General features: G+C 34.5%; 4 protein-coding genes and 1 long non-coding RNA gene across 7 annotated transcripts; 2 read left to right on the forward strand and 3 right to left on the reverse strand.

Annotated features, from left to right (window-relative positions):
• The first annotated feature begins 3563 nt into the window (after positions 1-3563).
• On the forward strand, positions 3564-5545 carry LOC148762418 (uncharacterized). Its single transcript, XR_016026491.1, has 3 exons — positions 3564-3724; positions 4374-4457; positions 5326-5545. It is a non-coding gene; the product is annotated as an uncharacterized LOC148762418 (long non-coding RNA).
• Positions 5546-26998: 21453 nt separating this feature from the next.
• Positions 26999-28547, forward strand: LOC18598414 (E3 ubiquitin-protein ligase PUB23-like). The gene has a single exon (XM_007027928.3). It carries the CDS (start codon positions 27154-27156, stop codon positions 28387-28389), a length of 1236 nt encoding a protein of 411 aa, XP_007027990.2. The 5' UTR covers positions 26999-27153; the 3' UTR covers positions 28390-28547.
• A 3771-nt stretch (positions 28548-32318) lies between these two features.
• On the reverse strand, positions 32319-33794 carry LOC18598415 (Dof-type zinc finger DNA-binding family protein). Its single transcript, XM_088806721.1, has one exon. The coding sequence runs from the start codon at positions 33329-33331 to the stop codon at positions 32462-32464; it is 870 nt and encodes a 289-aa protein (XP_088662847.1). The 5' UTR covers positions 33332-33794; the 3' UTR covers positions 32319-32461.
• A 404-nt stretch (positions 33795-34198) lies between these two features.
• On the reverse strand, positions 34199-38009 carry LOC18598416 (putative LRR receptor-like serine/threonine-protein kinase At1g74360). The gene is made up of 2 exons (XM_018120856.2): positions 37910-38009; positions 34199-36815 (listed from the first exon to the last, which is right to left on the reverse strand). The coding sequence occupies exons 1-2, from the start codon at positions 37977-37979 to the stop codon at positions 34519-34521; spliced, it is 2367 nt and encodes a 788-aa protein (XP_017976345.2). The 5' UTR covers positions 37980-38009; the 3' UTR covers positions 34199-34518.
• Positions 38010-40888: 2879 nt separating this feature from the next.
• EMB2016 (mRNA methyltransferase EMB2016) lies at positions 40889-58266 on the reverse strand. 3 transcript variants are annotated; one of them, XM_088806262.1, is made up of 28 exons: positions 57922-58266; positions 57593-57676; positions 56534-56657; positions 55372-56031; positions 54876-55244; positions 54668-54772; positions 54376-54558; positions 53538-53679; positions 53268-53449; positions 53068-53153; positions 52933-52981; positions 52702-52768; positions 52124-52602; positions 51949-52048; positions 50053-50186; positions 49537-49604; positions 49230-49446; positions 47621-47836; positions 47311-47466; positions 47171-47224; positions 46864-47078; positions 46674-46743; positions 46216-46544; positions 45074-45257; positions 43684-44997; positions 42729-43541; positions 41936-42007; positions 40889-41306 (listed from the first exon to the last, which is right to left on the reverse strand). In XM_088806262.1, exons 2-28 carry the CDS (start codon positions 57622-57624, stop codon positions 41286-41288), a joined length of 6441 nt encoding a protein of 2146 aa, XP_088662388.1. In that variant the 5' UTR covers positions 57625-57676; positions 57922-58266; the 3' UTR covers positions 40889-41285. The 3 variants fall into 3 exon arrangements, with proteins under 3 accessions (XP_088662388.1, XP_017977123.1, XP_088662389.1); XM_018121634.2 differs by having other exon boundaries at positions 57588-57676; XM_088806263.1 differs by lacking the exons at positions 56534-56657; positions 57593-57676; positions 57922-58266 and having other exon boundaries at positions 54876-55194; positions 55372-55498.
• Positions 58267-72089: the final 13823 nt, after the last annotated feature.

The raw sequence follows: 72089 nt of genomic DNA on the forward strand, positions 1-72089 counted from the left end.
TCTGTAGCTTGACTCTCAAATGTCAATCTGATGTTTTCTTTGTTCCCTTTAAGTCCTCCGAAAGGTTGTTTTTATAGGTTTTGAAGTTAGGCCAAGTTTGGTGAAGAAAGAAGTCAATTTCAGCTAGGATTTTCTCATCAGACTATGTAAGTCGAAGCTTTGCCAAATTAATTAACAGAAATCATAATTGCTCTAGGACTGTTGTAGTATGTTAATTTTAACAAGATTTTTTGCCATCTTACATGCCAAAATGGGTAAAGTGGTAAACATGAAAGTTGTATATTTTTCTCTTATCTTTCCAATGGTCAAAGCATTGCTTCATTTGGAGCTCTGTAGAGAAAGTTATGGCCAAAATTCCAAAACATATGCAGTGCAAGTTTGCACTTCAAAATTGCTCTCCTTCTTTTACTAAAATTCTTCTTTCAAACACTTACAAAAGCACAAAAAAATCAATAACAACCTATCTTAACCACATTAACACCAGATTAAGCATAAAATTAACTAAGATTAGATTGACTCACTTAAAGTAATTAATTTAAAATAATTAAATAAAATCTACTAATTTTTATGCATTACTATAAAAACCAAGCCAAATTATTATCAAAATTAAGCTCAAATAACTCTATATTATAGAATTATCATCTTTCCTGGTCAACATATGATTAATATGTTTCCTTTATCCCCCCCAGGTTTCATTCGAGCAACCAGCATCCATGGCACAAAAGGCTATGGTTCTTGTTGTTGGGTTTCCACCGCCTTACCATCTTGTTTATTTGTAGGTGGATTAGTCACACATCTACAAATTCCTCTTTAAAATGCCCATGGATTCCACATGTAAAGCAAACTTGAGGGAGACCTTCATACTCAATAGGTTGCATTCTACCATTAATGAAGAACTTTAGAATCAAAGGTTTAAAAGGATCAAGTCCATTACTATCCATGTGAATTTTTCTCATTTTTCCAACCTAGTGGTATAATCAATCTTCAGTAATCTACCCAAGAATGAAGCTATTGTTAGGAATTTTAAGAATATGGTGCCCTAGAAAACTAGTATATTCTCATGCTTAATTTCATTAAATTATTTGTAATGAAAGTAAATTTTGATAATAAGACGAAGAGTTTGTTTTAAGTAAGCATTCATTAGATAGTTATTAAGGTACCATGATTCTATTTAGATATTAAAATACATTTGTATAAAGAGTCATACATAGTAGACATGTATTTTAATTAAATCTAAAAATTATTCGCAGCCATATAATAAAGCTAGTCACTTTATTGTGTTAAGGCTGCAGTGTCCAGATTACTTCTACTAAAATGAAAATGATTCATTTCAAGGGAATGATGAGTCTCAAATCATCGAAATGGCTGACTTTGAGTAATGACACTACAATTCCTTATGGTCGTAGCTTAGTTCTAGAAAATGTTTATAACATTCCAAAGACTTATAGAAATTTAATTTCTATCTTTTGTCTAATGAAGTCTGGATATTCAGTTTATTTCAATGAGACACTCACTATGTATTTGAATAAGGATTTTATTTGTTCTAGAATTGTAAGATATAATCTTTATTTCCTTGAGCTTACGACTTATTTTGAAAATGTTATAGAAGCAACACGATTTGAAACTAAAGGAGTCAAAGAATCTAGTATAAATCAAAATTATCTTTAGCATCTGTATTTAGGTCATATCAATCAAAATAGACTCAATAGGCTTATAAAGGATGGTACTCTACTAGACATGGTTGAGGGTCTTATGCCAATATATGAGTATTGTATTGAAGCTAAAATGACTAAAGGGCCTTTCAAGGCATAAGGTAATAGAATGCCAAACATTTTAGACTTAGTGCACACAGATGTGTGTGGACCAATAAACGTAAAAGCTAAAGAAGGTTATGAATATTTCATAACTTTTATTGATGATTACTCAAGACATGGCTCTGTGTTTTTGATGCACAGAAAAAGTGAATCCTTTGAAAAGTTCAAAGAATTCAAAGCCGAAGTTGAAAAGCAACTAGGCAAGCCATTGAAACAATTTCAATCAGATTAGGCAGGTGAGTATTTATTAGAAGAATTTCAGCAATATCTCACTGACAATGGGATAATGTCACAACCTAATCTCGGACCATGACCGGAGCATGGACCTAATAGATATAGCCCATCGAGCCCAAGCAAGCCTCTTTATGAAAACTTCTTCACTAGTCCATCTGTCCTTCATATACCTCTAAGGTTTTTAATTCATAATTATCAAAAAAAATTTATTTGCAAGAATAAATCATGGCAACTGAACATATACCGTTCACAAAATAATATTACCATTTGCCAACCTGTGGCAATATTACTATTTAAGCCAAACATGCAATGTTTACAACAAATTTCATGAATTGCATTTAAATAGCCATATACACATACAAAAGACCTTAACTATCAGCGAAGTGACTTTGGCGTGGATACTATCATGAGGTGAAATACCCCATACTTTGATATGGTGATAAATAAAGTTGATCGAATGCAAATTGAAGTCAATTAAAATGTTTAGAAGTGATAAAAGACGAAATGAGTAGTTTAGGATAAAATGTTTCGCAAGTGAGAAAATAATAATAAAATAATAATAATTTTATCGGAGGAGAATTTGTGAGATAAAAGGCGATTTGGAAGTCAAGTGAGGCATAATAAGGTATTTTTGGTACCAAGGAGACGAGATAAAAAATTTTAGAATAAAATATTATTTTATTAATAAAATAATATTAAAATATTAATATTTAGCCGGATATCGAAGTCAATCAAGAAGGAGGATCATATGGTTGATCCAAGTGGGGGAGAAGATGACAAGCCCGACTCTACAGAAATATTTGTGATGACATACATGTGGTGGATAGCATGTTTACATGCTAAGAGAGTCTTGAAAAATTTACAAAAGTCGGTATTGTACCTAGAGGTACAATAAAGTTGATTTAAGCCTCGAACTAGATCAAATAGAGAATTTACAATAAAATTAAGAATTTTAAAGTCCCAGAATGGGTTAATATGGTGATTCGGAGTTCGAGGATCAATTTGGAGTCAAATTGGAATTTTCGCTATCCAGGGGCAAAATGGTCATTTGCCACCTGGGGACAAAATGGAAATTTTTAGAAAAGATTTTTTGCCTCATTTGACTTATTGGAGTAAGATTTGAGGTTTAGAAGTGAAAAATTTTAATTTCGGTATAATTTGGAGTAAAAGGGTAAAATGGTAATTTTACCATTCGAAATCGAAAATTTAATTTTTTTCAAAGGATTTTGATCAAATTTAATTATTTGGAGTGTGAAATGAGTATGAGGAGTGAAAATTATGCATTATGGAAAATTTTCAATTTTGGGGTAAAAATGTAATTTTTGAAAAGTTCAGGGGCAAAAGTGTAATTTTGAAAAATTTGCTCCACCAAAACTTTGGAAAAATCTGGAAATATCACTTAAGACTTGGATAAGTCAAAGGGAATGCATGGTGAAAGAAAATAGGACAAGTGGATGGCTAGAAAAAAGAAATGAATTAATAAAATATTTAAAATATGAATAAAATAATATTATTTCATTAAACAATAAAAATGCATAAAAAAAAATCAGCCCACCCATTCTTCTTCTTCAACATTCGGCCAAGCAAGAAACAAGAGAGAGAAAGGAGAAAACAAAACCCTAGAGAGAGAAAATCAAAGAAAAAGTGTGAATTTTCAAGGAAATTAAGTGAAAAAGGTGAGATTTTTTCTATTAAGCTTGAGTTTTCTTATTCCCAAGCATTTCTCTTTATTTTCCATGATTAAATTACATGTTTTCATGATGAATTCAATTCTGAAAAAATGGGTTAGGAGAGAGAAAGTTGTTGGATTTATTTGATTTTAATTTATGTTAGTGTTTTTAGTTAGTTTAGCATATTTAGAAACAAAACAACAAGAAAAGAATTTATTTTCTCCCCCAACCATTAATGGCTGAATTTACTATGTAGTGAGTGAGGATGAGTTTGATTTTATTCTAGGAGAATTGGTTAAGGAATAATGAATTATGAGCCTAGAAAAATAATGGGAATTTTCGGAGCAAAAATATGAATTTTTACCCACTAGGGGTATTTTCGTAATTTGCTGTTGTGACTGATAATTTGCATCACACTGAGGGACATTAAGTTAATTTGGGTGCAATTGAGGTATAGAAACTGAAAAGAATTAAATTGGAGTTTAAACGAACCCGTTAGGAATTTAATCGGGTGATAAGACGAATTAGGCTAATACCGGATTTAGATAGTTATCAGTGCATTTTTGCATTCCATATCATGCATTGGTAGTCCAAATTAGTTTAATTTTGATTTAGTACCAACTTAGTGAAATTCTCGATTTTGTACTGTGTCAAGGTGGTGAGTCCTCCAATAAAGGCAAGGAAATTGCATCCGAGGACCAGTAGACAGAGTGCTTCGAAAGTCTGCATTCTAGACATTGTGAGTAAACTTATTATCGTCTTAATTATCTAGAGTAGTTTTATACAACTATGTGATTTTATGAAAAATGGGTTTAAATGGTAAATTGTTATGTTGTAAGGGAAATTGTGATTTTATAAAATGATTTTATAAATTTTCTGAAAAATCGAATATTGGTTTTGAAAATAGAGTAATTGGAGACTGCTAGTTTGTGTTGCAAATTTATGGTTATGAATTGAATGGCTTATGACAATAAATGAGCATGAATGGCTAAACTGATTTTGGTGTTATAATTATTTATACTGTGTATTCAGCCTTGAGAAGCTAGGTTGCGATAAATTGCCATGACATGCTATAATGAATTTTATTGATTGGTGGATTATATATTAATTATTTACTGCAGAGGGGGTTCCGTGGACCAGCCTATTAGAGGGGCACGGTAAACTCCATTATATTATTACCTCGAACGGAGAGGCGCGTAGGATATCTCCTGGGGTATAGCTTAGGGTTCACTTCACGCCAAACCACCACGTGAAGGGGAACTCAGCCAACGCCAAGGAGCGGCTGTATTTTTCTCAAACAAAAATATATTTTAAGTGTACACAAAATTTTAACAGCCTTGGCGGACTCGGTTAGATGCCCTGCGCAAGGTATCACCGAGTATGAGTTTTGGCACGAGCCAAAGTTTTAAGAAATTCATAAGCCAAGTTGATTACTCGATTTTTATGGATTGATTTTATTTAGTTGAAATGAGTTGAATGGTAATGAAATTACAGTATGATGATTTATTTTAATTGTCTCCATTTACTCGACTTTAGATAGTTTAGATGGTATCTGTTTACTCACTGGGATTTTATAATCTCACCACCCTCATTTCCTCACATTTCAGGCTCAGGGAATTCCATAGTTAGCTGATTTTGACAAGGACTTTCATTTGGACTCGAATCGGTAAAAGCTGTAGGTTTCCAGCTTCCGATGCATTTTGGATAGATGTGGGCCTACGTGTCACTGTAAAAGAAATTTTATGCTTTGGTTATTTGTTTTATAGTATATATGTATATAATTATCTTTTACGCTATAAGAATTATGTATCGATAGTTTTATGAAAATTATTTTACAAGAAAATAGTTTATTTTATTGAATATTTTTATTATATTCAAATGGTCAAATTTTCACTTCAAATGAACGTTTTAGATACTTAATTTTTTTTAAATCATTAAATATATATTTTCAGCTTACCTACTACATTTTTAGCAAGTTTCGAGGTTTTCGACAAAAATGACAAAAATGCCCCTATGAGCAAAAAAAAAATGTTATGTTATGATTTGGAAATGATTTGTAATCCTTCGTATTTTGATTATTTGATAACTATTGCTCACCGGGGAAGTGCGAAAGCTGATACGAGAGCCTTGCGAGGTTTCGATCGACATTCGGGGTGAAGAATGTTTGTCGAGGCTTCGCGGCGGTTGTCACGGGCTCGATGGGGAGTTCCGGGTCGTGACATGAGGTGTTCTGGTAAATCTATAGTAAGATGAACAGGAGGAAACGCCTCTACCTAAGATCCAACTATCTTCAATCTTGAAAACTAAAATATGAAGTTGAAAAGGATGAGTATAAACCCAGTGAGTGAACATATGAAGGGAACAAGTAAACGATAAGGAAAGTTTTAGAAAGCATGATGCACTTATACTGAAAACAATGCAATTTAGTTTAATTTCTTGTTAAAATCGATCAATTCAACCCTTGTTTATTTAGTGCCTTAGTATTGAAAGATCCATAATCAACAATGAAGTTAAAGAGTGAAAACTACAGTAGAGTCTAAGCAGGGCAAGCATGGTAGAGTGAATCTCGCTGCAGCAGAAAGGCATTCTCGCTGCAACGATATTCAGGGAAAAATTTTGAACCAACCACCTGAGAGTTTCTCACTGCAACGAGAATGCATTTTCGCTGCAGCAAAAATCTAGGCTAGTCAAGCCCCCAACACCTGAGAGTTTCTCGCTGCAATGAGAATGAATTTCGCTGCAGCGACAAACAAGGCAATGAAAGTAAAAGAATTCTTGTCACAACGAAAATCCATTTTTTTGCTACAGTGAAAATCAATTGGAAAACATTTGTCAAATTTTAACATACAATATTCAATGCAACACATAATATTTTCCTTAACCTCTCTATGGTATGTGCATACATGTATACAACTCCCATCTCATCAGCTCATGTGCACTCCCACACAGCACATAGCTAGAATCATCTTGTACACTCCCACATTGCAGAAGGCAATATCATCATGTGCACTCCCACATCACACATAGCATATATCATCAGTGTGTGCACTCACACAACACACTACTATCACCGTCATGTGCACTTCCGCACCGCACATGGCATATATCATCAGTGTGTGCACTCACACAACACACCACTATCACAGTCATGTGCACTCCTACACTGCACATGCACGGTTACAATTGTCACCCAATAGTGCCATTCAATGCATAACATACACATCAACATAATGTAAAAACATATGAGTTCATCACATTCATATTTCACAACATAAAAACGTTTCATCAAGGGCTGTTCCCATGCAAATTTTAAAGAAAACCAATAAAATATTTCAAGTGGTTCAATCAAGCATATAATCATTTATTCCAAAACATTCTAATGCAAGTTCACTCACCTTAACAATGCCACCTACCGAAACTAGCACCCATAAGATCTTAATCCAAGTAGTCCTAAAATACCATTAAAACCTATATTTACCAATAAACAATAACAACCTCAATTGAGTCATAATCTAAATCTAATAATTCTAATAAATGTATACTATACAATCTACACTCTAACCTAATACTTAACTTAGAATTTTAGTCTAATTCTCAAACCCATCATATCAACTATTCTAAATTTAAAGATTCTTTACCTAGGTGAGCTTGGAGACATGAAGATCAACAAAAACCTAATATTTTTAAGAAAAAGAACTTGAAGAAATTAAGAAATAAAATCTGAAAATATAACCCATAAATTTATAAATTTCAAGAGTTGAAAATATTTACCTATTAGCTTCAAAAATGAAGATTTGAAGGCAAAAATTCAAGTGTTGTTGAAAGTGGAGTAGAAATAGAAAATAAAGGAAAGAAAGAGAGATTTTTTTCTCTCTCATAGGGTTTAAATGCATTGAAAAATGGGGTTAGAAGCTGCAGGTTTGGTGCCCAAGAAGTTTGGAGAAGGAGGAAGTAAGAAAACAAAATAAAAGAAAATAAAACAAAGAAAAGAAAATGAAAAATCTTGATTTTTTGGTGAAGGAACAAAAATGGCATTGGGAGGAGAAGAAGATGGAAGATGATGCCTTGAACATGATGGTCGGCCATGGGATAAGAATGCAAGGTCAAAGTTTCCTTTTGAAGCTTTGACCAAACTAATGGCAAAATTACCATTTTACCCTTCAAGGTTTTCACCCTTTTTAATTAAGTCCTCCCACAATCTTTTAATTCCAATTTCTTCCTATTTTTCTTCCTTAACACTTGTGCCAACAAAATATCAAGTTTATAGTTCAATGCGATATCACCATAATATTTAAATATTTACTTACTAGCACTAGCTTTATTTAATAAAGACACGCGGGCCCCATTAATGTCATTTTTCTCTAAAATTTTCTTGTTCTTCTTCTCCCCCACTTAGATTGACCATATACTCCTTCTTCATGAAAAATTTCGACACTGAATAAAATATTAATATTTTAATATTATTTTATTCTAAAATTTTTCCTGTGTCTCCTTGGCATCCAAAATGTCTTATTATGCCCCGATTCACTTTCGAATCACCTTTTTATCTCGCTAATTCATCCTCAATAAAAATATTATTATTCAATTGTTATTTCTTCATGTGTGGAATATTTTTTTCTCCAAACTATTTTTTTTATCTTTCATAAGTTTTAAACATTCTAATTAACCTCAATTGACCTCTGATAAGCTTTATTAGCCATCTTATCAAAGTACGGGGTATTACACATAATTTTCAATTTGTTAATGCCAAGAACACCTCAACATAATGGTGTAGTTGAAAAAAAAAAATAGGACTCTTTTAGAAATGGTAGATCAATGATGCCCTATGTAACCTTCCAATCTCATTCTGGGAATATTGTTTGCAAACTACTAAGTACTTACACAATTTTGCTCCATCTAAAGCTGTGCCTAAGACACTAAGGGAGCTATGGACAAGGCGTAAATCATCTGCAGTCATTTGCGAACTTAGGGGTGTCCAAAGACTGAGGTGTGCTTGTTTGTAGGATATCTAAAGGGAACAAGAGGTTATTACTTCTGTCACGACCCGGAACTCCCCATTAAGCCCGTGACAACCGCCGCGAGGCCTCGACAGACATTCTTCACCCCGAATGCCAATCGAAATCCCGCAAGGCTCTCGTATCAGCTTTTGCACTTCCCCGGTGAGCAATAGTTATCAAATATCAAAATTCAAGGGATTACAAATCATTTCCAAATAAAAACATAACATTTTGTTTTCTGGCTCACAAGGACATTTTCGTCATTTTATTTTTTTTTAAATCTCAAAACTTGCTAAAAATGTAGTAGGTAAGCAAAAAATATATATTTAATGATTTAAAAACAAATTAAGTATCTAAAACGTTCATTTGAAATGAAAATTTGACCATTTGAATATAATAAAAATATTCAATAAAATAACTATTTTCTTATAAAATAATTTTCGTAAAACTATTGGTACATAATTCTTATAGCGTAAAAGTTAATTATAGTCATATATACTATAAAGCAAATAACCAAAGCATAAAATTTCTTTACAGTGACACGTGGGCCCACATCTAACCAAAATGCATCAGAAGCTGGAAACCTACAGTTTTTACCGATTCGAGTCCAAATGAAAGTCCTTGTCAAAGTCAGCTAACTATAAAATTCTCCGAGCCTGAAATGTGAGGAAATGAGGGTGGTGAGATTATAAAATCCCAGTGAGTAAACAGATACCATCTAAACTATCTAAAGTCGAGTAAATGGAGACAATTAAAATAAATCATCATACTGTAATTTCATTGCCTTTCAACTCATTTCAACCAAATAAAATCAATCCATAAAAAATCGAGTAATCAACTTGGCTTATGAATTTCTTAAAACTTTGGCTCGTGCCAAAACTCATACTCGGTGATACCTTGCGCAGGGCATCCAACCGAGTCCGCCAAGGCTGTTAAAATTTTGTATACACTTAAAATATATTTTTAGTTTGAGAAAATTACAGTCGTTCCTTGGCGTTGGCTGAGTTCCCCTTCACGTGGTGGTTTGGCGTGAAGTGAACCCTAAGCTTTACCCTAGGAGATACCCTACGCGCCTCTCCGTTCGAGGTAAGAATATAATGGAGTTTACCGTGCCCCTCTAATAGGCTAGTCCATGGAACCCCCTCTGCAGTGAATAATTAATATATAATCCACCAATCAATAAAATTCATTCTAGCATGACATGACAATTTATCGCAACCTAGCCTCTCAAGGCTGAATACACGGTATAAATAATTATAACACCAAAATCAGTTTAGCCATTCATGTTCATTTATTATCATAAGCCATTCAATTCAAAACCATAAATTTGTAACACAAACTAGCAGTCTCCAATTACTCTATTTTCAAAACCAATATTCGATTTTCTAGAAAATTTATAAAATCATTTTATAAAATTACAATTTCTCTTAAAACATAGCAATTTACCATTTAAACCCATTTTCCATAAAATCACACAGTTGTATAAAACTACTCTAGATAATTAAGACGATAATAAGTTCACTCACTGTTCTAGGAGTCGATATACTCCTAATCCCAGTCTCCAAGCACAATCTCTGTACTTTTACCAGTGTACTTTGCTCACCACCTATCCACAATGTACAATACATAATTCACCACATCAATGCTTGACCATTATAAAATCAATTCAGGCTCGGTATATCTGCATGATATGATATACAACTTATCCGACTACCGCTTAAATGCGGTGTTGACCTAATTCGACCTACTATCTCCAATTTAACTCCAAATCCATTCTTCTCACTTTCTACACTCCAATTATACCTAAATTACCTTAATGATTGTGAATGAGATTCAATTTATCAGTCTCGATAGTAAATTACGAAAATACCCCTAGTGGGTAAAAATCGTATTTTTGCTCCGAAAATTTTCATTATTTTTCTAGGCTCATAATTCATCATTTCTTAACCAATTCTTCTAAAATGAAAATCAAATTTATCCTCACTCAACACATGATAAATTCGGCCATTAATGGTTGTGGGAGAAAATAAGTTCTTTTCTTGTTGTTTTGTTTCTAAATATGCTAAACTAACTTAAAACACTAACATAATTTAAAATCAAATTAATCTGGCAAGTTTCTCTCTCCTAACCCATTTTTTCAGAATTGAATTCATCATGAAAACATGTAATTTAATCATGGAAAATAAAGAGAAATGCTTGGGAATAAGAAAACTCAAGCTTAATAGAAAAATCTCACCTTTTTCACTTAATTTCCTTGAAAATTCACACTTTTTCTTTGATTTCTCTCTCTAGGGTTTTGTTTTTGTTTTCTCTCTCTTCTTGCTGGTTTGGCCGGCCATGGGGTGGAAGATGAGCTGATTTTTGTGCCTTTTAAAAAGGAAAATAATAAATTAATAAAGGCATGACACGTGGCATCATGTCATTGGTCCGTTTTTAAAACTTTAAAAATTTTAATCCTTTTTATCTCCACCACACAATTAGTCAATGGTCAAAATGAGGATAAAGGAAGACCATGTGCTGGAAAAATGTCCTGGTGGTGGAAAATTACAATTTTGCCCCTAGGGTGGCAAAATTACCATTTTACCCTTTTACTCCAAATTATACCAAAATTAAAATTTTCCACTTCTAAACCTCAAATCTTACTCCAATAAGTCAAATTATACTCCAATAAGTCAAATGGGGCCAAAAAAAATCTTTTCTAAAATCTCCATTTTGTCCCTAGGTGGCAAATGATCATTTTGCCCCTGGATAGCGAAAATTCCGATTTGACTCCAAATTGATCCTCGAACTCTAAATCACCATATTAAACCATTCTGGGACTTTAAAATTCTTAATTTCATCGTAAATTCTCTATTTGATCTAGTTCGAGGCTTAAATCAACTTTATAGTACCTCTAGGTACAATACCAACTTTTGTAAATTTTTCGAGACTCTCCTAGCATGCAAACATGCTATCCATCACATGTATGTCATGATAAATATTTTTATAGAGTCGGGCTTGTCATCTTCTCCCCCACTTGGATCAACCATATGATCCTTCTTCTTGATTGACTTCCACATCTGGCTAAATATTAATATTTTAATATTATTTCAATAATAAAATATTATTTTATTCTAAAAATTTAATCTTGTCTCCTTGGTACCCGAAATATCTTATTATGCCTCACTTGACTTCTGAATCACCTTTTATCTCACAAATTCTCCTCAGATAAAATTATTATTATTTTATTGTTATTTTCTCATTTGCGAAATATGTTATCCTAAACTACTCCTTTCATCTCTTATCACTTTTAAACGTTTTAATTGACCTCAATTTGCATTCGATCAACTTTATTTATCACCATATTAAAGTATGGGGTATTTCAACTTCTATAGTCCTTAAGATAATAAAGTTTTTGTTAGTATGAATGCCATTTTCTTAGAGGAAGAGTTTGTGAGAAATCACAAACCTAGAAGAAAAATTGTCTAATCCTTCAAATTTAAGAGTTAGTTCTAAAGATGCCATAACACAGTTTGATTTAAAGGTTGAAACAGAAACGCAACCTGAACATCAAATAGTGGTGCCTCGACGTAGTGGGAGGGTTGTGAGACAACCAAAAAGATACATCGGTCTCGCAGAAACATGATTGCACTCTCAAACAAACATGAATATGATCTTATTACATATAAGGAAGCTATTAACGATGTTGATGCTGAAGAATGGCATAAGGCAATGAAATCTGAGTTGGACTCCATGGATTCCAATAAAGTTTGGACTCTAGTAAATCCACCTAAAGGGATAAAACCTATAGGGCGCAAATGCATTTACAAGAGAAAAAGAGGAAGTGATGGGAAGGTAGAGACTTTCAAGGCTAGACTAGTGGCCAAGGGTTTTACCTAAAAAGAAGGGATTGACTATGAACAAACCTTTTCGTCGGTTGCTATGCTTAAATCCATCAGGATCCTCCTATCCATAGCTGCAAATCTTGATTATGAGATATGGCAAAAGGATGTCAAGACCACATTTTTAAATGGAGATCTTGAAAAGCACATTTATATGGCTCAACCAAAAGGTTTCATTAAAAAGGGCCACGAGCATAAGGTTTGTGAATTGCATAGGTCCATTTATAGACTTAAACAAGCATCTACGTCATGGAACATAAGATTTAATACTGCTATCAAATCATACGATTGCCAACAAAATGTTGACGAACCCTGTGTCAATAAAAAGATATAGGATAAGAAGGTTGTTTTCCTAATCCTTTATGTTGATGACATTTTACTCATTAGGAATGATATAGGAATGTTATCAACAGTTAAAGGTTAGCTAAACCAACAATTCAATATGACGGATTTAGGAGAAGCTAACTATGTTCTAGGGATCAAAGTTATAAGGGATTGTAAGAACAAGCAAATAGCATTATCTCAAGCATCCTACATAGACAAGATTTTGGCCAAGTTTGCTATGCAAGATTCCAAGAAGGGTTTTATGCCCTCTAGACATGGAATCAAAATTTCTAAGAATATGTCACCTAAAACTCCACAGGAAGTTGTAAACATGATATGGATTCCATAAGCATCTGCCATTGGAAGTCTCATGCATGTTATGCTATGCACTAGGCTAAATATTTGCTATGCAATTAGATTGGTTAGCAGATTTCAGTCAAACCCAAGTGTGGAGCACTAGACTGCAGTCAAGTGCACTTTTAAATGTCTTCGTAAAATAAAGAATTACATGCTTGTATATTCTGGAAGTGACCTTGTAGCAACAGGGTACACTGATTCATATTTTCAGTTTGATGTTGATTCTAGAAAATCAACATCAGGATCTGTTTTTACCATTAGAGGAGGAGCCATAGTTTGGAAGAGTGTAAAGCAATCTTGTGTTACAAACTCTATTATGGAGGCAGAGTATGTTGTAACTTGTGAAATAGCAAAGGAAGTTGTATGGCTCTATAAGTTCCTTATGGATCTTAAAGTAATTCCAGATGCGGACAAGCCTATTACACTCTATTGTGATAATAGTGGAGCAGTGGCTAACTCAAAAGAACCGTAGAATCATAAAGCAGCAAAGCATATTGAAATGAGGTATCATCTTATTCGAGAGATCATATAACGTGGAGAAGTACTTGTGAAGAAAATTCCAATAGAGCAGAACCTCGCCGATCCATTCACAAAGACTCTAACACAAAAGAGTTTTGATGGTCACTTAGAATGTCTTGGAATGAGGGACATGATATACTTGCTTTAGGGCAAGTGGGAGATTGTTAGGAATTTTGAGAATATGGTGCCTTGGAAAGCAAGTATATTCTCATGCTTAATTTCATTAAATTTATTTGTAATGAAAGTACATTTTGATAATAAGAAGAAGAGTTTGTTTTAAGTAAGCGTTTATTATCTAGTTATTAAGGTACCATAATTCTATTGAAATATTAAAATACATTTGTATAAAGAGTCATACATACAAGACATGTAATTTATTTGAATCTAAAAATTATTCATAGCCATATTATAAAGCTGGTCACTTTATTGTGTTAAGGCTGTAGTGTCTAGATTACTTTCAACGAAACGAATGTGACTCATTTCAAGGGAATGATGAGACTTAAATCATCGAAATGGTTGACTTTGAGTAATGACACTATAACATGAACTAGTATCATGTGAGAATCAAATTTAAGTTTTATCGTTATCTAAATCTTGATCTCATACTTATGCATTTATTTATAGTAGAATCAAAATCCTGATGGATAATGGACTTGTGTTTAATCTCCTTATAATCTTTGATTTACCATGAGAATGATCATCATAAAGCGTTGATCTAGACTCCGTATTTGAAATTATAATCAAGATGAACATTTGGGAACATATATCCAGATAATGGAGTTCATAGTATTAACATCACTTTTAGTGATTTAGTATTAACATCACTTTTAGTGATTTCAGGAAGATTGGTGATTAATCTGGGCCCAGTGGATTGATGAAATAGCTACTCATCACATCTGGATACTCAAAAGATTAGATCTAAAGTACTAAATCACTAATTGGATGAAAATTGATACTAGAGGACAAAATTGATATAAAGGGTAAAACAATAATTTCACCTATTATCATTGGATGGTTGTAAGGGTTCACAATATAAGGTTTACAATTGGACAACTAATAATTAATATCAAGTATTGAATTGTTTCTTGTAATTATAATTAATCTAAGAGTGCAACCATGAATCTATGGTGGAGTGATTTTACGGTTAATAAGTTTGAATTAGTTTTTAATGAGATTAAGAATAATTCTACGTTTATTGGAGTTTAGAATATTTATGACCAAATAGATTCCTCACTTAGCTTCGTAGAATTCAACTTGTTTAAGTTGGAATGCATGTTATAATTTGATTAATTAAATTGTGTACAAAAATGGTACCTTTAACATGTTTGTCTTAATTTAGACAAAAAAACATATTTGGTGTTAATTTAGACAAAAAAACATATTTGGTGTTAATTTAGACAAGAAAATATGTTTATCTTAATTTAAGACAAAAAAAATATTTTTTATCTTAGTCTAGATAAGAAAACATATTTGTCTCAATTTAGACAAGATAAAATATTTTTGTCTCAATTAAAGACAAGAGTTATTTTAAATTAAGATAATATTAAGAGAATTCTTGCAAAATGAATCTAGACATCCATGTTAATAAAAAGAGACTCCATGTTTGACTATCACTCTTTTATTTATTATTAATTCTTTTTAAATAAATATGGATAATAATAAAATAAGAGTTATTATTCAATAAGGAGTTTTATTTTATTAAAAACTCTAAATGATAATTAAAGAATTAACTTATTTATTCTTTAATTTTAATTTTGATAATTATGGAGTATGCTTGATGCTTCCATAACTTTAAATGGATGGTCAAGATTGATTCAAAGGTGTTTTATTTTAATTAAACCTTTAAGGCAAGAGTTTTAATAACAAGAGAAGAGATTGGAAGAAAATAAAAAGAACGTACTTTTTCTTGAAAAAGTTTCAGCCATCACTTCTCTTCTCCTCCTCCAAGTTTTTTCGAAGAAAAAAAAGACAAGATCGATTGTCATCTTGTAGTCTTGCATTTCACACCTTATCCACTCAAGGTTCAAATTAAAAGTATTCTTGAAGAATAAGTGGTAAACTTGTGTAGTCGAGAAATCATTCATTAGTGTGGTGGTGTCCGAAATAAGAATCTCAAAATAAAATGTATGATTTTTCTTACTTATTATATTCTTATTTTTTTATTTGATGTGATTATGTTACTTGCAATAATAATGATATGTGTTTTTGCTTATATAATTGAATTATTTACTTTTTTTATAAAAAAATTTTTGAAATCTATACTTTACACAATCATATCAATCCATTAAAATCTTACTCTAATAGTTATCTACCTTATTATCGATTTGTGGTAATAATGTAGTGGCATCTCTAGGAATCTCACCCATGCCGCGACAACGGATAAGTCAGATAAGTCATTGGATCCCCTCATGTAAGTCGGTGTCCATGGATTAACCATTAGATAATGGCCTGGTACCATCCAAGGGCCATCGAGAAGGACTCGAAGATAATCGCTTTCTTCCATAAACTTCACAATATAGCTTTCATCGTCGAGATCCACCACACCATATCTGCCTTTAGGTTTCTAGAGAACAGCAATTCTATCACGTAGAAGCCTATATGATATTGGGCGACCAAGAATCTGCACGATAACCGATTTGTGCCACCACCTAGCTAGCTCTTCTTGTTTCCTGTTTAGATCAGAATTAAGGAGATGCCGCCTACTATTTCAAACCTAAAGTCATCAGGATTTTCCTCAGTTTCGCTACTGTCCGCCTCAAGATTGACATTCTCTATCTCCTCATCTTGGCCCCATTAATGTCATTTTTCTCTAAAATTTTCTTGTTCTTCTTCTCCCCCACTTAGATTGACCATATACTCCTTCTTCATGAAAAATTTCGACACTAAATAAAATATTAATATTTTAATATTATTTTATTCTAAAATTTTTCCTGTGTCTCCTTGGCATCCAAAATGTCTTATTATGCCTCGATTCACTTCCGAATCACCTTTTTATCTTGCTAATTCATCCTCAATAAAAATATTATTATTCAATTGTTATTTCTTAATGTGTGGAATATTTTTTTCTCCAAACTATTCCTTTTACCTTTCATAAGTTTTAAACATTCTAATTAAGCTCAATTGACCTCTGATAAGCTTTATTACCCATCTTATCAAAGTACGGGGTATTACAAATAATTTTCAATTTGTTAGTACCAAGAACACCACAACATAATGGTGTAGTTGAAAAAAGAAATATGACTCTTTTAGAAATGGTAGATCAATGATGTCCTATGTAACCTTCCAATCTCATTCTAGGAATATTGTTTGCAAACTGCTAAGTACTTACACAATTTTGCTCCATCTAAAGCTGTGCCTAAGACACCAAGGGAGCTGTGGACAGGGCGTAAATCATCTGTAGTCATTTGCGAACTTAGGGGTGTCCAAAGACTGAGGTGTGCTTGTTTGTAGGATATCCAAAGGGAACAAGAGGTTATTACTTCTATAGTCCTTAAGATAAGAAAGTTTTTGTTAGTATGAATGCCATTTTCTTAGAGGAAGAGTTTGTGAGAAATCACAAACCTAGAAGAAAAATTGTCTAATCCTTCAAATTTAAGAGTTAGTTCTAAAGATGTCATAACACAGTTTGATTTAAAGGTTGAAACAGAAACGCAACCTGAACATCAAATAGTGGTGCCTCGACGTAGTGGGAGGGTTGTGAGACAACTAAAAAGATACATCGGTCTGGGAGAAACATGATTGCACTCTCAAACAAACATGAATATGATCTTATTACATATAAGGAAGCTTTTAACGATGTTGATGCTGAAGAATGGCATAAGGCAATGAAATCTGAGTTGGACTCCATGGATTCCAATAAAGTTTGCACTCTAGTAAATCCACCTAAAGGGATAAAACCTATAGGGCGCAAATGGATTTACAAGAGAAAAAGAGGAAGTGATGGGAAGGTAGAGACTTTCAAGGCTAGACTAGTGGCCAAGGGTTTTACCTAAAAAGAAGGGATTGACTATGAACAAACCTTTTCGTCGATTGCTATGCTTAAATCCATCAGGATCCTCCTATCCATAGCTGCAAATCTTGATTATGAGATATGGCAAAAGGATGTCAAGACCACATTTTTAAATGGAGATCTTGAAAAGCACATTTATATGGCTCAACCAAAAGGTTTCATTAAAATGGGCCACGAGCATAAGGTTTGTGAATTGCATAGGTCCATTTATGGACTTAAACAAGCATCTAGGTCATGGAACATAAGATTTAATACTGCTATCAAATCATACGATTGCCAACAAAATGTTGACGAACCCTATGTCAATAAAAAGATATAGGATAAAAAGGTTGTTTTCCTAATCCTTTATGTTGATGACATTTTACTCATTGGGAATGATATAGGAATGTTATCAACAGTTAAAGGTTAGCTAAACCAACAATTCAATATGAAGGATTTAGGAGAAGCTAGCTATGTTTTAGGGATCAAAGTTATAAGGGATTGTAAGAACAAGCAAATAGCATTATCTCAAGCATCCTACATAGACAAGATTTTGGCCAAGTTTGCTATGCAAGATTCCAAGAAGGGTTTTATGCCCTCTAGACATGGAATCAAAATTTCTAAGAAGATGTCACCTAAAACTCCTCAGGAAGTTGTAAACATGATATGGATTCCATAAGCATCTGCCATTGGAAGTCTCATGTATGTTATGCTATGCACTAGGCTAAATATTTGCTATGCAATTAGATTGGTTAGCAGATTTCAGTCAAACCCAAGTGTGGAGCACTAGACTGCAGTCAAGTGCACTTTTAAATGTCTTCGTAAAACAAAGAATTACATGCTTGTATATTCTGGAAGTGACCTTGTAGCAACAGGGTACACTGATTCATATTTTCAGTTTGATGTTGATACTATAAAATCAACATCAGGATCTGTTTTTACTATTGGAGGAGGAGCCATAGTTTGGAAAAGTGTAATGTAATATCTTGTGTTACATACTCTATTATGGAGGTAGAGTATGTTGCAACTTATGAAACAGCAAAGGAAGTTGTATGGCTCTATAAGTTCCTTATGGATCTTAAAGTAATTCCAGATGCGGACAAGCCTATTACACTCTATTGTGATAACAGTGGAGCAGTGGCTAACTCAAAAGAACCGCAGAATCATAAAGCAGCAAAGCATATTGAAATGAGGTATCATCTTATTCGAGAGATCATATAACGTGGAGAAGTACTTGTGAAGAAAATTCCAACAGAGCAGAACCTCGCTGATCCATTCACAAAGACTCTAACACAAAAGAGTTTTGATGGTCACTTAGAATGTCTTGGAATGAGGGATATGATATACTTACTTTAGGGCAAGTGGGAGATTGTTAGGAATTTTGAGAATATGGTGCCTTGGAAAGCAAGTATATTCTCATGCTTAATTTCATTAAATTTATTTGTAATGAAAGTACATTTTGATAATAAGAAGAAGAGTTTGTTTTAAGTAAGCGTTCATTATCTAGTTATTAAGGTACCATAATTCTATTGAAATATTAAAATACATTTGTATAAAGAGTCATACATACAAGACATGTAATTTATTTGAATCTAAAAATTATTCATAGCCATATTATAAAGCTGGTCACTTTATTGTGTTAAGGCTGTAGTGTCTAGATTACTTTCAACAAAACGAATGTGATTCATTTCAAGGGAATGATGAGACTTAAATCATCGAAATGGTTAACTTCGAGTAATGACACTATAACATGAACTAGTATCATGTGAGAATCAAATTTAAGTTTTATCGTTATCTAAATCTTGATCTCATACTTATGCATTTATTTATAATAGAATCGAAATCCTGATGGATAATGGACTTGTGTTTAATCTCCTTATAATCTTTGATTTACCATGAGCATGATCATCATAAAGCGTTGATCTAGACTCCGTATTTTGAAATTATAATCAAGATGAACATTTGGGAACATATATCCAGATAATGGAGTTCATAGTATTAACATCACTTTTAGTGATTTCAGGAAGATTGGTGATTAATATGGGCCCAGTGGATTGATGAAATAGCTACTCATCACATCTGGATACTCAAAAGATTAGATCTAAAGTACTAAATCACTAATTGGATGAAATTTGATACTAGAGGACAAAATTGATATAAATGGTAAAACAATAATTCCACCTATTATCATTTGATGGTTGTAAGGGTTCACAATATAAAGTTTACAATTGGACAACTAATAATTAATGTCAAGTATTGAATTGTTTTTTGTAATTATAATTAATCTAAGAGTGCAACCATGAATCTATGGTGGAGTGATTTTATGGTTAATAAGTTTGAATTAGTTTTTAATGAGATTAAGAATAATTCTACGTTTATTGGAGTTTAGAATATTTATGACCAAATAGATTCCTCACTTAGCTTCGTAGAATTCAACTTGTTTAAGTTGGAATGCATGTTATAATTTGATTAATTAAATTGTGTACAAAAATGGTAGCTTTAACATGTTTGTCTTAATTTAGACAAAAAAACCATATTTGGTGTTAAGTTAGACAAGAAAATATGTTTATCTTAATTAAGACAAGAAAAATATTTTTTATCTTAGTCTAGATAAGAAAACATATTTGTCTCAATTTAGACAAGATAAAATATTTTTGTCTCAATTAAAGACAAGAGTTATCTTAAATTAAGATAATATTAAGAGAATTCTTGCAAAATGAATCTAGACATCTATGTTAATAAAAAGAGATTCCATGTTTGACTATAACTCTTTTATTTATTATTAATTTTTTTAAAATAAAGATGGATAATAATAAAATAAGAGTTATTATTCAATAAGGAGTTTTATTTTATTAAGAACTCTAAATGATAATTAAAGAATTAACTTATTTATTTTTTAATTTTAATTTTGATAATTATGGAGCATGTTTGATGCTTCCATAACTCTAAATGGATTGTCAAGATTGATTCAAAGGTGTTTTATTTTAATTAAACCTTTAAGGCAAGAGTTTTAATAACAAGAGAAGAGATTGGAAGAAAATAAAAAGAACGTACTTTTTCTTGAAAAAGTTTCAGCCATCACTTCTCTTCTCCTCCTCCAAGTTTTTTCGAAGAAAAAAAAGACAAAATCGATTACCATCTTGTAGTCTTGCATTTCACACTTTATCCACTCAAGGTTCAAATTAAAAGTATTCTTGAAGAATAAGTAGTAAACTTATGTAGTCGAGAAATCATTCATTAGTGTGGTGGTGTCCGAAATAAGAATCTCAAAATAAAATGTATGATTTTTCTTACTTATTATATTCTTATTTTTTTATTTGATGTGATTATGTTACTTGCAATAATAATGATATGTGTTTTCGCTTGTGTAATTGGATTATTTGCTTTTTTTATAAAAAAAAATTTTAAAATCTATACTTTATACAATCATATCAAACCACTAAAATCTTACTCTAATAGTTATCTACCTTATTATCGATTTGTGGTAATAATGTAGTGGCATCTCTAGAAATCTCACCCATGCCGCGACAACGGATAAGTCCGATAAGTCATTGGATCCCCTCATGTAAGTCGGTGTCCATGGATTAACCATTAGATAATGGCCTGGTACCATCCAAGGGCCATCGAGAAGGACTCGAAGATAATCGCTTTCTTCCATAAACTTCACAAGATAGCTTTCGTCGTCGAGATCCACCACACCATATCTGCCTTTAGGTTTCTAGAGAACAGCAATTCTATCACGTAGAAGCCTATATGATATTGGGCGACCAAGAATCCGCACGATAACCGATTTGTGCCACCGCCTAGCTAGCTCTTCTTGTTTCCTGTTTAGATCAGAATTAAGGAGATGCCGCCTACTATTTCAAACCTAAAGTCGTCAGGATTTTCCTCAGTTTCGCTACTGTCCGCCTCACGATTGACATTCTCTATCTCCTCATCTGGGCATATGTTATCTTCAGAAAAGAGCACATCATCACGGGACAACATTAATACCTCCTTGAAAGAAAGGTTGTCATGCATGACAAACGAGCCATCCCCAGAAAGGTCGCTGCAAGATTCTTCCCTTAATTTGACTTTTTTCCTAGTTTTATCATCCACAATGGTGGGGGTAAGGTTTTTTTGTAAGGAAACCTCAACCGCCATTCAAAGAATCTCAGTTAAGAAATTGCAATATCAAATAGTATTGATGATAAATTTAGACCACATATGCATTCATTATCATTGTATTAAAAAAACACTAAATTGATTTTTCTTTCTTAAAATGGGAGTGGACTTGCCTATGGGATAGCGAAAGGTATCCTAAAAAAAAATTGAATTTTATGAATAACTTGACCATTACCAGATCTGACTTGCACGTTCAAAATTTACATGTTCCGTTTCTATAATTTTTTAGCACTTCTTTTTTGATTCTGGTGCACTTAATTATTTACGTTTGCAACCATCCTCTCCTCAATTCAAAGTTTCAAACGAGTGGGTAGGGCATACTGATATCTATTTTTAATTATGCTTGAGTTTTTTTATGTTAAACGTAAATATTTAAATAAGCACCCATATGTATTTACCATTTGTCAAAAAGTTATAAATACTCTTGAATTTCTAATTCTTGTGACTAAAAGAAAATAAAATAAGAAGACGAATGAAAAATTAGATACTTTTCACGCGAGCGGTTACTAAAAAAAAACGGACAGAGAGAAAGGATTAGCACGGACGAGGTCAATTTAGCACGTGAGTGAAAGAGGCGGTAGAACACGAAGGCTCACGTGATTCCCGAGGGGCGAGGGCCCTTGATTTGAAAAGACATCAATTTGGTCCAAAACCATAGTTTTCGAATTTAATAATCATCGTAACAACTAGCACTACAAATTCATAGCACCTGAGGAAATGTCTTGGTAAAGGGGGAATCAATTTCCCAATTGAGAAAATTTAACGACCCCAGTATGGCAAACCCAATAATTATTCATTCGGCTTCTTTTTATTCTCCTCAGTTTTCCATTAATATCATTGCAGTTTTAATTAAAAGCAAAGTGACATAATCTTTTGCTCACTTTTTCCAAACCCAAATTTTTATCAATGATAATTGAGATAAGTCAAGTTTTATTAATATATGGTTTAAAATTTTCTAAATCTTAAGTTTACTAATTCAATTGTTAGTATTTATTAAATATTTAAATTTACCTATTAACCTCAAAATGATACAATTATCATGAATTTTCATTGATACTACACGTCTCACGTTACTAAAAGATGTCATAAATTTTAAGTTTATGAGTAAAATCTTTTTTCACTCGACAATTATATTTTTACAATAAAAATGTAGATCTGTATGTAAATATTTGAATAAAAAAACCCACTTGAGGAGAAGTTGAATATAAATTTTTTAAGCAATTTCAATGATTTTGGTAACTATAAAATCATTCACTAAATTGGTTCAATACTCCCCTTGGAATACCTTCTTTTCTCAAATATTAAATTAAATTTAAAAAATCAATAAGTTTTAGCGTGTAAACCCATAAAAAAACTTTAATTCCATGTCAAGCCCGTATCCCAGCTATGCTTAATCAAATCAGATACTCAAACAATGAAAAAGAATGTTCATTTTAATTTCCTGGAGGAGGAGATTATAGGAATGAGAAGGGCAACTTCATCTTGGAGACTAGAGATTGTTGAGTCAGGCTACTCGTCTTGGGGGTTCTCAGGGGGAAACGTTTTCTGAGGTGCATTTACTACAGTGATAGGACAGCTTTAAATAAGGAAAAGTACCGTTTGCTTTGACAAAGGAGTGGACAAATTTTCCGAAGGCGAAATTCTGATTTTGAAAATGTAAAATTCAAACCATGTGTTGTTTCTTATTAACATTATACACCACTCATTTTTGTAACCACTTGGCATTGAGTTGGTGGGTTGCCTTCCAAAAAAATTCAACCCAAAAAGATGAGAAATTAAAGAATAATTAATAACTTCTTCGAAGTTCTAACAATTCAATTTCCTCTTTATTATTTCTCTTTGGTGGGGCTTATATATGAACATTTCTTGAACTCATAACAACTCTATTAAAATAATTAGACAAACTCTATTTAATTAAATTTATTATATAACACTATTATTTAATTAAAAATTAAACTTATACTATAATACTGTTATTTATTTTTTAAAATTTATCTAACTAGTTTGTCTTATATATGATCATTTGTCTATAAATATGAAGGAATTCAATGTAAAATATAAGATCAGTTCTAAAAAACAAAAAATTTTTTTTATAATTTTAAACATTGCACCCGAACATTTATCTCATTGGTTTGTGATCCTAAAGAGCAGGTTCAAATTCCCCTCCCCTAATTATAAAAAAAAAATCTTAAATATGTCTTATGAATTATACTAATAGATAAAATATCAGAGCCACCGTTAAAACCAGGAGTACCGTATTTGGCCAATGCATATCTTTTATCTGTTATAATTCATTTGCATGGGATTATTCTCCAGAGATACTAAAATCTTACCATGAGAAAATAAAAGAAGTATTAAAAAAATATAATGAAGGGATCCAGACTCTCACAAGTAGTCCCAAGATCCATGGGATTATGAAAAGTAACAAGAAGAACAAAAAATGACTTCCTATTCATACAGTCGCCTGCAGCAAAACAAAAAATCTGTAGGAAACAAAAAGATTATCAATAAGATTAAAATTTACTTTATATATATATTTAAGATTTTTTAATATATAATTTAGATTTAAAATTTTATATTATATAAGGTTTTATCTTCTTCTAACAAACTTAAAAAAGCAAAAGAAAAAAAAAGGTGAGTGGATGGTGGATCCAGATTTGTCTGTAATTAACAATAGAGTTAAAGTAGTAACAGTTTTTTAATTTTTTTATTATTATATATATATAACTTAAAATACATAAATCACATTCTTAATCACCTTTAATGTAAAACTTTAAATTCATCACTATCTCTAACATATAACGAGTCTTAAGTCGTGGCAAAGACAAAACACTGCCCAAACACGGCTGGGAAAACAACATGGGTAAGTTATTGAGTTGAGAAAATGATATGCTTTGGTTTTAGCGTTGAGTTGGCTGGCGGCTGGCCCCGACGTGTAACGCAACCACTTACGTGTGTGATTTGCGGGTGCGCATTTCTCTTTCTTTAGTTTTTTGTTTATGTGGAGAAATTTTTTTTAAAATAATAAAGTAGTGTTTAGATAAAGATAAGGGTAGCCACTAGCCAAGGAGATCACTTCTGTGGCCCGGCGGGACATTGCATGAAACATGTATGCCTCATTCTTATTCAAAAGTTTTTCCAAGCTGTGTGCTAAACTTACTGTTTACGTCAGAGAAAAAAATAAAACTATGTTTATCACTGATTTTGATTGCTTGCGTGGTTATGTAGTTGATAGAGTTTTGTTTTTTTTTAAAAAACTTAGACTATTATTTAAATAAGAACAAGTACGAATTGTTCTAGATATTGAAACAGACTCAAATTCACTTTTTTAAAAAAAAAAAAAAACCAGAAATATTGATTTCATTACAAAAAAACTACCTTAGGACAGTAACAAAGCATAACAACACATGAGAAACAGAGACCCCTTCCTGCTAGCATAAGGTAACCCAAGCTGAAAAGCACAAGAAGGGAAAACCCTACCTCAGCCGAGTAATAACAAAGTTAATTCATCCTAATTCTCAAGGAAAAAAATATTAAAAGTTAAAAGAGGTTTGCTTTTCATACATCTCTTTTGTACATAAGAAACTTATAATATATTGTGTCAAAAAAAAAGAAATTAAATAATAGTCTAATCATGTAACATTTACATTCTAATCATAAAGTTTTTTGTTTTTATAATATATATATATATATACGTTTTTTTTTAAAGCATACGAAATTTATTATATTTAATAACTGTACAAATACCAAAAAGACCAACCAATTTACTGCCTGTACAAAATATAGGGGTCAACATGACCATCCTTTCTAGCACCCAATGTTCTCTGCCTCCCCTGAACAAAATTGTCAGAAAAAGAGAGATGGCATATTCTATACATTCCTCACACGTCACCCATAAATAAAAATTTCCCAAGAGAAACAACAGTATTATCAATGGTACAAAAATATATCAGTAGGCTCGCTATTAGTGAGCATTCAATAAATATAGATACACAGTATATGTTTAAGCATATCTAAACTATATGGTCTAAGGACATTAAATAAATGATAAACTTAAATAATCGTTTACTTCTTCCTTGCAAACGTAGTTGATCTAGTAATTGTGCTTACCTATTCCAAAAGTCTTAATATGCCAATAATAGATACCATTACGATTACTTTTCGGGAGAATTGCACAAATGACCAAAATGAATCACATAACTTTTACCCCAATGTAGAATGGCAAAATCTAAGACACATTCCAATTCCTGAAGGATGGAGGGGAGAAAGGAAAAACATTATCTCATCATTACCCTTAAATTTGGTATACAGGGTAGCTAGGGTTATTATGTTGAAATATCCCTTTTCCTTAGACGAGGTTTTCTAATTATTATTTTTTTGCCCATTTTATAATCAGATGCTTCTGACCTCCCATTAGATTAAGTTAATGAAGACAAAATGATATTGATCATCCTCATCAGTCACACAGCCAAGAAAACCCAAATAAATGATAAATCTATCCTAGAAAATAAAATAAAAACAAAAGGTAGGAATCTTCTTTAGTTATTGTTTTTGTCCAGAGAGAACTTGGCCGGTCAAAAGAGGTGGACAACCAAGAGAGTAAAAACCAAGGAGTGTTGTAGCATGGGCTGACGCAGCCAAGTGCGGCGTCCCCATTTGAATTTGTCGGCAGTTGATGACGTTTTGAGTTAAAAAAAAAGCACGAGGTAGAGCGAGAAACTCCGATAAGATCGACCACGTGTTCTAGACAGAGAAAGTCAAAAGGGTGGTAATTATGCTAGTTGTATTTGCAATTGAAGCATATGCCAAAATTATATAAAACTCTGAGCCATTCAGCACCTGGCAAAGTATTAGTTGTACTAGTAGTCGTTATAGTTGTCATCCTTGAGCCTTTCAAATACCTTGGAAAAGTCTTAAGCGCTTTGCAAACCCATTTCCGTGTTTTTGACTTTCTCAGGTTTTGAAAAACCTCTCTCAAACCAACCCCCCCCCCCCCCCCCCCCCAAATACCATGTATATATATAATCTAACCCCTTTGAGTCATCCTCCAATTCGTCTTCAAAGTTCATACCAACAAGATCTTCAACAGCTCCAATTCAACCTCCTTCAATCCGATTCTCAGCTCTTGTTTTATACAAACTTTTGCTTTTTCTTGTCCGGGTTTTTCTTGAAATCTTGGTTTCAAGCTTCTTGTGTGGTTTCAGAATGGATGAAATTGATGTTCCTCCATTTTTTATCTGCCCCATTTCTCTTGAGATTATGAAGGATCCTGTTACGGTTTCAACCGGGATTACATACGACAGGGAGAGCATCGAGAAATGGTTGTTTTCAGGGAAGAACACCACATGTCCGGTTACAAAGCAAGTTATTACAGACTGCGACCTCACCCCAAATCATACCCTGAGGAGATTGATTCAATCTTGGTGCATGTTAAATGCTTCCCATGGAATCGAAAGAATCCCAACGCCAAAGCCACCCATCAGCAAAGCTCAGATAACCAAGCTCCTCAATGATGCCACGTCACCACATCAACAGATAAGTTGTCTTAGGAGGCTACAATCGATAGCTTCTGAGAATACTACAAACAAAAGATGCATGGAAAGTTCAGGCGCAGTTGAGTTCTTGGCTTCAATTGTAAGCAATTACGATTTTACTGCAGCTGAAGAATCATTTGATAACGAGTTTGAGTCAACAAGACCAACTGATGAGGCTTTAAGCATTCTCTACAATCTCCAACTCTCAGAAGCTGCTCTCAAGAATCTCATGCGCAAAAATGGTGATTTCATAGTCTCCTTAACGAGAGTAATGCAACGTGGAAGCTACGAGTCTCGGGCTTATGCAATATTGTTGTTGAAGTCCATGCTGGAGATAGCTGATCCGATGCAACTCATCAGCTTGAGACCTGAATTGTTCGTCGAATTGATTCAAGTTTTGCGCGATCAAATTTCTCAGCAAGCCTCAAAAGCTACTCTACAGTTGCTGGTCAGCATTAGCCCATGGGGAAGAAACAAGATTAAGGCAGCAGAAGCCGGCGCGGTATCTGTCTTGATTGACTTGCTTCTTGATTCATCAGAGAGAAGGGCTTGTGAGATGATATTAACAGTGCTGGATGCACTATGTGGATGTGCCGAAGGACGAGCCGAGCTGCTAAGGCATGGAGCAGGGCTTGCAATTGTTTCAAAGAAAATACTTAGGGTTTCCCAGGTTGCAAGTGAAAGGGCAGTGAGAATTCTGCTGTCTATTTCCAAGTTCTGTGCCACTTCCAATGTGCTTCACGAGATGCTGCAATTAGGTGTTGTGGCTAAATTGTGCTTGGTGCTTCAAGTGGATTGTGGATACAAGACTAAAGAGAGGGCCAGAGAGGTGCTTAAGTTGCATGCTAAAGCATGGAAGAATTCTCCTTGCATACCAATCAATCTGCTCTCTTCCTATCCAGCTTGAGAAGGAGAAAACTATAGATCAGAAAGACTCAAAGGATTTTCCATTTTTTCTTCTTTCTTTTACAATATAATTATGTACATAATTGTTCATTGAGAAAATTAAATATCAAAAGCAGCATGCACGGGCAAAAAAACTAGTGCCTGCACAAAATTGCATAATTTTTGGCAAAAGAATTTTGTTCTATGTTTGGAAAATTGATTGGATACTCACTTCACAACTTATTGACAAGTTGTTAATTAACTCAATTTGGCATCAATTCATCATTTGCCTAGCTCGTTTAATTGCTTGTTGAAGGAATATTTTTTTTTAATTTTGAGATTAAAGAGTTAATCTTTGTATAACACAGTAAATTAAATTGAGAAGATTTTAATTTGTTAAGATTTTGCTGATTGAGCACTGCTTTGAATAATATATTTGATAAATGATTGATCTGCCTTAAAGCCACATGCATATTTATTATTATTATTATTTTTGTTAATTTTTCTTTTATACCTCTCCACAATCGGTTGCTATTGACCTGATCTAATTCGGTAATATTCCCTGTTTAGATGGTTAATTAAAGAAAGAAAGAAACGAAGGCAAATTAAGATGAAAGGACAAGCTTTATTGAACCATATTTGGATTGTATTGACTAGGAGAATTGTTTTGTCACAGTTCTTATTGGGGATCCTTTTGGGGTTGCTGCTAAATGTGTATTCTTGGCCAGTGTAATGTTTGGTGTTCCCCGTGCTTATATGGCAGTGCCAATGCCATGTAACTATAATGTCATACCAAGTCTACCATTAGTGGTTTTTGATAGTAGATTCGAAGTGGCATTTATGTTTTCATTGTTAATAATCAATCGAATTATGTTTTTCAAAAGAGAAAGGAATCAAGGATAACAAGAGCAAAGGAGAGTAGATGATTATTATTAAGACTTATTTTGCTTTTTCCCACCAAATTTGTTAGAACAAGGATAAAAATAGAAAACTTTTAATCAAGCCTTGCGTGCCTTAATATATTTGTTAATTTTCCATCATTAGTTAACCAAACATGCTTTCTATTTCTTTTTCTTGTTTTGTACACAACGATATGCTTTCTCTTGTAAATATCCATACATTAATATGTGGATATGGTTATGCCGTTTATTTGATTTTTCTCCCATGCGTTAGCTCAATATATATCCTTTACATTCCCATGTGAATACTTTCCAAATTCGATAGAGCCTTGGAAAACATTTCTAACAAATTGGTGACAACGGTCTCCGGCGGAGAAATTAAGCATCTTCCAGAGACAAATGCAGGCCCTAAAGGTTTTGAGAAATTGAGTTCACATATTACTTTTCCTCGGGTGCACAAAAGTTGGGTGCAAGCCAGCGTTGAAATGAAACAGGTGCAGGTGGGCCGGTGGTGGCGTCGGCGGAGGTCAGCGTTCACTCTTTTAATATTACGGACGTCAACCATGGTTCATGCATCAGTTAAACGACATGGAGCTGGGGCTGGGGTCCAGAGACCGAGTCCAGCCTAATCAAAATGGAAAAAGAAGAGGCAGCGTCCTTTCACTTTCATGCATGCAATTTCAATTAAGCCAGCAATCTTTTACCTTTTCTAGCTCTACCACCGACGAGTTCTATAACACAAGGGGAAATTACACTGATTGATTTTACTTGCACTATATGTTATCATGACAAACATTTTGCATTTGATTTCTTTCTTAATTTCTCATAGAAATTAATAATAGTGCTTACCTAATTCGTTTCAGATGCATGCATGCATGCATTTTCTATATTTAATTGCACAGCATACTCTTCAATTTTCTTTCATTTGATCACGTATGTAAATTTCAAATTACACATTCTGCTTTTGCTTTCAATTTTCTTTTATGTTCTTGTGGCAAGTTGTGTGACGAGTCAGAAACCGCTGGTTTTGAGTTTACCAACCTATTTTAGCAATGAAATCAAGCTTCCATTAGCTCACACCCCAAATTAAATTATAGATGAAAATGTCCAATTTGCTTTACTGTTTCTTTTTCTTTTTGGTTTTCATCTTCTTTTTGGTTTTCTATTGGCAGCATTCAAATCCCCTTTCCCCAAGTTAAAAAGAAATGAAGACAAAAAATTAAGTAACAAAAATAATAATGAACGAAGCCTAATCTTTAAATTACATTTATTGATTGACATCCTAGAAAAAAATATTAATGTATAGTTAATTAAAAAGAGTCAAGGCTTCCCTAATTAGCATAGCTTCCCTAACTCCTATATGATCATACCTGGTAAGAGGTGGCCGCACCTAGCTCCCTCGAATTATTTTCAACCACTAAAGAAAATAATAATAATGTTGAACAGCTAGAACATAAATGGTGTCAAATATTGAACAGGACGAGAAGTAATTACTTAACTTAATTTCCATGCATGCATTGCAAAATTTCTTATCTAAAAAATCACTAACATTAATCATATCCTTGAGCCATTTTAGTTCATGAGAAATTAAATTATAAAAGTTCAAATGGAATAACATCATACATCCATATATGCAGCTAATTAATATATTAAGACTAGAATTAGCCATACGCTTTGTACTAGTATCTCTTAATTTATGGTTAAACTTGGTCATGAAATTGCCAACGACTCATTTATTATTTTCTGAACCAAAATAAGAAAAATCTGACGGTAACAAGCACCTTGTGGTCAAACTAAATGCCCAGCTAACACTGCCGCTAGCAAGACACAACTTGCACATGGTAAGGCTACGGCTACGACACACCAAGAATTAGCAGACCCTCAGCTCACCGTCGGACGACTTTTCTGATTCATGAAACATCCACAATCGACCACGTCTCATCTCTAACTATGACATCATTAGATTAATTGTACCCTACTCCAACGATGAATTATGCAGCGTCCTTTGATGATTTATTAACTACTATTATATTTTATTACTACACACATACATAAACTAAAGAAACCTTACATGTTATACACCATTTTAGTATCATTTTGTTTTGTTCAAAGATAGATTTAATCAAAGTTGTGGACTCTTTATTCTGTGAATATTGTCAACACTAATATGATTGCGATTTGGGAGAGGTAGTTTTCGTTATTCTTGGATCTTGGGTGCTTCTAGGATCATGTGAAGCTAGCTACCACCATTGGTTTTGTCAATCCCAATGGACTGTGCAAGGGAAGTTTGAAACTTTAGATTTCTGTCACCAACAAATGAGCTTTTGAATTATTGATAGAATGAGATAGCTAAGAGAAGTTTGAATTTGATTCCTGCTATTGAATTTTTCAAATTTGGAGATGGTCTAGAGAGCCCCAACTGCATGATAAAAAACGAAAACACTGTGTTGTTGATATTAATATGTGGAGCGCAGCCCCCCGTTCCAGCCTTCATCATCTACAGGATGAACAGGACCCTGGTCAAAGCTCCCTCGCTTGCCCATTATTCCTTGCTAGCGTTTACTTAACAAGGAATTTATTTGTAATTTTTTTATGTTTGAATTGCAATTATCGGCATGTTATGAAGGAGGCGTTACCTCTAAATAATCCAATAGGCTGCCAGTATTTGTATTTCATTTCTTAAACAACAAGGATTAATTTACATACACGCACATCATAGAAAAGGATGCTGTGTGTATATATATAATGCTTGTACCTAAAATGTTATCTATTGGCTTCCTACTTTCCTCATAGATAAAAGAAAAACATATTTTATTCATGTTGTGATAAGTTACCCTTAACAAACATACTTTTCATGGTAAACATTTTTGCACTTTCAAAATGATCTAAGTTTGAAATATTAACCAATGATGTTATTTTCTTAAACAACGAACTCTGCGTTAATTTAAGGAACCACAGATTTTGCTCTGAGCCTAATTCTTGAAATTATGAATTGTAGTATCTATTTGTAAGTAAAACATAAGGTCCTTCAACTTCACTAATTTGCTGTTAATTATTTTAAATTCTTTGAACTTATACTTTGTTCATATACTGATATTATTTCATCTCAATTCTTTCGATTCTATACATTCTTATAAGGAGAAAAACAGACAAAACTGGAGAACAAAAAAAAATTAAAAACATTGATAGCAAAGGCTAGTGAATCCTGAAGAAAGCATCATCACCAGACAAATCAAATAGACTCCAATTACCAAACAATAGATTTGGATCGTGAACTTCAGGTCCTAGAACTGGCTCTTGTGTTGCTTGCAAGGTTTGACTCATCGAGGAATTAGAATTCGTCCACGGTGTTTCTTGAGAGGATAAATCATCCCCCGGCAACGGTGGCAATGCATAGTTACTTGTTTCTTGACATGTACATTGTTGAACTCTATCTTGATGCTTGTGAACTGATTCAAATCCAGAATAGTATGCCCGATCATTGTTGCTCAAATGATTTTCTGTGGACAAGTCAGAGCGAGTGAAGCATCCAATTAGACCATTTTCTTCTGTTTGCTGAATACTTGAATCCATGTTTGTGTTGGATAAGCTTGAAAACTCTAGAGATGGATCAAATTCACTAGGCAACTGATCTGACACTTCAAAACCAGACTTGTTTTCTGCGTGTTGGTTCAAGAAGTTTGCATAAACGAGTGCCAGATCAATTTGAGAACCATCAGACTTCGCCGAGGAGCTATTAGACTCAGCAGAGGCATTCACTTTGTTACCATAGGAATGCCCAATTGACTCAGGTGGAAGTACCCCACATGACAATCCCTTAGAGGGCACACCATCAGTTGGTAGCCTTAAGGACTTACCTCTTCTGTTTTTCCGACAGCCACCTCCAACTGGCACGTTCCTAAGTGATCCTCCTTTAGTCCAATATCTTCTACAGCCTTTGCAGAAGTACCTTGGTTGAGTTAAGCTGTAATTGTTGTAATAGCAGAACTTGGTATTTGAAGAACCGCACCGTGGACAATTTGGTGAAATCTCCACACTAGGCTTCCATCCTCTCTCCATAACCATTTGCCTTGAAATGCATACCCTTCATCAAGAAAGCTAGCGCGCACTTAGACACACTCTCTCTCTCTGGGGGAGTTGGAGAGAGAGAGGTTCAATTGAAGAAAAGCAAACAATGTCAAGAGAGTTATAAGGGGAAATGGAAATGTGTGAGCAATCAAGCACATGAATGGATTGGTTGAGTTGGTTTGAGGGCACATGAATGCTTATGGGGCCTTGGAAACGTGAGTGCAGCCATGCACATGAGAGTGTGTTAGGCAAGTTGGGGTTCCGGTACCGTTAAGGATGACGAGTGGTGTGTGATAGTCCCATAGGCTAATACAGTGTGTCGGTGTTTGTCACACGTGGCACGATGCCATAGATGGGAATGAAGGGGGTAAAGGAAGCAAATGCCTCGAGAGGCACAATCAAGTTTCTTTCAGCGGCAGACAACCTAGATATGAAAAATAAATAAGCTCGTTAATGACACCCTCACTTAACCCAAATGCAGAGATGTTAATGTCCTCCTTTCAGGTAAAACCCCCCCTAGCAGGGGATTCACAGATTGAACAGATTACATAAAACAGATGCACACGTGCAATGCACGTGGCTAGTGTGTTTCCTAACAAAGGAATGTCTTTGGCCGGTAGAATGATGACTTTAACAGAGGATCTCTGGGATCATGCGCTTCTTGGATCATGTAGCTTTTACAGGTTTCATGTATACGCATTTTATCACAATGCTGAAGAAATTGAAGACACATATCTGAAAACACTATCTCTAAGCAGTTCCTAATTTGATGCATATCTATATATATAGACTAGAGCACTGATCAACATGGACCCTTAATGAGGATCTAATCAATTATGTTATGCCATCTTTGGCAAATGCTAGTATATAATCTCCAGCTACTTCATTTCTCTTTGTAAAAGGGTTATAGATTTATGACATTAATTAAGGAGATTCAGAAGGATCTCAAACTGATATACTAAAGCAGGGGACATGAAAGAGTAAATACATTGGTTTTTTTTTTTTTTTTTTTGAAAAGGAGTAAATACATTAGTTACAGCATCTCAATTACACATCTCAAAGTGGTCTTCAGCCAATACTTTACTGCTGGTATTGTTATGCACATAGCTAACAATCAGCTTGAACTCAGAATCACAAATGTAAGACAAACCTTGGTACACCACTCTCACTGACTAAATCCTTCTTCAATCACCTCTGCGAGAAGCATTCCGTTTTCGTGCCTTCCATTGATGGATGCCATCAACCATGGTGACAAACCAATTTGGTTTACCTTTTCGAAAAGTAATATAGAACACCGCCACTCCAAATACCATTCCACATCCATACCCCGTCAACAACGCTTCCCAACTAAATCCATTTCCAGAGTTCAAGCCATCTCCATCCATTCCAATTTCATTTTCACCCTGCCAGTTTGATGGTGGTGGTGGTGGAAGTTGATCGTCCAAGTCGAACAATGGAATGTGCAACAGTGGATTTCCCAGGAAGGACTCTTTCCCGAATGTTCCTAATTGCCCTCTTTCTGGAATTCTGCCAGTAAGGAGTGGGTTGAATGAAATGTTAAAATTGCTCAGCTCAGTCAGGTTATTAAGCTGCATGGGCACTGTGCCCGAAAAATTGTTGCGTGACAAATCAAGACTCCTTAAGCATTTCATATTCCCAACTTCTATAGGAATTTGGCCTGAAAATCTGTTCCCGGAGATGTTTAGGACTATAACTGGCAGATTTCCAATCTCTGTAGGCAGTTTCCCATAGAATTCATTGGAACCTAATTGTAACACACTAAAATTCTTCATCTTACCAATATCTTGAGGGACCTCACCTGTTAGTTGATTCCCGCTAAGTTGAATATATCCTGAGATTTGATATCTCCTCACTGATGAACCCATAGCACATACTGGGAAAAAGCCATATCCTTTCAGAAGCTGATTCCACATCCTTCTACAAATTTTCCTAGTAGGAATGGTGTATATAGAACCAAAAGGTGTATATCCGTCTACACTAAGCAACCTCTGTGTCATCAAGCACTCACTCGGACCAGCAATCATGTGGTCACTCTGCCGATTTGATTCAAATATTGGACTAGCATTTCTTCCGATGTTTGTTAACTCATGAGGAACTGCCCCGGAAAGTTGGTTGTTAGCAAGGTTTACCCAAAATAAGCTACCACAGTTTCCAATATCACGCGGTATTTCACCAGTGAGTGAGTTGTTTGCAAGCATTAACCATAAGAGAGAGCTCAAGTTTCCGAGGGCAGGCGGAATTGATCCAATGAGCCCATTGTTGGAGAGATCAAGGGCTTGTAGCTGTGATAAGTTTCCATACTCCGGTGGTATGGTACCATTAAATTGATTGTAGGCCAAGATCAAGAACTTTAAACTTAGCATTTGAGAGATTTCAACAGGCAAGTAGCTGGAGAAATTGTTGTAGCTCAAGTCTAACCGAATGATGTTGGGTAGCCTGTGAATGCCAGAAGAAACTATACCACCTGTATATAAATTCCCCTGAAGTACAAGATATTTCAATTGCGTAAATCTGCCAAAAATATCCTGTATTTCCCCACCAAAATTGTTCCTGCTCAAATCTAAAAACGCCAAGTTCTTCAGATTCAAAAGGGTTTCTGGAATCACTCTAGAAAAACTGTTGCCACCCAATAACAAGCCTTCCAGGGTCAAAATCGATCCTATCTGTAAGGGAATTGGCCCTATAAAATTGTTTCCCCAGAGATTTAGGACAACCAAATTGTTGCAATTCGAAATCTGCATAGGAACTTCACCTTGGATATTGTTTTCAGATAAGTCCAAAGCTACAAGACTACAATTCTCCTCAAAACTAGATGCAGAAATTGGCCCGGTGATATAGTTTTCAGAAACTGAGAACTCTGCAAGCCTTGAAAACCCAGTCCAGAGGTAACCAGTAAAATGATTGGCGCTCAAGTCCAGATACTGCAGATTCTTGCACCCATCAAAGCAGTTATCAATTCTACCCGTGAAATTGTTTATTGAAAGGTTTGCAACAACTAGATTGTTGCAAATTGCTGGGAAACTAAGCCGCAGGTCCCCAAGAAACCGATTTGTGGACAAATCAAGTTTCTCTAAACTGGTCAACCCAGCCAAGTTCAACTCACCTGCTAAGACGTTATGTGATAGGTTGAGGTATACAAGGTTGTGGCATCTACTCAAGTCATCAGGGATTTTTCCCTGTAGCGTGTTCTTTGAGAGATCAAGGTATCGAAGCTGGTTTAAGGCTGAGAAACTCTGGAACATTTCCCCAGAGATTCGGTTGTCAGAGAGGTCTATACCAGTTACTCTTGCCCCGTCCAGAGAGCATGAGATTCCGTACCAGTCACATGGATTCGAGCTCGTTTGGTTCCATTTCTCGTACCCTCCTCTGTTTATGGGATTTCGTTCTTCCAGAAAAGATTTCAGATTTAGCAGGATTTCTTTGTCTGTGTCAAGAGAATGTTCAGACATAGCAGTACCTGCTGCAATTCCATAGAACAATAATGTCAGCTCTGAGGTTTCATATAAAAGATGACTCTCAAATCCACTGGAACTAAAAATGGGTACCCACACTCCGGAATTTAGTTAACAGAATCTTCTGAAAGCAATTCGAAGTTTCATTAAATGAGGACATTAGAAAGTTGAATTCATGCAATTTTTTATTCGAGGAATCAAATCCTTGGAGTTGTTATGTTTTCTTTAGCACGAGGGTAACTATATTTTAAGGCAATGCGTCATAATTGCATACGTTGCTAAGGAATTAGATCAATCCCACGTCCTTGGATTTCATTATATACAACAAATAGTACCAAATAAGGTTCTCCAACAAGTCAAATCTTTTACGACGAAACAATATACGGCAGAGAGAAGCATCTACTGCCTGCATCATACATTTCCGGGAGGCAAAAAGAGACCCAACTGATACCCAAAGATTAAAATTTCGACTTTCGCAGATTTACTCTCGTCATTAGCGTCAAAAAGACAGGCTTAATTATGAATGCCACCAATCTTAGCTTTGCTAAAGCAGATCTGCCTTGAATCCTACAAAGCCATGTGTGTCTATCTTACCTTTGCTTGAAATGAGTACATCCATTACCACCATCATCTTCAAAAACAAAAACCGTGAATAGCTTGACCCTTCTCCTCTTCGCTCCATTGAAACTTAGAAGGCCCGTAGCCAATTTAACATGTGAATACCATCATCCACAAACTATAATATTTCTATGATTTGACTGCATATCTTTAATAAAATCCTTTTTTTTTTCTTATCAACTTAAGTAAAATTGTTGTAACTCTATATTTCTATGCCGTGCTTGCTAATTTTTTTTTTCTTTTATTGGTTTGATTGACTAGATCAATCACACTAGTGTCCTCCTCATAACAATAAGCATTAAAAAAAACATTTCCAAAAAGCAAGAGTCAGCAGCAAGAAATGATATACCCAAAAAACAAAATATGTTGAGTTGATGATACGCTTATTGCAGAGAAAAGTAGCATACATATATATGAATACGAGTAATAAACACAAAGGAAGTGTAGGAAAAGAGAAATGAGATATGGATTTTTAGTTTTTTACCCATCATTAGAAGCAATAGTATATGAACAACTCTGAAACGCTGTGCTTCATTCTTGTGATCTTCTAACATGATTTTGTTTCTCTTCAAACAGAGCAATCCGTTCACTCGAGCATGAAACTGAGAAAGAAATGGTCCTGCTAGAATCATAAATAGTATAAGAAAAGTCAGTTCCACGCGTTGAAATGTCACTGTGTAGTGTTCAACCGGACCAGCCGGTTGTAGAGGACCATATTCATTAAGCACTGAGATACATCTTAACTAGGAATGAGTAGAAGTGAGTTAAAATTCCATTTAATCAATAAAAGTCTGTTAATTCTATTCGATTAAAATAATTAATTCAGTTAAAAGAAATTAAAATCGATTAACTGAATTAATCAACATTATATTTACTATATTTATAAGCTAAGTCTTATATGTATTTCATCCATACAGGTTTTCTGCTTTCACATATAAATAAAAGGTTCAAATTGTATCAAACAAATAACATATAGCACATAATGCTATTAATATATTTTTTTTTGGTTGATCTCAAATTTTATCTTTTTTTTTATGTATATAAATATATAATTCATATTTTTATAAATTTTTATTAAAATATTAATATCAGTATATCATTGATATGATCAAATAAAACACTTCTAATTAAAAAATTAAACATAATGCAAAACTAATATTCATAAAATTATTTTAATCACTTTTTATAAAAATTTATTTAGTTATTAAATATGTGATTGTCATTTCATTTATTTATTCAAAAATGTGAAAAAAAAAAGTTTTTTTATTTCAACAAAACACTCACAAAAATTACATAATATTTAGTGAAATCTAAAGGAGTAAACTAATTAAGAAACATATATTCACTTCTTATTATCTCTCGGTCTTTTAAACTAAGTTTACTACATTAGATAATTTTAATCTTATGTTGAGAATTATGATTTTAAATCAGTACATCAAATAAGATTTATAATTAGATAACTTCTATAAAAATTATATATCCTGTATTTAAAATAATATCAACCTTTTGTTTAATTTAGATATTGAAAATTAATGTGCACACGAGGCATTCTACAATATTATGCTTCCAATATTGTTTTGTTATTTTTTATTATTTGAGCAATTGCTTAGCTTTTCTTCATCAACATTATCTTCTTATATTCCTACCTTTTTCTCTTTCTCTTTTCATATGTATATGCCATTCACTGTCTGTGATTTGGAAAGAATATATGTTTTAGAAAAATATTAGTACCAAATTGCCCAAGAAAATAACATTAATTTCAAATCAAAACACCAAAGAGAAAAAACTTTCCTCTTATATTTTTGTATTTTAAAATTTTAAAGGAATTAGCAAAAGATACAAACTTTGTTGTCTTGGTTCTCTACTTCTCATAAAACATAATTAAAAACAATATTTCATTTCAAAGTCCAAACCCATGTGATGCATTCACTAACTATTATGATTATCAAAAATTTTCTCTTTAATTTTTTTAAATTTATAGGATGACCCTATGCAACTTTTAACAAAAATTTTTTGTAAGTCATATATTAACCCTCAATACTTCTTTTTTAGTGATATCGACTTAGAATATTTTTTAAATTAATATATAAATTTTTATATACATTCTTAAGGCTTTTTAAATTTTAAATGATTCCAATTTTGTATTTAATTTTGTCTTTATCTTACAAATCCGATTCGGATGATTTAAACTCAAATTGACTTGAAGTTAAAATAATTTGAAATTATCTATTTTCAAATAATTCATTCCAATAACTTGAACTTGAACTTGAAATGAGTCGAATTAAAATAACTCAAATATCAAATCCAAATGACCCATCTCAAAATGACCAAATTCAAACTTGACCAATTCATCCAATTACCACCTATGCATGCATTTACTATTGATCAAAGGACTCGGACAGGCTACATTTTGCAGTAAAGAAATGTTTAATTGTGCTGCAAATTACATTATTAGAGCTATTTTGGTTTCTATTAAAATTCATACTCCCCTTTAAAAGATTAAATGGAGTAAACAATTACAAAAACTTTATTGAGACATATGTTTGCTTTTTATTATTTAGATATCCCCAGATGAGAAATTTAAATTTAAAATATTTATCAAAAAAATAACGAAAATTGCTTTGTTTCTTTTGTTTTAATGAAATAATTTTCCTATTTTTTGGGACAATGCAGGTAGCATTATTAATCCATGAACCAATACAAGTAACCGGTTACCAAAGTAGATAATTCAATATAAGGAATCCAAAAGTCAACATATGACCATTGCCCCGAACGCCTAACTTGGAATTTAACGACAACCGACCATTACCCAAAAAGGCACTTTTTTTTTTTTTTTTATCAATTAAGCTTATATGTATTGGAAAAAATTGCAATTAATATATAAATATGATATTTTTTAAAATTTAGTGAGGATAGTACATTATATACAAAAATATTTCTTAAAATTACGTAAATTTTAATTAACTTAAATCAATGTCGGTTAAAACTGATTAATTTAAATATGGCTATCGCTAAATAATATATTGAACTGTATTTCTTTTCTTATTAATTTGGGTTTCGATTATTCTGTAGGAAATCATAAGCGAGCTTTGCATTGCACTTGGACATTGAAGCCTAAACATTTGCCGACCATCAAAATATTAAATAAAATACACAAAAATAATCAGAAAATTCAAGATTTACAGAGAATTCTAAGCCCCCATAATTACATAACAATCCCTAATAATCCAAGAAAATAAAAAAATGCAAAATTTCCCAAAGAAAAAGAAAAAAGATATTCAAAATAATAAAATCACCCCAAATTTTGAAAAAAAAAAAATTCTGAGAATAAGAAAAGAACAAAAAACAGAGAAAAAAAAAACCAAGCCGAGAAAATCGAAGCTCTTGTAATTTCCTTATCTGGAAAACTAAAGATTTTAAGGATTTGATAAATTTCAACTCAAAAACCTTTTAAGCTGATGGATTTCGTACATAGAATGGCATATAGCTCTAACATTATATTTGAATCTTGATTTTCCAAAGGAAGTCTACAATCTCAGCACCACATGTGGAGTCTGGCAACTGTTGCTACATATACAGAATGGAATTGTCAGGTTGAATAGAAGCATGCAAGTAAACTAGGGATGGAAAATTTTCCCTAATCATGAATTAAATCACAAAATAAAGGAGACAAATTAAAAATAGATGGACAAGAATGTACATATGGTCCAAACTGATACAAAATTTAGTGGAAAAGTTTTCATTAGGCGACTGCATCTGAATCAAATTGTGCTTTGGGCGTCTTGGGACCAATGATTATGGGTCAGAAGTATGCTACAAAAAATTTGAAGAAAGCATCCTCACAATCCCATATCGTGTTGCTACAGCTGGCCTAACTTTTCCTGTTAGAACATGAGAAGCAACCACGTTAAAACGGTGCATAGTAATGTATACATAATATACATCAATGTTTGTATGCTGCAAGCCATATAATACAGAACTAATTTGCAAGCAACAGACCATTAAAGAGAAGATGCAGTAAGTTAGAATTAGCAAAGTTGACCGGAATTCAGAAAACCAATCCAAACCATCCGAAACCGTACCTGACCCAACCCGATTTGACTTGAAAAAGTCAACAACTTGAATCCGAAGTGATAGAAATCTGAATTGAACTGCACCTAAGACGATACCCAAAATAACCCAAACCTGACTTGATCTGAACTAGAAATGAAGCAAACCCAAATAACGCAAAACAATCTGAGCTTTAATTGATTTTTTTACTTTAAAAATCAACAAATTCTACTTGAAATGACCTGAACCCAAGTAATCCATGTCAAATCCAAATGATTCGAATCCAAAATGATCCAAACCCAAAACGACTTAAATTCCCTTTGACCCAAAATGATCTGACCCGTAGTGACCCAACCCAAACCTAAGTTGATCCGCAAATTGCCACCTCTAAGTGAAATATAACAGACTCAGCTATGTCATGCTAGTAAGGAGAAAAGATAAAAGAGAATAAAATAATCACCTGAAGCATCTGCATTAACTTCGGGTGCTGCTCCAGAAGCTGGCAAAGTTTCTCTCTATCTCTCAACAAAGACTGCATTAAGGAAGAGTGAAGATAATTATGGATATGAAAAAAATCAGGCAGATGTATTCCTTCTTCATAGGTTTATACACTCATACTTAGGCTTCCTTTGCCATTGCGGTTGGCTCCAAAAACACAATACCAAACACAATATAATTTGGGTTAAATGATCCTTTTGAAAGCAAAAGTTGAACCACCACAAAGGTGCTTTCGCAGTTTGCAATATACAGTTTTAGAAGGGAATGACAAAATACCCATATTATTTTGCAATATGACAAAAAATTATCACAAATAATTTTGATTCTATTTCAAATATTTTGGATTCTACTTCAAATATATAGCATTACCATTTTTTGATATATTGACATATTTTGAACTTAAGATGAAAATATAGAGGGAATATAACTATTTTTGCTTTAAGTAATTCAAATTTTTCAAGAAAATCAAAACAATTATATGTTAGTATAAATTTTTTAAATTAAATTTCACAATAATTTATTTTTGATACATCTTCATAATAATTTACTTAAATAGTATTGAAAATGACTTATTCTTTACTTTTCAACATCTTGTTCTTTTTCGACATTTTAACCTCCACATCACTTTCACAACAATACCAAAAACTCTAAAATCTTAGGTCACAATTTTTCATAGCAATTTCTCATCATTTTTCAAATGCACTTTTTCCAGCACAATAGCACAAAAGCTAAACTAGACCTTATGCAACACATACCTGAATAGCTTCTGGAGACTGGAAGTACTCATGTAATGACATTCCAGAATCTTGTTGCTGCTGTGATGCACCACCTCCTTGCTGTAGAACTTGAGGTTGAGAAAGCTCAACTTGCAACTGTTGCTGTGCTGGTGAAAACTCCTGCTGTTGGGACTGATGATAAGGATTAACAGGAGAAACATGAGATTGTTGAAGCATTTGTAATGACTGCATTTGCATCTGAACAGGGGTTTGCAAAGACACCCCTTGGTCCAACTGCTGTGAAGATTGCATGGAAGGCCGAAGATGTTGAGCTGGCTGCAAGGGGCGTTGAAGCTGCTGCAGGGGCTGCAACTGAGCAAGAGAATGCATTGACTGAATAGACGACTGAGGTATCGAGGGATTCTGCAACATGCTGGGAGGGTTCTCACCCTGCTGCTGTGCAGGAGTGCTTCCATAAGGAGTAATAGGGATTGAAGCAGGCCTATTGAAAACTAATGATTGCATGAGTGGTGGAGGATAGGAAGTCAAACCAGCAGCAGAAGCAGGAAGTCGAGCATCAATAGTAGGTCCAATGGAGCTCTGAGGAAGTTCAGTTTTCCCCATACCAGAGTGATTGTAAACTGATGGTTGGGAAGTAGAAGCATTTACAGAAGCTAAATTATATGGGCTAGATGCAAATGGAGGTGGTGTTGAAGGAAGTGGTGGGGGGGGCCTAGTATTTCCACTAGGCGAAGACATAGAGGTTCTCATAAACTTGGAATCTGACACAGAAAGGGAAGATTGCAACAATGAAGGACTGCCACTAACTGCAGATAAATAATCAGATTGGCCCTGCAAGAAAGAAAAGTTGATCATTTAGAAAGTACAAGTAGACCTCAACCCAAAGAGGTAAGCCACAAATTATCTTAAATAGAAAAGCTGTCAGTTGTGATGCCTATTTGTCAGGCATAAAACTTCGAGTATGAGAACTTACTGGTGGAATTGCTGATGGAGGAGGCATTGGAGGTAAAGGTGGTTGATTTGGCAGAACTTTCTGCTCATACATACCTCGAGAACCAACTGCCCCAGGAATGTTACTAGCATACTGTGGGCTGCTCTTTGGATAGAAATTTTGCGGGGTTATCCTTGAATCTGCTGGCAACTGTACCGATGTTGGAGGTGTATTACTATAAACTGGGGCAGAGAACCCCGAACTATTTGCTCCTGCCGCAGAATCAAACCTGCTAGAGTTCTTAATTGAAATAGCATTCTTCGAGTCCTCGGATTTCTCAAAAAATTTCTTATCTGAAGAAACACTAGGTTCTCGAGTTAAAGGCATTTCTGGACGAGAGACTGACATCCTTGAAGAAAACTCACTATGGGCATTCTCATCAACATTAGATGCTAAAGGTGTACCCATGTGAGAAAATTGACTGCTGCCATTAACATCACTTTCAGTCTCTTCAACAACAGAGTGTGGAGAACTTTGCTCAACTATTACAGAAGCAGGCTGCTGCAGATTATCATCTGGCTGGGGGAAGGGCAACTTATCATCAGTTTCAGATTCCTCACCATCAAACACAATATCTATTCCATGGAGATCATCATCAAGATCAGTTTTCAGCTGCTTAGACTTGTTCACTTTTTCATTATCTGCCCCATTTATTGGAGCTGCGTTCTTAGATTGTGCTGCTGTCTCAGCCACTGATGCTGCAGGATTTTGGCGCTCCCTCTGTCTGGCCATAAATTCATCCACATGAATAGAGGGAGGCCTTCCCCCAGAAGATCCCACTCGCTGAACTGCTATTGCATTAGAATTAGTAACACCATCAACACTCCTTTCTCTTGCAACATAGTCATCCACATGCATAGATGGAGGCCTGCTTGTATTTGGTTTCCGCTGTCGGAAGGTATCCCTTCGAGTAGTACCAGGAGGGACTGTAGATGGACCCAATCCCCGTGAAAATGCATTTGGATTTGTGATCTCAGTCACTGAATTGTCTCCTCTGGCACGCCTAGTTGAGCTGTCAGCTGGCTGCAGTTTCCTTCTTGTAGGAAGAGCTGTCTGTGGCAATCTATCAGGTAATGTTTCTGGCAATTCCCATGAAAACTTGTCCTCAAATCCTCCTAGGTAAAGGTCGTCATCAGCTTTTCCACCATTACCTTGTGCCATCTGATGAATTCTTAAAGGAACTTGAACATCATTTTGAGGAAGAGATAGAATTTCATTGAGAATGGTATCATCCACTTTAACAGTGCCAGTAGAAATTTGGAACAATAACAATAATGATTTCACAGACTCTGAAACCTGTGCATCAGTGATAAGTTCAGGTTTCAAAATCAAATCAGGAGAAACAAAAGCATGCAAGTAGACCTAGTTATACCTGACACATGCTGATATGCATATCCGATGGAGATTGATAGTCATCATTAATGATCCTTGAACTTAACAGAGTAGAAAATTCCTGAATATAGTTTATGTTCTCTTCTGGTAAGCCACCTATCCCAGCCATATCATCAGGAAACCCAAAAAGGAATTTCAATGCAACAACAGCATTCATGTTCAAACTGATGAGAAGGCACACCATAAGTTAGCTACAAATACTCTTCAAATGAATAGATGGGGGAGGAAACTATATGCAGACATGATGTAAGATTGAATAATGAATCAAGCTTAAACAAATTACAAGCCTTTGTGGCTATAGAGAACTAGAAAAAAGTAGGTTGCATTTGGGTTCTGGAAAATTTTTCTGCTTTCATATTTCTTGTTTCGGTTTCCTGAATTCTTTTTCTGATTCCCGGTAAATTTATTTTGTGAGAAAAAAATAGAAGACTCTTCTGCTTTCTGCTCTCTTCTTTAATTTGATGTAAAATGGTGAAAATTGTTTGAATCGTTGTCAGTTTTCTGTCATTATTAAGCTGCATTTTCTAAAATTTATTTTCATTCTCAATCACCAAAAGTGTTTTTGCAAGAGTTCTCTATTTTCTATGAAAACAAAAATGGAAAACACTGTTGTTAAAAAACAAAGACATCCCCTTCTTACTGAATACATAACTGCAGCCATAAGATTACATTATAAATTTAAGATGGTCTAAAACAATAAAATGAAAAGTTATAATATAAAAAAAAATACTGTCATCTACAGGTAGTAACTGTAAATTCTTAAGACCAATAGAACCTTTGAATTGCATGAAGTGAGATGCCAACATACAAAAAAGAGACTTGAGTTTTATCTTACCAAAATCTGATTAGATTGTTCTACAATACCTGAAACTCAGCGGTACAACTTATTTCCTTTTCCTTTTTATTTTTTTTTTCTTTTCTCTGAAAAACATGGGGAAAGCGAAACATGATTACCTTTTCTTCTTATTTTGAACATATGTGGCAAACTGAATATGCCTACCATCTTCTAGCTTAAGCATGAGAACAAGCAAAGTAATTTATGAGAGAAAGCATTGGTCTATTATAAGTCTACAAATGCAGCAACACTATGAAAGAGCCCAGTGAAACATGTGCATATCTCACCTTTTCCCATCCATGCAAAAGCACAAAGAACCTAAAGACAATGCATTAACAGCCTCAATTGCATAAGCTAATGAAGAATCTTTTGAATCAACTGATCTCAACAACTTTTTCCAGCAACATAGCAAGGGGGGAGACTTTCTCAATTCAGATTCATTTTGAAAATGAAAGTTCCCATTCTTTTCATGTCCGCTCTCTGATTCAAGTGCCCCACCACTAGAGTTGCCACCATGTAGCAAAGCAGACATGAATGCACTTCGACCTTCAGCACAAGAACCCAAGTCTTTAAAAGCTTGAAGGCAAGACACTAATTCTTTTCCAACTGGTAGGACCTAAGAAAAAAATGGCATTACAATTAGAAGATTACCTATCTATAGCTATCTGTAAAATCTGGACTGGTTCTTTCCCCCCATAAGAGAACTGTATAGTCAATTTAAAGGTTTTTTAATTTTTCCAATTACCTGGCAAAACTTCAGGAGCTGATTTATAAACAATAAACACTCTTTGGGGCTCAAGCCGTCAAATTTGTGCCTAGTAGACCACAATAAATTCAAGTAAACAGATTATTAAGCATTAAAAATCATGTCCAATTTGCATTTCAAGTAAAAGGCAAGCAGGGGAAAAGAATGTAAATACAAGTAACCAACTCACATATCATGTCTCCCATTATTTTGGGAAAATGTTCGAGAACTACATAGTAATGAGATCGACTGAAAAACAGGGATGCACCAATTAATCAAAGTAAACCCACAACTAGCAGAATTTCCACAATCTGATATCTGCTTCCCATCTGAATCAGTAGCAACAAAACAACTCTCCAACACTCTTTTTAGAATCTGAGAAAAACCCTCTCCTAGCAATACTGCCTGATATAGGAAGAAAGGCACCATGAGTAAAATACATTGCAAATGAGGGGAGAGAAGAGAAGAAAAAAAATCCACAAACAGATAGCATAAACCTTGGAATATGGATGCTCCAGCAAGCTAGCAAGAAAATCAAGGAATCTATAAACCTGCAGAGAGGAAGGAGACGGAAATTCTTTAGTATACCAGTCCAAGCACCCACAAAAACGTAATTTGCAAAAAATCTTAGCATTACCTTGTAAGCATCTGTATCAGATGGAGAAGATAAGTCAGAAATGTGGTCATGTATCCATGATAATATAGGCCGCAGAAGTTTAGAAGCATGTTCAGCTTTTTGGCAAGCAATGCGAATTATAAAAACTCGAAGCATGTCTTGTATGACTACCAATGCCTGCTTAAAAGTGATATTAGCAGAGGCACATGACACAAAACATGTTTATCAAAATAGAATAACAGCATGCCACCACCCTTTCAACATTCTTGCAATACCATAGATTTAAAATGATAACAAAACCAACGTAGCATGTTGATGAGAGAACACATACAGAGATGGCATAATGTTGGATAATCTGTGCAATTTTGTCAAGCTGTGGCATCAATTGGTTGAGCAACTTCTCAAGGTGACCACGCTCCAGATACCAATCAACCTGTCTCTCCTTAAGAGGTCCCAATAAAGTCCCAATAGCCAATGATCTAAGGGCACTCAACAAGGGCATCCCATTCTTCCAAAGCCAGACACCTTCTTCAGGAAACATATCATTCTTGCAATGCAAAAGACAAAAGAAAAAACCAGTCAAATACTGCAGTGAAGGAAATGTGCATTGGAGCGAAAACATGTTTCTAGTTGAGAGAAGGGTCTTGTGTTCCTGATAACAGAAACATGCTATTGAAAAAGCAGCAGATGGGAGTTAGGACAGTATCCAAATTAGATACTTATAACTAGCACAGGGGCAGCGCATTGCAGTGGGTGCAAAATTCTTTTTTAATAAGACGGACAAATATTTCTCTATTAGCTCTACATTATGTTTAGGAGTTATAGTTTTTGTGAAGATTAATAAAAAAAAAAGAAACAAAAATTGATTGATCAAATCAATCTTTGGTCTTTTCTTTTTCATTTCCATTTATTACAAATCATAGAAAAAAATTAAAATAACTAAAAATAAAAAGAAAAGAAACGATAGAGGGAAGAAAAATGGAAGATAAGGGAAAAATAGAAAAAGAAGTACAAATCATGTTTTCATTCAAATGTTCTCTTTTTACCTTTAATCCAATGTTTTTAGTTTTAACATTTTTATTGTCCATTTTTCTTATTTTCTTTTCTGTTATTTCCATTTCTTCTCTCTCCTAAGGCCTCATTCCCTCCCTATAGCTCTTCTCTCTACTCTCTCCTTTGTTTCCTAGGTGCCAAAAAAATTTCAAATATTGTAAGAGAAAATATTAGAAATGCTTTTAGAAATAAAAATGAAAGAAAAAAAAAGGAAACATCAAAGATGCCACATTTCAACCAACCATGTGTTGCCTTTTCGAGGTTGACATACTAAAAGCATAGGGTTGATTACACATTTAGTACCCAAACAATAGTCAAATTCTCAATTTGGTATCTTCTGTTTAAAAATTCGCTAAGAGGTACTTGAAGTTTGCTTATGTCCATCAGTTTGCACACGAAACCAACACCATGGTCAAATGAGACTTGTCCAAAAACAATAAAAAAAACATGCCACATGTCTCAAAATGTCTCGTCAACATTCTACATGTTGCAATTTTATTGGATGTTTCAGACACGTCCTCCATTTGATTAACAGTGTTTGTCTCGCGTGCAAATTAATGGACAGAAGAAAAGTTCAAGTTCTAATTGAGAATTTTTAAACTTTAGGCACAAATCAAGAATTTGACTACAGTTTAGGTGCCAAATTTGTAATTAACCCCAAAACATAAGAGAAAGGAAAACACCAAGCAATCACTGCTGAAAAAAAAGAGTTCCTTAATAAGGAGACTAAGGTGTATGCAATCTCTGGTGAAATGAACACCAACAAAGGCAATATATATGCATTAACAAAACATTAACTTGTTAGATTTTTTTTTATATGAAATTGCCACAATAGTGTGGAGACTAAGGTGTTATTAGTATTAAATAAAAATGGAAAACTGAAATACCAAAAGACACATTAAACTGCAGGTCTCCTTTGGACCCAAGGCCAGTGATGAAGTAGCTTGAACACTGGCAAGAAGCGAGTGGAAGAGGCCAGGGGTCCAACCATATACTGGCCAATAAGCAAGAGCTGACACTACAAGATGGCACACAGCTTCAAAACCAAGTGCAGAATCAGGATAAGGAGAGGATAAATCTGCTGCACAAGCTGCAAGCTTTGGGCTGCAACACAACAATGCACTTAGTGCATTCACTCCATAAAATGAGCATAGTATGATAAAGCTTCCATAGGAAAAGGGAAATATTAATTACCTTACTTCTCGATGCAGTCGTAACAAAGCATTCATCAGTTTCGTGTTTCTGTGCTGCTCGTTAGCTTCCTATACATATAAGATAAGACAACGCAATCTCAAATTTGGCAGATGGCATGCGTTTAAAATGGTTAACACCCAAAAATGCAGTAAACTCTCATCTGAACTCCAAGGAGTATGATCTTAGGGGCATCAATAACTCATTGCCCTTAAAACAACCAGCATAATCAAGCATGTCCTTTACAACTAATGCCCAATGTCCTCTCAATTAGGAGGAAGAATCAATGTTAAAAACAACAAAAAGGTTGCAATCTTCTATGAAAGTTTCTGACAGCATCAATTCTATCCTCCTTCACTTTCAATATTCCTGACTAAACAAGGTGAGTAGCATAGCATTTTCAATCTAACCATAAATCTACTAAATTTTTCATTATGCTCTTTGCAGAAAGAAAACATATCTTCCTGATTGAATCAAAAGATATCATTAAGGACACAATCTGACTAAGAAGCAACAAACCTGTAATTTCTGCAAAAGAGTGATCAGCAATACAAGAGAAGGAACCAAAAGATCAACTAAACTCTGTTCACGATTGCGTTCCAATAATAAATCAGATGTAGAATTGCATTCTGTACCCTCATCAACAAGATAATCTGTTCAAGGCAAAAAGTACAATGATTTTGTAAAGCAAGGATGGTAAGAAAAAGGAATACTTTTGAAGTCTTGAACCGCATAGAATAGAGACATGACAGAAATGTAAACTTGTATAAAGCAACACAATTTTAAGGGCAACACATATGATAGAGACATGCTGCAAATGAAGCTAACTTAAGGGCAAAAACTTGCAACGGTAAAGCCCAAAAAACCTTGAGCATATCAATATTGTTTAAGAGCTCCACGCACAGTTGAGAGAGAGAGAGAGAGAGAGGTTTAACACAGAATAAGCCCAAAAAAATTAGGAAATGGTTAAAGCTTTAGTAGAAAAACTTTTATCAGCTAAACCCTTATAATTTAATGCTGATTGAATTTATAATACAATCCTAGTTTTCTCATATTAAATTTTGACTATATCTATAATATATATTAAAACAAAAATGTTGGAAAATCTTTTGACTGATGAAATGAACATTTTTGTTCATTATATTTCTAAATTGTCATTTGCATTTTAAATATTTTTAATTAGTACAAATAATATTTACAATTGTACATGGTAGCATGAGACATGGATTGACGTCCAAATTAAGAAGTAAACACCATTGCTAAATTGAACAAAGTCCAACCGCTTTTATCCAAATGCCAAACCCACACTTTTAGTATTAGTATTAATTTGTTCTATAAAATTCACCGACCCATATTGATTTGCACATATAAATATGGATGGTAGACATACATACAAATAACTTACTATAAGTATAAACAATTATAAAATCCTTTGCATGCTTCTAGATTTCTATTTAAACAGTTTTAGTTTTTGGCTTAAAAAATATATTAAAAATCCTATATTAGAAAAATAATGCTATGCTAGCAAAGTTCTGATCTAATTTAGGCTCTGTTTGGTTCATGCTTTTGCTATTTCCTTTTCCTTTTTGCTATTTTGAATAGAAAGTAAAAAAGCAAAAAAAAAAAAAGCAAATAGCTAAAAGCAAAAGCATCAACCATATGAAACCTCAATTTATTCTAAATAATCTACAATTCCAATTATTTTTAGAAATTAGAATCCTAAGAGTTTTTTACTACTTAATGTTATCACTATTATAAATCACTATTTAATGATTACAAATATTGCTTCATCTGAAACTTTAAAAAATTGTCTCTATTAGCATAAAATATTTTTTTACATTATGATTTCTTATCATGCAAATTTACCTTTTCTTTTTTCCTTTCTTTTATTCTGTAAGTGGAATTTTACTTTCAACGTTAAAATTTTTATTCTTTGTGCTCTACAGATTAATGGTGTTAGCATGCAACAAAAGATTAGTCTATCTCATCAAAAATTTATAATTTTATATATTTGATAATATATATATATATATATATGTTTTTATTCTTTTTACTCTACAAATTTATGGTGTTATCATCCATGAAAAGGTTCGTCTATCTCACAAAAAATTTATACTTATATACATAATAATTAATTTTATGATTTTACGATTACAAATTTTAATTTCAAGTTTCTGACAAATCTTTCTGATATGCAAGTGTGCAATGTTAATTTCATAATTAAACTTACTAATATTCAAATTATAAATCAACATGGAAGCTGGTAGTTGTTAATTTTCTTAATTAACATGAATAATCACAGGCAACACACCTGACACAAAAACTAGTTAAGTATAAAAACATCAGTTTCCATTTTACATAATATAATTAAATCAGACAAGCTAACCACTCGCCAAGCAATACTCATCAACTTACCATAATTGTTTGAGGACCTCTCAAGCATAAAGCTACAATTGACAAGAACCACGTAGATAACTGCAATGGCACCTTCATCATACAAAGCAGCAGCAACGGTCTACAACAAAAACTACACATAATGAGTCAAGTCAATATGGTTTTAAATTACACATTGAAGTAGACAACTGCATACTGGATTCTCTGAAATGAATGCCAAAATTCGAAATGCAGTTGTCAGCTGTGCTATAGAAGAGTCACGAAGGCTAACACCATCAAAGGACTTTAAAGAGATAATGCCTCCTAGATTCTCCATGACATTAATGTCAGAAGCATTAGAAGATTCTCCAATAACATTATCAACAACATCCGTCAAATCAGAAACTAGAATGTTGGTTGAGGTAAGGTGAGCATCTCCTCCGGAAGCCAACACAGCAGCATATCTTAGAAGCCCAATAGCCCCATTTTTATGATAAACTAAACCAGCATCAATCCACTCCAACAGCCGTGTAGGAGCATCCTTCCTATTTGACCCAGGGGAAGAATGTAAAGCTTTATGAAGTTCCATGGCATGCCCAATCCAAGAAGATAGAGAGGTTGCAGTTGAATCAGTTACAATGACTTCAACAATCTCAGCAGCTGAGTGTAAAATCGCAAGATTAAGTGGTGCAGCTCCTGAATATCCAGAATGTTGCCCACATAAGCACATGTGTTTTGCAAGTAAACAAGAAACTTTTCAACTAATTTAACCTAACTACAGAATACAAGCAGTACCACTATTCTTGATGGCAGGTTCTGTTTCCTTGACAGAATGCAAAGCTTCAATTAGAATTGAAAGAACCTATCAAAAAAGGTTAAAAGGAAAAGTGGGCATTAAAAAGAATCAATGCTGGTTAGCCTATTTTAATCTGTTAATAATAAATCAGAAGTATTAAACAAAATCCAAGTTTCTACACATCATCCCTACTATAAACTTCAAGGGTCAGATAGAATATTTGCCAATACCTCTGGAAAAAAACTCAGGGCCAATAAAGCCTGGCGACCACAATCAGACCTACCAAATATATAACAAGTTTCAGTCAGAACCATCAATGATGTTGTTCAAGTCCAAAGTTAAAGAAATAGATCAACCAGTTTCACCTAGCAAGACCACACAGCTCCCATAATACCCACAAAAATTCTTCAGACTGTGGAGTTGATGAAAGCAAACGATCTATGGCATTAACCTACAATAAAACATCCAAAAAGGGTCATACTTAGTCACACATTGGTAGTAAAATTAAACCAAAAAAAAAGCAAAAGATTATCAGAATCTGTGTCAACCAAGAAAAGGTACTAACCACCCTCAAATGGGTCTCAACAATGATTCCAACTTCCTGTGGACTGCATGTAAAACCTTTAGATATTAAAACAGATGCATACCGAAGAGGAACACATTCTTCCTTACTCATGGCATCAGCACCCTTGAGCGCATGAATTAGTGTAGCAGTGAGTTCAGGCTGATGTAGCAAGAAAACCAAGCCTGAAACGGAAGTCACACAGCATCAATCACAACCATTATTGAGCTTGATAACACAACGTGATCTTGGATGCAGAGTAATTAACAAAACCTGAGCGACAAAAAAGAAAGGAGACGATTATGGATCCAATGGATGACACAATTTCCATAGAAATGTTCACAACATCTTCAGCTTCAGAATGCAAAATGGTTGTTGACAACAGTGCAGCTGATAAAGGAAGAAATCCCCTGTCCTGCTTCCAATGAAACAGTTTCAGTATTAATAATAGAACCACTAGCTTTTCAAAAAAAATAAAAGAACCACTAAAATCTGATCCAGACCCACCCACTCAACCCAAAAAGAAAAAGGAAAAGAATAAATTACTCGTAGAGTTGAAGTATACCATCCATAACTACTGAAGAAAAAACAGGTAGAATAACAGACGACATATACCAGCTCAATAACCAGAAACGCAAAAGAAAAAAAAAAGGTCGAGTTATGAAGAGGGAATCTTATGGCACATCAATAACTTGGTTAGACAAATTTTATCCCCTCTGCAAACCAAAGGCTAAGGTCACTGGTTCTTCATCAAGAAAGAAGTCCTTATAATCCACAGGTAAGTGTCCTAGGCAGTTAGAATAGTAATTTATCAGTTTTTAATTGACTTTTGGTGCTCTCATTGACTTTCTAATCTTACTGTATCCACTTCATCATGTTGTGTACCAAATGTATCCTAAAAGAAATAATGAGCAGAGACACAGATAGCATGAAGGCTGTATTTCTTCCTCAAATTATAAAATTTGCAAAGATAGATAAAACAAAAAAAAATCATTTCTCTCGAAAAAAGATCATCTTGTATAAGCAAAATGAAATATGCAAAAGCAAAAAGCATGAATATGAAACACTTAAAAATCGATTGAACTGCAAAAGAGATAACTGAGAAACCCACCTTAAGTAGTGCCAGCAAATGTGAGTCAATTTCCCAATTTGAAAAGCAACAATTTGATGAAGCAATCAGCCCACTGGTTGCTTTATATGATACTAATATATCTGTTTGACCAAGAATCAAAAAACTGCTTGCATGGGCCACTGGAGATGGATCCTCAATTCGGCCATGTGATTTTACCAAATGCTGCATTAATGGCAAGAACAAAAATGACAATAATTAAATTTAGAGTAACTACTAACACATTTCAAAAGTAACAGTAAAAATAAGTGCAGTTGAAAGATTGACAACTGACCAGGAGCTTTTTGAGTAGTGATCCAACACCTACGAGCTTATTTGAAGCAACACTTGTGCCTTTAGCAGCAGCAGAGAGGCCACCCAGTATGGATAACACTTCATACTGGTAAAGAATAAAATCACAAGCAAGTAACATCAAGATTGTCTTGGATATACACAATTGCACAAGGAAAAATGCACACCATGAACAAACTTTAAAAGCATACCTCATATCTCGAAACAACTTCATAAAATCTAAGTCGATGAAGGACATAAGTAGCTAGAGAAGCAATATCATGTCGTGGTTTTTGCAGTAACAACTTCAACAAGTGACTATAACCATCACTAGTGCCAGAAGGGATATTTTCATCCTCACGAGGCCACCAACCGAGAAATCCCTCACATCCAACAGAATGTCGCGTAGCCTGCTCAATAACTCCAAGTAGCAACAATGTAATGGCAGTAGATTTCTGCATGTCATGGTCCAAAAGATATGCAAGCTGATCCATTCCCCCACAGTTGACAAAGTGAAAGCAGCTCTCCTTACTGGAGCACAAGAAAAGAGCCACATTCAACCCCAAGATGACATTTTTACTCTGTAAATCAAGATAACATATCAAACATGAATGAGCATTCTTTTTATCCTGAAGTAATTTTCTATCTTCAAATTCAAGAAGAAAGCAAATATATGATATAACAAGTAAAACTGCCTCTTTCAATTACCTCTGAGAGCTGGTGATGTCCAAAACTAGAGGAGCTCCTATTGAAATTGAAGTATGGCAATAACATCTCCACCAACTGTTTGGAAGAAGCCAAATCAGCTTCAGACTCCATAAAGCTGCATTCAGTCAATGATTCAGATGATCCATTCATGGATTTATATTGAAGAGCTTCATAGAGCTCAAGGAGGTTTTTTCTGGCCTCACTAATACCATGGTCCAACTCCTTAAAATCTTTGTTTCTCTCCGACATAAGATACTTCTGATGGATTGCATTAGAGTCTAAGTCAAAGCTTATGAGCGAAGAAGCTGCTGATGCTACAGTACTTAAAACTTTATGTACCGCATAACCAACGTTTGCCAATTCCAAAATTTTCAACATTAGCTGTAGTAATTGATTAACCTCTACAGATAAATCTAGTTTAACTACTGGTAAAGATATAACATTCAAAGAACATAAAGATTCCTCAAATGTCCTATTAATTGTGCGTAATGCAAGAGGTAGGTCTTCAAGCTTCCCATCAGCAGAGCTAACAAGGTCAGGTAGAGAGCTATCATCAAATTCAATGTTGAACTGCCCCAAATCCTCTGCTGTATTCCCATAAATAACCAAGCTTAAACTGCGGTAGCTGCCTCTTACAACCAGATGATTGGTTACAACTGCCTGCAGAAAATTAACAGTACAATTTAAACATATTCCCATGTTAGCATATAGCTATCACAATATAAAGTTGCACTGAGATGCACAGCTAGGAAGCTTAAAATAATTTTTTTTAAGGAAAAAAAAAAAAAAAGAGAAGCTAGCAGAAATCGGAGATGATAGAAAGCCTGAACTGAACATATCCAGAATTGACCATATGCAAGGAATGTTTCCAGGATCTCTATCTCATGCTAAAGATGTTAAAATGTTCTTTAAGGACTCAACAAACTATTAAATTACATTATGCATCAATCAAATTGCTGATGCTAACAAATTCCCCAAAAGATATGCTAATCCATCTTTTTAAAACGTTTCATTATGCATCAATCAAGCTATAGGTGCACATAAATACATTTATATGGATACACATGTGCGTACATACACCAATAAATAAGTGAGACAGCATAAACTGAAAAACAGAAATTCAGAATTCAAATAAATCATAATTGTGCAAAATTAGAATCACCTCCACTTCAAGCACATTTGATGAAGAATGAGTATACAGAAAAGGCTGACAAAGGCGCCTAAATCTCGTCTCTCCCTCGCACTGAACAAACACCTCCAAAGCAAAAGACGGAGGCGAAGTGGCCCTGTACAAGTTACAGCATAGAAATCAGGATTTCCATAAATTCAAACCTCAGTCTTCCAAAATATTGCAAAGCACAATAGCCAAAATGATGAAATTTTACCAGTTAAAATAATGTATACCTCTTCTACTAGCATGTTATTGACAAAAAACTATTAACCCCAACATTGGAACACATGCTGAAATTTTTTATTAATGTCTCATAATACTGAGACCATATACAGAACAATATAATTTGTGATGCACCAATTACTGTTTCTAATCAACAAAATTATCAGAATCTAAATCTGACATTTAAAAAATTCAAAACTCCGTATCTTTCATGTGGAACAGGATATTCATGCAAGCTATGCAAGTCTCTAATACTAAAGGTCCTTTGATAGGAAGGAAAAGGGGAGAAGAAAGATTGCCAGGAAAAGAAGAAGAGAGAGAAAAGGGCAGAAGAAATATCGCCACTCTTCGGATGAGAGAAATCAGTCAATGAAAAAATGAAAAATTTACATCTTTCAATGCCTACAAAACAAAATCCTTCAATAAATGGGCGAAATGAAAGAGGAGCAGTCTCATCTCAACCTATCAAAACAAGTCAATCAATTTATCATTCAACATTCATTTTCCTTGCTTAAATTTATGTTCATTAACAACACAACCAGAGAGGGAACAAGGCCTTCCTCATTAACCTTTCCTTACCCTCCCCATTCTTTTCCCTTCCTGTTCTTTCCCTCCAACCAAACATAATGTAAGTGCCAAATTCAAAGCTCAACTACAAGTATATTTCACAAGACAGATATGCCGATCTTATTCCTATGTCTAAATTTGAAAAACATAACTGAAACACATCACGTGAATAAAACAAAACAAAACGCCACTATTATCATGCAAGTGGACATTTTTCATGGGTTAATCATAAAAACTGCAGTATAGCTCAACAAACCCAACAAGTGATACTGCTTGAGAAGCCGAGGACGCATTCTGTTCGAGGAACTCACACGCAGTTATAACAACTGGTTCAGCAAACAATACCTGGAGAAGAAAAACAATAAAAAAAAAAACAAAATCCATAACTTAAATTCAAAGAAAAAAAAGTATTACCCCATTCAATCAACTATTTCAATATAATCCTGAATTACAAAAAGGGATTGCCTCCTTAACATTTCATCGCTACCTCAGTTCATAAAAATTATATTGGAAAATGAAATACATAAATATTTGAGAATTAAAAAAGCAAAAAATAAAAAATAAAAGACCACGGCGAAAAATAGAGTTACCTCGTCGACGTATTCGTCCAAATGAGTGTGAACGAAAGTCTGGGAAAACAGAACGCAGGACTCGGGTCGACCCATATTGGTTTTGGGTTTTAATTAGTAAATCTTTTGATTCGGGTTGGGTTAATGGGAGGACATGAAATTTTGTGGAAATTTAATGGATTCGGAATTCTTTAGGGTTTTTTAGGGTTTTGGACTTGTTCTGTAACCCCCGGCGATTAAAGAGTGCTGGGTTCTGGCGCTTTCAGTTTTGTTTTGTCGCCGAAGCGGAACTCGAAAGGGAGAGGGAAGGCAGTGTTAAAAGAGACTTCAGTTGGAATTTAAATACCCTCCTTTAATCAAATCTTCTAATTCGGTCCTCCAACTTTGAATCAATTCATTTACATTTATACTGCTTAGTGAAGAAAAAATGAACTTTCAGCCATGCTTAAAAAAAATTATCTTCGTGTATCAGGGGACAACAAAATTTCTCCTAAATGAGTTTAAAAGATTGTTATCTATCCTGTAGCTTATGATTAAAAGAATTAAAAATTAACATAATTATTAAATAAATATATTACAATTTTGATAAAATAAATAAAAGTATAAAAGTTTTTAAACTATTTAATAAAATTCAAATAAATTTTTATTTTTTTATAATATTTAATCAAATATTTATATTTTATATTAAATTAAATACATTTCAATAATAAATTAATTATTATTATTTAAAACATCACTTATTATTTTATATTTATATTTATATTAAAATATATTAATATAAAAAATAAAAAATACCACATAATCATATCATTATAAATTCTCTCTCAAACAAATAAATTGTTAACAAGAAAACAAAATTGCCATTATGGTCTCCTGCCTGCATCTCTAAAAACGCCTGAAATTAACAATGATTCGACCTGAAGAATCTTTTCCAACTTTCTTTTTCTTTTTCATTTTTTGCTTTTATTTTCTTTCAAGGGCATGGGAGGAAAGAATGGCAAATGGGGAATGGGCCAATCCTTATGTATCCTTCCTGAACTCAGTTCAGTTACCTAAATTTTTCTTGGTGCGTAACTAAAGCAGCATCAATGTCATAGTCTGCAATTGGTCAGCTTTGAAAAGGCACAAATCAAAAACGTAGTGACAAAAAGGGGTAAAATTAATTGGATGTAGCAAAGATGGAGGCAGATAAAGATCGAAAAGGTCGTTGGATATTATAGTTAATCCTAGGTGTGTGGTAGTTTCGTCAGACATGACATTGTAATTTCAGTCAGTTAACTGGTTGGTCATTCAGGGTGCCGGACATAAACAAGCACTAGTGAATACAAAACCAATGGAGCTACGAGAAGCTGGAGACGAGCAAAAATGAATGTCAGGACAAACTGGTTTTGTCCCATTACAAGAAGCAAGATGTAGTTTTATCTTTCTTTACTTTCAGCAATACTTTGTCGACTGTGGAAGGAGAAGACGAATATTAGCACGTTAATTGAAGCTCCATTCTTGACTCTGTTAATGCAGCTACAGCTCTCTTAACTCTTTTAGCTGAGTTCCTCATGCACAATAAGCTGTGACGATGAGAACAAGCGACGAATTGCCTCTTGGTTTTTTATGTACTTTACTAGTAAATATTGAGCTTTGTACATTGGTCACGTGCCCACATTTGACTTTTTTTTGAAGGTTGGGTCTACATGTGATTAGTACCCGGTCATGAAGCAACATAAAAGGACATCCAAATAGGCCAGAGTTGCCTCTATTGTAGATTTCATCCATGGCAACTCCCTCTTATTATCTCAACACATGTCGCTATCCAATGTTCATATAATTAACAAATTCATAACATAAACTTCCGGTTTATATAAGTGGCCAGTTTCAAATTCTGAGGGATACCAGATTATCTATGTCTTGCTCTGCTACCAAATTATTACCTGTGGCCTTTACCATATGAATTCTAATTCAAGTTTTCTCCTTATTTTAGCCCATCTTTTCCTTCCCAGTGCTCACTCATTTTCTTTTAACATAACCAGTTTTGATGCTGATGCTAGTAACATTATTTTTGAAGGTGATGCCACTGTTTCAAATGGAGCCATTGCACTCAACATAGTAGATTATCTATGTTGTGTTGGCCGAGCTGTCTATGCTGGACCGCGTCCACCTTTGGTACTCTTTTACATTGACACTTGCAGACCTCACTCCGCATTTCTCAATCATCATTAGTACTCAAAATGACAAGTTTTATGGGAATAGCCTAGCCTTTTTCCTTGCTCCTGTCGGCTATCGAATACCCCCAAATTCAGCTGGTGGATTTTTTGGACTACTAAACTCAACTACCAAGGATGGCACTGCTTGAATTCGATCTCATATTCAAACATGAAAATAATCAAGAAATTAAAAATATAACGCAGTGAAAAAACAAGCTAGTATTTAATCAGAAAAACAGTCGAATCTTATAGAATCAATGTTTGTGTTTTTCATATAACTTTCAAATTAATTATGAATACTCATAAGTTTAATAGTTACATACCTTGCTCTAGATATCGTAATCAAGAGCCAATTAAATCCAAAATATTTGCTTATTCACCTTTAGGATTTGTCAAATCTTCAGCCACCCAAGTGTTTGGCCTCTAACAATAATCCACACAGTGACTAAATAAGATCTTCTCAAATGTAGCATTTTTACTTGTCCTAGCAAGTTTTGTTTTTAAAACAAAAAGACCAAAAATTCTTGCTGAATCTTATTTTTGTCAGACAAAGAAAAATATTTTTCTTTTTTTATTTTATGAAAAGCTGAGAAGTGGTTGGAGGTTTTTTTTTTTAGTTTGCTAACATAACATATTTATATAGCCAAATTAATTTGTAACCTTAGATATAACAGTTGTATTTTAATTTAATTAAGTCTTTGTGAACTTAATTAATTTTTCACTTTATTTTGGTCTCTTTCAATTAAATCCAACTTAATTTGTCACGACCCGGTACTCTTTTCGAGTCCGTGACAACCGTCGCAATGTCCCGATAAACATACCTTACCCGGAATGTCAATCGAAACCTTACAAGGCTTTACCATCAGTTCTTCGCCTCCCCTGTGAGCAACAGTTACTAAATATCATGTTTTAAACAAATATAGACTATTTTCAAATCAAAGACAATCAAAAAGTAATTTCTACCGCACAAGGGTATTTTAGTCATTTTATCCAAAAATTTCGAAACTTACTAAAAATATAGTATATGAATGAAAAATATACATTTCATATAAAAAAATAAATCTAGGTGTCTAAATCATCTTTTTAAAGTGAATTTATAACTAATAGAACTAAATAAAAATATTAGATAAAATATTTCATTTTCATATAAAACAATATTTATAAAATTCTACGTAAACAATTACTGTAGCGTAATAACAAAATAAATTCATATACATAATAGCACACAGCGCCAGGGTATACAAAAATATTTTACAATGTCATGTGAGCCCCAAAATAACAAAAATAAACAGGACTGTAGACCTACGATTTCTAAATGTGCAAATCCAAAAGCAAACCCTCGACAAAATCAATTGTTTACAGACTGCTCTGAACCTGAAATGGGTAAAAAGAAGGAGGTGAATTTTTTATAAACCCAGTGACTAAGCAAAGTTCATCTATAACATCTAAAGCTGAATAAATGAAGACAATTAAAACATCTCTTCATAATATGATTCATAATATTAAAACTAATTTCAACCATATAAAACAATTACATTTCATCTAAAATAATCAACAAGGCTTATGACTCTCTTAAAAATTGGCTTATGCCAAAACTCGTACTCGATGACACCTTGTGCTGGGCATCCAACCAAGTCCACCAAGGTTGTTAAAATAACATATACACATAAAACATGTTTTTACGTTTAAAAACATTTATAGTCGTTCCTTGGCGTTGGCTGAGTTTCACCCTCACATGGTGGTTCGGCGTGAAGTGAACTCTAAACTACCTTAGGAGATACCCTTTGCGCCTCTCATACTAAGGTAAAATATAACGGGATTTACCATACCCCTCTAATAGGCTGATCCACGGAAACCCGCCAACTGTAGTAAGCTAATCACTTACCCCACCAAATCAATAAAAATTTCAGCAACATGACATGGCTAATATGATATTACCTAGCCTATCAAGATAAAACAAAACAATTCATATATTCCACACAAACACAAATCCAGTCATTCATGCCATCACATTGTCATAAGCCATCAATTCAAACCATATATCAAACATGAATATATAGTCTCCACTTACTCAATTTCCAAAATCAGTATTCAATTTCAAAACAAGTTATAAATCTCATTTCGTTTAGCCAACACTTCAATTTTAAAACATAATAGTTTACAATTTAAATTTATTATTCTTTAAAATCATAAAAATGAGTATAAACTACTTTAGATAGTTAAGATGATCGTTTGTTTACTCACAATAACGGGAGTACTCCTACTCCTAGTCCTCGAGTACGATATCCTTACCCTTACCAGAGGGCTCACCACTTATACATAATGCACAACAAATAATTTAATACACTTATGCCAAACTGTTATAAAACTATTTCAGGCTCTTTATGAATGTATGAAATTGAATGAGAAATGTTCGAATAATCACTTAAAGATGGTGTTCTACATAGGTTCAATTGTTGTTGGACTGAAATGGTATTCGACCTAGCTCGCATTATACACTGTTTAATTAGCCAAAACATCCAATTGAACTCCAAATAAATTCATTGCACTTTTGGTACTCCAATAAGTCCGTATACCTCATTATAAATCAATTCTAAGTCCATTTACTATAATTTTCTCATTATCATTCAAGTCGTTTACTAAAGGAACTATACTTTTCGATAACCGTTTTCGATATCCGTGTGAGACCTTGTCAAGCTCGATTAAAAGACGGTATTGTACCGAGTGGTACAACTAAGTTAAATAGAGCCTTAAACTAGTTCAAATAGAAATTCTAAGAGGAATTTGAAAATTCTAAAACCCACAAAATGGCTTAGAATAGTGATTCGGAGTTCAAGGTCCAGTTTAGAGTCCATCAAAAAAATTGACTGATTAGGGACAAAACGGTCACTTTCCCATTTGATGATAAAATGGAGATTTTTAGCCAAGATTTGATCACATTTGACCAAGAATAATTACATGAAATATGACTTAGTGATATTAGATGGAATTATAAGTAAGATAAATAATAGGCTTGCTTGGGTTTAGTGGATTACGTCCATTGGACCCTTGCGTCGGTCATGGCCGGGAATTTGGGTCGTGACAATGTTGGTATCAGAGCCCTAGGTTTGTCTAGGTCCTAGAACTTCCTTATGTTGGTCTAGTAGAGAGTCGGGTCTTTATGTGGGAACTTCAGTTGTAAAGTGTGAACCGCGACACATTTTACAACCAAATGACCGCATAGATTCCCTATCTTAGAAACCACCTTTTGCCTTAAGTATGATTATAATATGTGTTTAATATCAGGTGTTTGCTCTTGTCTAGGTAAGAATGTCGCCTAAAACACGAGCCGCCTCAAGACGAATGAGGGAGCAAGATGCTCCTATTGAGATGGCAGATAGGCCACGGGCATCCACCCGAAGAGGCCAAGGTAGACGTGGCAAGGCCACTAGGTCGGTGAGGTCGGATACGCTTGTGAGTAGGTAAGAGGAGGGACAGTCCTCAAGTGATGTAGATAGACACCTAGCTGAGGGTATTACTATTGAGGATTTGGCAGCAGGCCTATAAGGAGTTAACCGAGTTGTAAGGATGATGGCGATCCGTATAGAGGATATACAGAGGGTAGTAGAGGGGAGACCTACAGTACAAGAATCTCATAGCTCCAAAGGACAGGACGATCGCCAATATTATGAGGTTGAAAGGGGTCACTTAGAGATTTATCTTCCTGATTTCCTAAAGCTTAAGCCTCCATCATTTTCAGGGTTTGATGCATCAGAGAAACCCCAGGTTTTCTTGGATAAGATGGAGAAGATATGTAAAGCTTTGGGATGCTCCAGTGTTCGGTCAGTTGAGTTAGCCGCTTTCCGATTAGAGGATGTGGCGCAGGAGTGGTATAGCTCTTTGTGTAGAGGTAGACTGACGGATGCAGCGCCATTGGCTTGGAATGAGTTTAATACAGCCTTCTTGGATCGGTTTCTACCACTCAGTGTACATAATGCTAGAGCTAGGGAGTTTGAGACTTTGGTACAAACTTTGAGTATGACGATGTCGGAGTATGACATCAAGTTCACACAGTTGTCTCGGTATGCTCCCTACCTCGTTTCTATTGAGGAGATGAAGATTCCGAGGTTTGTGGATGGGTTAGTAGAGCCACTGTTTAGGGCTGTGGTATCTCGAGATTTCACTACCTATTTCGCAGTAGTAGATTGTGCTCAGCGCATTGAGATGAGGACCAGTGAAAGCAGGGCTACGAGGGATAGAGCAAAAAGGGCCAGGACAGAGGGTTATCAGGGCCTTAGAGATTTCAGCAATGGTGGTTTGTCTTATAGCTGTTAGGGTCCACAAAGGGATTCACGATTATCCCAGTAGAGGAGTGACCTGTCAGTGCTAGTGTTGGGACGGGACAAAGAACTTTCAATGCTAAGAGGCAACAAGATTCGAGATAGAGTAGTCAAGTTATCCACCATTGTAATATCTGTGGGAGGGGACATAGTGGACGATGCTTACGTACTGCGGCAGTTTGTTGTGGGTGTGGCCAACCCGGGCACATTAGGAGGAATTGTCCGATGGCTCATTAATCACAAGATTCGGCACATGGTTCCACCCAGCCAGCTTCGTCTGCTCCTTTAGTTGCTGCCTCATCTAGCTAGGAGGCTAGTGGATCGAGAGGTAGAGGTGCTAGTACTTCCTCTCAGGGTAGGCCATCTAGGTCCGGACATCAGAGTTTTGTTGGTAGAGGCCAAGCGAGGGTGTTTGCTTTAACACAGCAAGAGGCCCAGACATCTAATGCCGTGGTCTCAAGTATTCTTTTAGTTTGTGATGTGAATGCTCGAGTCTTATTTGATCCTGGTGCTACCCATTCTTTTATCTCTCCATGTTTTGCATCTCGGTTGGGTAGAGATCGTGTTAGGAAAGAGGAACAATTAGTGGTGTCTACTCCTTTAAAGGAGATATTTGTGGCCGAATGGGAATATGAGTTTTGTGTAATACGAGTCAAGGACAAGGACACTTTGGTGAATTTGGTGGTGTTAGACACCTTAGACTTTGATGTGATCTTGGGGATGGATTGGTTATCACCCTGTCATCATAGTGTGGACTATTATCATAAATTGGTTAGATTTGATTTCCCCGGTGAACGATCATTTAGTATTTAAGGGGATAAGAGTAATGCTCCAACCAATTTGATATCGGTCATTTCTGCCAGAAGATTATTACAATAGGGTTGTATAGGTTACTTGGCCGTGGTAAGAGATACTAAGGCGAAGGTAGGAACTGTAAGTCAAGTGTCGGTGGTGAAAGAGTTCGTGGATGTATTTCCCGAGGAGCTACCAAGTTTACCTCCCGAGCGAGAGATTGAATTTTGTATAGATTTAATTCTCGACACTAGACCTATATCCATACCCCATATAGAATGGCACTAGCAAAGCTTAAGGATCAATTAGAGGATTTGTTGGATAAAGGCTTCATCCGTCCTAGTATATCCCCATGGAGAGCACTAGTGTTATTTGTGAAGAAGAAAGATGGGTCACTTAGGTTGTGCATTGATTATCGACAGCTTAATAAAGTGACGGTGAAGAATAATTATCCTCTCCCAAGGATAGATGATTTATTTGATCAACTACAAGGAGCACAATATTTCTCTAAGATAGATCTGTGATCTGGGTACCATCAATTGAGAATTCGAAATGAAGATATACCCAAGACGACATTTCGAACAAGATATGAGCACTATGAGTTCTTGGTGATGTCATTTGGGCTCACGAATGCTCCTACAGCCTTTATGGATTTGATGAACCGAGTGTTCAAGCCTTATTTGGATAAGTTCGTGGTGGTGTTTATTGATGACATCTTGATATATTCGAAGAGCCGAGAGGAGCATGAGCAGCATCTTAAGATAGTGCTCCAAATTTTGAGAGAACATCAATTGTATGCCAAGTTCTCCAAGTGTGAGTTTTGGCTTGAAAGTGTTGCATTCTTGGGGCATGTGGTATCTAAGGATGGGATACAAGTTGATTCAAAGAAAATTGAAGTAGTGGAAAAATGGCCAAGGCCAACATTAGTTACAGAGATTAGAAGCTTTGTGGGTTTGGCTAGCTATTATCGTCGCTTTGTGAAGGACTTCTCCAAAATAGTCACCCCTCTGACTAAGCTGACACGTAAGGATGCAAAATTTGAGTGGTTTGATGCTTGTGAGAATAGCTTTGAGAAGCTTAAGGCATGTTTCACCACAGCTCCAGTGTTAAGCCTACCGCAAGGCACGGGGGGTTATACAGTGTTTTGTGATGCATCGGGGGTTGGTTTAAGATGTGTACTAATGCAACATGGGAAGGTGATTGCGTATGCATCTAGGCAACTTAAAAGGCATGAGCAAAATTACCCCAAACACGATTTGAAAATGGCAGCGATCGTGTTTGCCTTAAAGATTTGGAGGCATTACTTGTATGGTGAGACTTGCAAGATATACACGAACCATAAAAGTCTGAAGTATATATTTCAGCAGAGGGATCTTAACTTGCGGCAACGTAGATGGATGGAGTTGCTAAAGGATTATGATTGTACTATTATTTACCATCCTGGTAAGGCCAATGTAGTGGCGGATGCCTTGAGTCGAAAATCAATGGGAAGCTTGACGCATATTTCTACTGATAGGAGATCATTGGTTAAAGAGATCCATAGCTTGGGAGACATAGGTGTGCATTTGGAAGTTGCGGAGACAGATGCATTGCTAGCACATTTTAGAGTAAGGCCTATCTTAATGGACCGAATCAAAGAAGCACAAAGTAAAGATGAGTTTGTGGCTAAGGCTTTAGAGGATCCTCAGAGAAGGAAAGGAAAAATGTTTACCAAAGGCATAGATGGAGTGTTGAGGTATGGAATCAGACTTTATGTGCCTGATGGTGATAGGTTGAGGAGAGAAATATTGGAGGAAGCTCACATGGCAGCTTATGTGGTACCTCTAGGGGCTACAAAGATGTATCAAGATTTGAAAGAGGTGTATTGGTGGGAAGGACTTAAGAGAGATGTAGTTGAGTTTATCTCCAAGTGCTTGGTTTGTCAGCAGGTTAAGGCTGAGCATCAAAAGCTTGCAGGGCTACTACAGCCATTACCAGTACCCGAGTGGAAGTGGGAACATATTGCTATGGACTTTGTAACGGGTTTGCCTCGAACCAGTGGGGGATATAATTCAATTTGGATAGTAGTAGACCGGTTAACAAAGTTAGCTCATTTTCTTTCGGTTAAGACTACTTATGGGGCTGCCCAATACGCTCGAGTTTATGTGGATGAGATAGTACGACTGCATGGTATTCCCATTTCTATAGTATCTGACAGAGGAGCTCAGTTTACTAGTAGGTTTTGGGGAAAGTTGCAGGAAGCATTAGGCACTAAGTTGGATTTCAGCACAGCTTTCCACCCTCAGATTGATGGACAGTCTGAACGGACCATACAAACATTTGAGGATATGTTGAGAGCTTGTGTGATAGACCTTGGTGTCAGGTGGGATCAACATCTACTCTTAGTGGAGTTTGCCTACAACAATAGTTTCCAAACTAGCATCCAAATGGCACTATTCGAGGCATTATATGGACAGAGATGTAGGTCACCCATTGGATGGCTAGAGGTGGGAGAAAGGAAACTTTTGGGGCCTGAATTGGTGCAGGATGCAATCGAGAAAATACGCATGATCCGTCAGAGGATGTTAACAGCACAAAGTAGACAGAAATCATATGCTGATAACCGACGGAGAGACTTTGAGTTCCAAGTAGGAGATCATGTATATTTGAAAGTTACGCCAACTAAAGGGGTAATGAGGTTTGGCAAGAAAGGGAAGTTAAGTCCTCGGTATTTAGGGCCATTCGAGATCTTAGAAAGGGTTGGAGCGGTGGCTTATCGTTTGGCATTACCGCCAGACCTTTCGAATATTCATCCCGTGTTTCATGTGTCCATGCTTAGGAAGTAAAACCCGGATCCATCACATGTAATACGGTATGAAACCATTCAGTTGCAAGATGATCTAACCTATGAGGAACAACCGGTAGCTATCCTTGATAGGCAAGTTAAAAAGCTCCATTCAAAGGATGTAGCCTCAGTGAAAGTGTTGTGGCGGAATCACACTAGCGAGGAGGTAACGTGGGAAGCTGAGGATAAAATGCTGACAAAGCATCCACACCTCTTCGATATGTAAAGGTAAGCCACTCTACATTGAATTTAAATTCGGGGACCGAATTTTTATTAGTGGGGGAGAATGTGAGACTTGTCAAGCTCGATTAAAAGACAGTATTATACTGAATGGTACAACTAAGTTAAATCGAGCCTTGAACTAGTTCAAATAGAAATTCTAAGAGGAATTTGAAAATTTTAAAACCCACAAAATGGCTTAGAATAGTGATTCGGAGTTCAAGGTCCAGTTTGGAGTCTATCAGGAAAATTGACCGATTAGGGACAAAACGATCATTTTACCATTTGATGATAAAATGGAGATTTTTAGCCAAGATTTGATCACATTTGACCAAGAATAATTATATGAAATACGACTTAGTGATATTAGATGGAATTATAAGTAAGATAAATAATAGGCTTGCTTGGGTTTAGTGGATTACATCCATTGGACCCTTGTGCCGGTCATGGCTCGAAATTTGGGTCGTGACAATCCGACATCACGAATCATCAAATACGAGCTAGATAACATGAAATATGACAAAATTCATCTTCAAAATATTCCCTATAGAATTCGGCCAATTAGGGTTTGATAAAAAACATGTTATTTTCTTGCTTATTTTTCATACTGAATATCACAAAATACTAAAAACTCCTAGATAACATGAGATCTAGCAAAACCCATCCTCAAAACCTTCTCCCCTTGATTCGACTAGCATGCTTCCATCATGAAAACTTGAGTTTCAACCATAGAAAATGAAAAAGAAAGCATGGGTAAGGTAGATCTTAAGCTAAATCGCAAAATCTTACCTCCAATCGCTTCGTTTTTTGGAAATCCAATGAATTTCTCTTGAATTTTTCCTCCTTAGAGTTTTTCTATTCTTTCCCCCTTTGTTCTTTGGCTTCCACGGCAATGAAGAGTGAATTGGGAAAGGTTTATGCTGGTTTATAAAGGAAATTATAAAAAAATTAAAACTTGACATGTGTCTCCACTTGATTAGTCCATGGTTAAAACTTAACAATTAAGCATTCTCTTACCACCACATATAATACCTTAATTATCCAAGATATAAAAATGATAATAGGTGAAATTCATGGGCTTGACAAGGGTCATGGTGGTATAAAATTTCAAAAATTTCAATTACGTCCTCGTGGACAAGTGAAATGATCGTTTTGCCCTTATGCTCGGAATTGAAAATTTTCACTTCTCAAATTCAAATTATGTTCCAACTAGTCAAACTTGGTCAAAAATCTCTTCCAACATTCCAATTTTGCCCTAGAGTGGCAAAATGACCATTTTGCCCCTACGTTATAAAAATTCTCGATTGGACTCCAAATCAATCCTTGAACTCCAAATCACCATATTAAGATATTCTAAGGTTCAATAACTCTCAAATACATCTTAAATCTCTATTCGGACTAGTTCGAGGCTTTAATCGACTTAATCATACTACTAAGTACAATACCAACTTTTAACGATTTTCTGAGGCATCCAAGTATGCAGACATGCTATCAAGTACATGAATGACATGGTAAGTATATTATAGAGCTGGGCTTGACATAATTAATTATCCTTATTTAATCCTAATAATGTCACTTAATGTGTGTGACCTATTAGGCTTCTAATATGTTAACAATAAATATAAATTGTAATCAAACATCAATTTGATAATTGATTTATGTTTATAGATCATGAGCGACATCTAGCAATACATCAGGACCACCCAAATGTTAAAAAGTCTATTAAAGAATTTGACAAAACCCTTCAGTGATATGCCTCTCAATGTAATACGATCCTTTCATCAAATATCCTGGATATGTCATTAAACATGGCTCGGTGTCTACTTATGAAATTCCATATTAGTTCTCAGACTTCATGACTAACCTTATGAATTTAGAAAACTAACTTTCCTTAAATTCATCATGCTTTGCCCAAAGACTTTATACAAGTTAATCAAGAATTGAGAACAAGTGAGATACATCCCTTCATGTCACTTCGGATGATGAATCCTCTTTTGACCACTCATTCACCTTCGCATGCTTCATGGCATACCCAAAAACACCCTACTTAAGCATCTGATTGCCTCTAGACCTGTAGGGGTGAAATCAAAGTATGTCATTCCCATATAAGATGACCTGGTGTCTCAAGTCCAAGAACTAGTTGCACGATTATCACATGAGAACATTTTTCATAGACACTTGAGTGAAATACCAAATGGAGTTCACATAGTGGATCATGTTCAGTGAACTTGTTCTTTAACAAGCACTTACATATTATCTTCAAGTATCCCATATACTTCAATCTATGAGATCAATTGCTTACTTCTTAAGTAAAGAGGCTTAACATGTACTAGTTTTTGAGCATTGTCAATGCCCTATGTTGACAATACAATGATCAGGAACAATTTTAGGAACATGGCTTTGATGCATAGTGATCTCATAATTGTAACAACTTTACAATTCTTTTGCAAGGCCTTTATGTTCCATGGGCTTCATCTAATTAGTACTTAATAACTATTTATTATTACACTAACATGAAGGAAAACCTCCATCACATATAGTTATGCGATTAAGTATGCATTAAATGACAATATATATATTTCTTGACCAATCTAATTGGCTTAAAGGTATATACCAATAATTTCCCACTTGCACTTGAGTCAATTGCTAACGTATCCACTATCAAACTCTTTCGCTTAGCAATTGTGTCTCTACTAGGACAACTTAAATTGCAATATTTGAGAATATGTTAATTTATATATTTGACAATCTCCATTGTCATAATTGAAATACTAATTTAGATCACAACGAGACCTTGATTCCATTATTATGGCTCTTGTTGTTACTTTAACAACTTGGAATCATTTATTAGTTCATTAAACCAATGATCCAAATATATCCTCTTTTGTAGCCTAAACAAAAGGTTTGTATCCAATTATAGATATAATCATGCAATTATCTCTTGTTTTGGAACCATTCTAATATAAATGCTCAATCATGACTTTATGTCACTTTTAATATCTAGGATTCTTTTTATATTAAACTCCTTTAACATGTCATCTTAAATTCTTTTGTTGAGTCCCCTTTTAGGCTCTAACTCTTTAGTCCCATTTTGCTTTTCTTAGGCTGGTAAATATATCTTCTCCACTTTTAATGAGTAACTTATCTTATTCCCACTAACTTTATGATGTGCACAAAATATGTTTATCTTATTCAATGAATTCAACTATTTTGAATTTATTATATTGAATAAAGATTATTATCCAGTCATTCATGTTGGATTATTTAGTAAACTCATCTTATATGAGTAGTGTATTAATATGCATCCTACTAATGGTTTGTATTTAATGGGTTTATCTCATGAATTATGCATCTTGATGCATCCCATTAAATTAGTTTTTGTGCATAGATCTTATTTATTGGATTTCATAATTTCATAACCTTTGACTTTTAAAGTGTCATTAGCTCCCACTATTTCAATCATGTATAGAAATCTTGCTAAATAAACTTATGTACTTTCCTTTGGGGTGTTATATCCATAACTTTTATGTATACTTACATGTCATTAGTCATTCATCATTGGTTATGGGATGAAATCCTCTCAAAGGTTAGTTCATGTGATTAATTGGGTTTGGAATGCTTTGTAATTCATTTATTATGAATTCAATATGATAATCAATTGTTATTTAGTTCTAAGCAATCTTAATTTAGATCCAAGATTTCATTAAGAATGCTCATTGACTAAATATGTTCATAATCCTATTATGAATTCATTGAGTTATGACTCAATTTTATCTAAGTCAACACATTAATTTCCTTTTTGATTCATAATCAAAAGAAAAATAATCTTATCATTAG

The sequence above is a fragment of the Theobroma cacao genome, chromosome 5 (assembly GCF_053813885.1).
Source record: "Theobroma cacao isolate CCN51 chromosome 5, ASM5381388v1, whole genome shotgun sequence".
Classification (NCBI taxonomy): Eukaryota; Viridiplantae; Streptophyta; class Magnoliopsida; order Malvales; family Malvaceae; genus Theobroma; species Theobroma cacao.

Excerpts from the sequence above, each read along its gene's own strand:
- LOC18598414 (XM_007027928.3), top strand. The coding sequence starts at position 27,154 with ATGGATGAAATTGATGTTCCTCCATTTTTTATCTGCCCCATTTCTCTT.
- LOC18598415 (XM_088806721.1), bottom strand. The coding sequence starts at position 33,331 with ATGGTTATGGAGAGAGGATGGAAGCCTAGTGTGGAGATTTCACCAAAT.
- LOC18598416 (XM_018120856.2), bottom strand. The coding sequence starts at position 37,979 with ATGTTAGAAGATCACAAGAATGAAGCACAGCGTTTCAGAGTTGTTCAT. Across the intron at positions 36,816-37,909 it reads ACTATTGCTTCTAATGATGG|CAGGTACTGCTATGTCTGAA; the intron begins GTAAAAAACTAA and ends ATGGAATTGCAG.
- EMB2016 (XM_018121634.2), bottom strand. The coding sequence starts at position 57,996 with ATGGGTCGACCCGAGTCCTGCGTTCTGTTTTCCCAGACTTTCGTTCAC. Across the intron at positions 49,447-49,536 it reads CGACTGCATCGAGAAGTAAG|CCCAAAGCTTGCAGCTTGTG; the intron begins GTAATTAATATT and ends GTTGTGTTGCAG. Across the intron at positions 43,542-43,683 it reads CTCCATCAGCAATTCCACCA|GGCCAATCTGATTATTTATC; the intron begins GTAAGTTCTCAT and ends TCTTTCTTGCAG.